This window comes from Chiloscyllium plagiosum, unplaced genomic scaffold (genome assembly GCF_037043375.1).
Source record: "Chiloscyllium plagiosum isolate Xiang-an unplaced genomic scaffold, Cpla_swu_hap1 HiC_scaffold_17, whole genome shotgun sequence".
NCBI lineage: Eukaryota > Metazoa > Chordata > Chondrichthyes > Orectolobiformes > Hemiscylliidae > Chiloscyllium > Chiloscyllium plagiosum.
In genome coordinates this window covers 64,520,909-64,592,997 of record NW_028270155.1, presented here as the reverse complement: position 1 = coordinate 64,592,997, position 72,089 = coordinate 64,520,909, and the positions used below count along the sequence as shown (strand labels likewise).

At 45.9% G+C, this 72,089-nt stretch overlaps 1 protein-coding gene and 1 pseudogene across 1 annotated transcript; both read right to left on the bottom strand.

Annotated features, from left to right (window-relative positions):
* Positions 1 to 19,330: 19,330 nt before the first annotated feature.
* Positions 19,331 to 53,083, bottom strand: LOC148147396 (uncharacterized). Its single transcript, XM_087995615.1, has 5 exons — positions 52,999 to 53,083; positions 47,863 to 48,312; positions 34,923 to 35,067; positions 23,867 to 24,014; positions 19,331 to 19,387 (listed from the first exon to the last, which is right to left on the bottom strand). The coding sequence occupies exons 1-5, from the start codon at positions 53,081 to 53,083 to the stop codon at positions 19,331 to 19,333; spliced, it is 885 nt and encodes a 294-aa protein (XP_087851741.1).
* LOC148147397 (uncharacterized) lies at positions 24,266 to 30,192 on the bottom strand (annotated as a pseudogene).
* Positions 53,084 to 72,089: the final 19,006 nt, after the last annotated feature.

Genomic DNA, 72,089 nt, shown 5'->3' with positions numbered 1-72,089 from the left:
CTCAGTCACATATTAATGACCACTCCAGACTGGCAGAAGTGACAGCAGACATCACATAAAGTTAACTTGCAGATACAATGAGTAATCAAGAAAACAAATGGATCGTTGACCTTTATTGTAAAGGGGGGAAGAGTACAGTATAAAAGTTAGGATCTCTTGTTATCATTGTTAAAGGTTTTTGGTGAGACTAGAGAAGGAGTCTCCTTAACTGAGGAAGGATATAATTTCTCTCAGAGAGGGTTCAACAAATGTTCACTAGATTGATTCCTGGGATTAAAAAGAGTTTGCATAGAATGGACCTATATTCTCTGCAGCTCAGAAGAATGAACTGTGATCTCATGGAAACGTTTACAAATCTGAAACTGTGTGTTACTCCCTGGCTGAGGAATGAAGAAGTGAAGGCTATCCTCTCAGGGTAAGGGGTGACCCAATTGAAACTAAAATAAAAAAAGACGTTTTTTTCACTTTGCATTGATTGTAAATCTTTGGAATTGTCGACAGCAGATGGTTATGGAGTCTCTCCCAAGGAGTTGTTCAGGACAAGGACAAAAAAGAAAATTGAGACATAAGGGCATCAAGGGGCATGGAGAAAGGTAGAGTTGAAAACACTCAACCTTCATTCATCCATCCTCAGTGTCTGTCCTCTCAGCTTTCTTGGCACTGAACTGTGGAATTCCCTTCTGAAACCATTTCACCTCTTGAATTCTCTCTCCTTCTTAAGTTGCACCATAAAATTTACCATTTTAATCCCACATTTCTATGGTATGTATTTCATTCATTGTCTCAGAGTCAGTTTGTTCTCTGATTTCTTTCCAGTAAAGTGCCATGGATTATTTTAGCAATTGAAGGTGCTGGATAAAGGCAGGTTGTTGTTATTTTTGTAATGAGTGAGCAGGAAAGCAGGGAGTTTGCAGAGGACAGTTGGCTGCATGTTGGAGCTTTGTTTCATTTCAGTGGGAGGTGCTTCTAGTGGCTCAGGACACAGCAGACTCACAGGAGGGAAAAAAAAACATTTTCCATTTTATTAAGGTCAGGCTTTCAGTGCCACTCCCTTTGTTTGACTTCACTGAAATGTCTCCGGTCCATCTGAATTTAATGCAAACCCTGTCTGTTATTTCTGAGGATCTCTTTTGAGGTTGTGCTGGCCCTTAATGAGAATGGTGCACAAATTGATGGGTCAGGTGGCGGGCTGGGCAGAATTTTAAAAATGGGTAGAGGTTGACTAGGCTTCATAGTGAGAATGTGAAGCCAGCCTGCTTTCTCAGCCTAATGTAAAGTTATATCCAAGTTTATTTACAGTGTGGGGACCAGCATAATATGTACCTTCAATTCCAGTGTTTGTACAAAGAAGAAACGTTGATGGTTACATCTGCAAGTGATCATATAGTTTCTGTTCTGAAGGGTTTTCCATCCATGCTTATTGCAAGGGCCTGCATTGTAGAATTATTAATCATGAGAATCATTAGAGTCATAGAGCTGTACAGCATGTAAACAAACCCTTCAGTCCAACTCGCCCATGCCAACCAGATATCCCAACCTAATCTAGTCCCATTTGCCAGCACTTGGCCCATAATCCCTCTCAACCCTTCCTATTCATACACCCATCTTACACCCATCAAGATGCCTTTCAAATGTTTTAACTGTACCAGCCTCCACCACTTCACCTGGCAGCTCATTCCATAGATGCACCGCCATCTGTGTGAAAAGGTCGCCCCTTAGGTCCCTTTTAAATCTTTCCCCTCTCACCTTAAAACTAGGCCCTCTAGTTCTCGGTCTTTTCCCCCACCCCAGCGAAAAGACCTTGTTTATTTACCCTATCCATGCCTCTCATGATTTTATAAACCTCTAACAGGTCACCCCTCAGCTTCTTTCATTTATACATTCCAGTATTGATTGAAGTCAGTGTTTTTGAAATAACCCCACAGAGGTCAGTATCTCGTTACCAAGTCACTCTTTATTTACACGTGGAGAATCCTTGACACTGATCCAGCTCCCTCAGAGCCAACTGTCAGAGTGAACAGAACTCCTGACACTCCTGTCTATATCTGTCAACCAGGGCTCGCTAATTGGACCAGATTAACAGCCCCAGTCAGGGAACTTATATTCCATGAGGTCCACTAACGAGGCTGACCTCATTTCAATCAGTATGGTTTTAATAACATTTTCATTTACCTTTTCCACCTCTGGCGTTGCACAAAGTAGAAACTATCTAAAATGGAGAAGATAAATCTTAACATTTGATTTACCAATAATAATAAAAATTTTGGCATTTTACATCTGCCCATTGAACAGAGTGAAGCAGAGAATTAGGAGGAAATGTGTTGCTTGCTGTGAAAATACAGTTGTTTCTGTATTTTCATTAACAGAGTTATAAATTGGTCGAAGCTCCAAGTATTTTTAACAAAACAGCGATTGTCCTAATGAAGGAAAAATGACAGCTTCAAAACTCAACAGTCTTGGGGAGATTCAAGTAAAGACTTATCTCAATTCCCTGAGGACAGGCAGGACGTGGCTATTACTGCCAGGGAATTGAGGTGAGATTGTGTATCTGTTAGTGGGTTTTGAGAAGATTTGTAGCTCTAGTTGAGGTTTTAGATGCAGGTTTGCTCGCTGAGCTTGAAGGTTCATTTCCAGGCGTTTTGTCAACCTACTGGGTAACATCTTCAGTGGGCCTCTGGGCGAAGCACTGTTGATAATTCCTGCTTTCTGTGTATATGTTTGGATTTCTTCAGGCTGGTGATGTCATTTCCTGTGGTGACATCATTTCCGGTGGCGATGTCATATCCCGTTCTTAACACATGAACATCAACAAAACGACATGACCCTCTCTCACTGGTAACCTTACATATAGATAAGGAAGGACACCACTTCGACTGGGACAACACATTCATCATAGGACAAGCCAAACAGAGACAAGCACAAGAATTCCTAGAAGTATGGCATTCCAACCGGAACTCTATCAACAAATACATCGAGTTAGACCCCATCTACCAGCCCCTGAGAAATAAAAACAGGAAATGACATCACCATGGGAAATGATGTCACCACTGGAAATGACATCACCAACCCAACAAAACCCAAACAGACAAATAGAAAGCAGGAATCATCAACAGTGTTTTGTCCGGAGGCCCATGTTGTATGGTGACAAAACATCTGAAAATGAAAATTTCAGCTCAGAGAGCAAACATACATCCATTGTGTATCTCTGCTTGTAGTGATGCTCCATGAACAGGTTTCACTCCCAGAGTCTCTCGGGCTGTAAAGGGGATGGGGTTTGGGTGTTTTGGATGGCCAATGGGGCAGCACCTGTTTACACCGAGTCCCTGTCCTTCTCCTGCTGATCTGAAACTGTGGCCATGGGGGGCTGAGGGTCTATTGATGTAAATGAGGAAAATGTCCCATTGAATTTCTTTCTGCTGTTTATGGTCTCCAGAATGTGGGGTATTGGGGACATTGTGTGATCAATTACATTTCATGAAGTGACCAAACCGGAACGTGGCCATTTTTAATGAACTTTGCCCCCAGGCTCCACAAACCTGAAGAAACAGGGTCACCTGAGCCGAGGGGAACAACCTGTTTTACCAGGAATGTTGTGGGGTCCACCTGTAACAGAGAAATCCCTCTGACCATGGGATTTTGGATGGGGCCAGGGCCATATCCATGGGGTGGACAATCATTCTGTCCTGTCCCAGGCCCTCCTTTCTAATCCCTCCAGAGGAATTTCAGGACACAAGTGATGGGAAATATCTCACAAGGCACAGCGATCCTCATTTGTACAGCATCATAACATTCCACACCCTCATCATGATCACAGCTTCTGATGGACATTAAAGAGACAAGGAGATCAGCTCCAAATCCTCCAAACCTGCCCAGACAGGGCTCCATTCACAGCCTGAGGACTATAGAATTTCGGGGTCATTCAGTTTAACTTGTTCATCAACACTGGATATGGTCCAGACTGTGCTGCACAATCCAGTCAGACCTGGCTGCTCACAGGCTCAGCTCGATGATATTGTGGAGGTTTATCTCACCTTGAATGGTGGCTCCTGAAATGTAATTTTCAGAGTTGTGGTGAAATAATCCGAGCTCCCCACTTGGATAGTAAGTGTGGCTGAGACAGGTTTCCTCTCCTGGCCCTGTAACAACACACAGAATGGATGGTTAAACATCTACTCACTGAGGATTTACAGAACACACAGAAACATTTCAATGATCTTCATTTCTGTGGTGAGGGTGAGCAGAGGAGGCTTCCTCATTGTAACAAATGTTACCTTAGGGACTGCAATCCCAGAAGCTCCCTTTGCTGTCAGAAATGTGTGAATGATCACTCCAGACCCTCCATGAAGCTTTCTACCCGCCCTGCCCTAGACTGTGGGGATGGGTCATTAACACATTAAAGTACATCAGTGATGTTCACCCCAGTGGGAGTTCAGAGAGACAGAGCAAAACCTTACACAGGGACAGAAACAGAAATACAGAGACAGTGATGTTTGGCACGTGGAAGGACATGGGGTGCAAACCCTGTCTGTAATGATGATGCCCAGTCACCCCCTGATTCTGATACAAGGGCTGCATTTGGTCAGAGTCAGGTTGAATCAGTAGCCCTTGGCAGAAAGGAAACTGAGACCAGATTATTGATAGAGTGACAGTGTGCTCAGGTAAGCAAAATCAGGGGTTGAGGTTAGAGGTTGAATGGGCAAAGATGGCACTCCAGGCGTTTGAGGTTCAGACTGTTGAAATCTGATACCAATGGTACCAGTACGTGACACCAATGAGAGAGGGGGAATGGCAGCAAGACTTTCTCAAATGTATTGTCAGGAAGAGCAGTCCTGATACCAGGGTCTGTATTCAGGTCAATAAATATGAAAGACTCATCTTGTGATGTCAGGAGGACCCATGGTCTGGTATTACTGAGTACACCTGGCACTGGCTGCTCCAGGGGAACCCAATCCTAAAATGGATACATCTTTTCTGTCACCTCCGATGAGCCAGTTAGTGTTCATAGTTTACATCTACAAGATGCAATGTAGTATTGCTTGTACTCTGCTCTGTGGGACGTGATTGGCCAGGACCCGCTGGAGGTGTATGATAGTATGCCTCAGGCAGGTACCATGTGCAAATCCACGAGGAAAGATATCATCACCCTCATTGACAAGTGGAAGGGTGAGAGGAAGGAAATTTGAAATTGTCGACTAATTTCACTCTTGAACGTCGATTACAAAATCCTGCCTGAGGTCATCATTTCCAATCGGGTCAGATCTGCCGCGGGATCAGTAATTCACCCTGACCAAACATGTGCTGTACCGAGCAAGAAGATGGCTGAGAGCCTTGCGCTCCCCAAGGTTATGATCACCTAATGAGAGGATACGGCGGGGGTGGGGGGTGGACACCCCTCATCAGCCTGGATCAGGAGGAGGCCTTTGACAGGATATCACACACTTAGATGTCGGATGTGCTCCCGAAATGGGCTTTGGGGAATGTATTTGTAATTGGATCGGAGTGTTCGATACCAACATCATTCACTCAGTCTCAATCAACGTGTGGGAAACAGAAAGCTTCCCAATCTGAGCTGGAGTCAGGCCGGGCTGTCCAGTCTCTCCTGCCTTGTTTGTATGTGTTTGGAACCTTTTGTCGAATCCATTAGGAGGGATGTGAGGTTGAGAGAGGTGACTAATGCAGGCAGCAGGAGCCTCTATGTTAAAGCTGCTGTCAGTGCACAGCCTGATGTGCACCTGTGACCAGTTTGAATGGGCCTCGGCTGCCAAAGTAAATCATGGCAAGAGCGAGGCCATGCTTGTTGGTAACTGGGCCGACCAATCCTTTATCCCTTTCACCGGAAGGACAGAGAATCTGAAGATGCTGGGTATTTGGTACAGTGGGGCTGGGGTGTGTGCCAAAACCTGATAGGAGCGAGGAAAAAACTAGGCAGATGGGAGCAACTTTGCAGGAAAAGTCTGGTAGTCAGGTGTGAGGTACTCTCAGTATTGTTGTACGTGACATCAGCCCTGATCTATTACCCTGAAATGTGTCACTGCAGTCACCCAGGCTATCTTGCAGTTTATTTGGAGGTGAAAGATAGACCGAGTCCAATGGGACATAATGTACAAGGATCTCGACAAATGGGGGGACAACATACATAATGCTACCCTCACCCTGATGGTCACCTTTGTGTGTGGCTGCAACAATGTGTCCACAGACACTCAATTTGCAAACACCAAGTGTCACTACTTCTTGAGGTTCTCCCTGTCCCTGGTGTTACGAAGGACTGGGCCGGCCTCGCTGCTGTGGAATGCTCCAAGTAGTTGCACCGTCCCATATCACCTGTCTCTTGTGGAGAAATTTTTGGAGGAAAACACCTTTGACCCCAAGTCCATCAGGAAGTGGTCTGCACACAGCATCCTCAAGACACTTTGGGAAAATGAGAGGATGGATCATGTCGAGTGGTCCCCTGAGCAGACTGTCAAAGTTATCTGGCAGAATGCCTCAGCACCAGAACTTTCTAACACACATGAGGACATTGCTTTGCGAGTGGTGGGAAGGGCTCTGCTGGTGGGATCCTTCATGTACACCCGGACTCTGTGTACCACCACATGCTGCCCTTGAAGTGGCTGTGGAGGGGGTGAGACTGTCACACACCTCCTTCTGGAATGTGCCTATGCGAAGGAAGACTGGAGAGAGATGCAGGGATTTCTGTCAAGGGTCGGCCCGAGCAGATCCATGACGCGGGTCTCTGTGCTCTATGGTCTGTCCCCCGGAATGCACACTCAGATAAACATCAACTGTGCCTGAATGATCATCAACTCAGTGAACGATGCTCTTTGATCTGCTCAAAACTTGCTGGTCTTCCAGTTGAAAGAGTTGACACTGCTTGAGTTTTACAGACATTAGGAGAAGGTGAGGACTGCAGATGCTGGAGATCAGAGCTGAAAATGTGTTGTTGGAAAAGCGCAGCAGGTCAGGCAGCATACAATGAGCAGGAGAATCGACGTTTCGGGCATGAGCCCTTCTTCAGGAAATGAAGCCCTCAATTCTCCTGCTCCTTGGATGCTGCCTGACTGGCTGCGCTTTTCCAACAACACATTTTCAGCTCTGTTACAGACATTCCAAGGTCAAGGACTATGTGCTGAGGGATGCAGTGAAGCTTGGGTCAGCTATTGCCAAGGTGCAGTGAGGAAAGACCACCATAAAAGGTCCTTCCACCAAAGCATAATGGGGGTCCATCCAGTAATTGGACCCTCCCTGATGCCTGAGTTCAATGCCAAGCGTTGATTTGTAAATATAGAGAATGCCAAAAACAATGTTTGTTTTCTGCTCTGTAAGCAAAGACTGTATTGATCTGAAATCAGTTCATGAACTGTCTATGTACATAATGATTTCCTTCAATGAATAAAGTATATTTTTGATACTAAAAATAATCTCATCCATGCTCTTCCAGTAGCCATGACCCGAGAATCTAGAAGGACAAGGGCAGCAGATGCAAGTGATAACCACAACCTGCGAGTCTCTTCTCCAAGTTTTATGTTATTCTGACTTGGAATTATATGCCATTCCATCATTATTGTTGGGTAAAAATCCTGAACCCCTTCCGAACACCACTCTTAGTGTACCTAAACTCTAAGGATTTGCTCTTCTCCAGTGCAATTTGCGATGGGGAATAAACGCTGGACAAGACAGTGACACAAAAAGGTGTCACCGGATCAACATTTCAAGCTAGATTGTCCTGACTCCGTCATTCCCAAAGGAAATGCCTGAGCATCTCCTCCATGGGGTGGACAATCATTCTGTCCTGTCTCAGGCCCTCATTTCTAAACCCACAAGAGGAATTTCAGGATACAAGTGATGGGAAATATCTCACAAGGCACAGCAATCCTCATTTGTACAACATCATAACATTCCACACCCTCATCATGATCACAGCTTCTGTTGGACATTAAAGAGACAAAGAGATCAGCTCCAAATCCTCCAAATCTACCCAGAGAGTGCTCCATTCAGAGCCTGAGGACTATAGAATTTAGGGGTCATACAGTTTAACTTGTTCATCAACACTGGAGATGATACAGACTGTGCTGCACAATCCAGACAGACCTGGCTGCTCACAGGCTCAGCTCAATGATATAGTAGAGGTTTATCTCACCATGAATAGTAGGTTCTGAAATGTAATTTTCAGAGTTGTGGTGAAATAATCTGAGCTCCCCACTTGGATTGTAAGATGAGCCGAGACAGGGTTCCTCTCCTGGCCCTGTAACAACACACAGAATGGATGGTTAAACATCTACTCACTGAGGATTTACAGAACACACAGAAACATTTCAATGATCTTCGTTTCTGTGGTGAGGGTGCGCAGAGGAGGCTTCCTCATTGTAACAAATGTTACCTTAGGGTCTGTAATCCCAGAAGCTCCCTTTGCTGTCAGAAATGTGTGAATGGTAACTCCAGACCCTCCATGAAGCTTTCTGCCCGCCCTGCCCTAGACTGTGGGGATGGGTCATTAACACATTAAAGTACATCAGTGATGTCCACCCCAGTGGGAGTTCAGAGAGACCGAGCAATCCCTTACACAGGGACAGAAACAGAAATACAGAGACAGTGATGTTTGGGACGTGGAAGGACATGGGGTGCAAACCCTGTCTGTAATGATGATGCCCAGTCACCCCCTGATTCTGATACAAGGGCTGCATTTGGTTGGAGTCAGGTTGACAGACAGGAAACTGAGACCAGATTATTGATAGAGTGACAGTGTCCTCAGGTAAGCAAAATCAGGGGTTGAGGTTAGAGGTTGAATGGGCAAGGATGGCACTCCAGGCGTTTGAGGTTCAGACTGTTGAAATCTGATACCAATGGTACCAGTACGTGACACCAATGAGAGAGGGGGAATGGCAGCACGACTTTCTCAAATGTATTGTCAGGAAGAGCAGTCCTGATACCAGGGTCTGTATTCAGATCAGTAAATATGAAAGACTCATCTTGTGATGTCAGGAGGACCCATGGTCTGGTATTACTGAGTACACCTGGCACTGGCTGCTCCAGGGGAACCCAATCCTAAAATGGATACATCTTTTCTGTCACCTCTGATGAGCCAGTTAGTGTTCATAGTTAACATCTACCGTAATATTGCTTGTACTCTGCTCTGTGGGACGTGATTGGCCAGGACCCGCTGGAGGTGTATGATAGTATGCCTCTGGCAGGTACCATGTGCAAATCCACGAGGAAAGATATCATCACCCTCATTGACAAGTGGAAGGGTGAGAGGAAGGAAATTTGAAATTGTCGACTAATTTCACTCTTGAACGTCGATTACAAAATCCTGCCTGAGGTCATCATTTCCAATCGGGTCAGATCTGCCGCGGGATCGGTAATTCACCCTGACCAAACATGTGCTGTACCGAGCAAGAAGATGGCTGAGAGCCTCGCGCTCCCCAAGGTTATGATCGCCTAATGAGAGGATACGGGAGGTGGACACCCATCATCAGCCTGGATCAGGAGGAGGCCTTTGACAGGATATCACACACTTAGATGTCGGATGTGCTCCCGAAATGGGCTTTGGGGAAGGTATTTGTAATTGGATCGGAGTGTTCGATACCAACATCATTCACTCAGTCTCAATCAACGTGTGGGAAACAGAAAGCTTCCCAATCTGAGCTGGAGTCAGGCCGGGCTGTCCAGTCTCTCCTGCCTTGTTTGTATGTTGTATGGAACCTTTTGTCGAATCCATTAGGAGGGATGTGAGGTTGAGAGAGGTGACTAATGCAGGCAGCAGGAGCCTCTATGTTAAAGCTGCTGTCAGTGCACAGCCTGATGTGCACCTGTGACCAGTTTGAATTGGCCTCGGCTGCCAAAGTAAATCATGTCAAGAGCGAGGCCATGCTTGTTGGTAACTGGGCCGACCAATCCTTCCTCCCCTTTACCAGAAGGACAGAGAACCCGAAGGTGCTGGGTATTTGGTACAGTGGGGCTGGGGTGTGTGCCAAAACCTGATAGGAGCGAGGAAAAAACTAGGCAGATGGGAGCACTTTTGCAGGAAAAATTCTGGTAGTCAGGTGTGAGGTACTCGCAGTATTGTTGTACGTGACACCGGCCCTGACCTATTACCCTGAAATGTGTCACTGCAGTCACCCAGGCTATCTTGCAGTTTCTTTGGAGGTGAAAGATGGACCGAGTCCAATGGGACATTATGTATAAAGATCTCGACAAATGGGGGAAACAACATACACAATGCTACCCTCACCCTGATGGTCACCTTTGTGTGTGGCTGCAACAACCTGTCCACAGACACTCAATTCGCAAACACCAAGTGTCACTACTTCTTGAGGTTCTCCCTGTCCCTGGTGTTACGAAGGACTGGGCCGGCCTCGCTGCTGTGGAATGCTCCAAGTAGTTGCACCGTCCCATATCACCTGTCTCTTGTGGAGAAATTTGTGGAGGAAAACACCTTTGACCCCAAGTCCATCAGGAAGTGGTCTGCACACAGCGTCCTCAAGACACTTTGGGAAAATGAGAGGATGGATTATGTCGAGTGGTTCCCTGAGCAGACTGTCAAAGTTATCTGGCAGAATGCCTCAGCACCAAAACATTCTAACACACATGAGGACATTGCTTTGCCAGTGGTGGGAAGGACTCTGCCGGTGGGATCCTTCATGTACACCTGGACTCTGTGTACCACCACATGCTGTCCTTGAAGCGGCTGTGGAGGGGGTGAGACTGTCACACATCTCCTTCTGGGAAGGAAGTCTGGAGAGGAATGCAGGGGTATCTGTCGAGGGTCGGCCTGAGCAGATCCGTGATGTGGGACTTTGTGCTCTATGGTCTGTCCCCCGATATGCATCATAACATTCCCTCATCATGATCACAGCTTCTGATGGAAATTAAAGAGACAAGGAGGTCAGCTCCAAATCCTCCAAATCTACCCAGAGAGTGCTCCATTCACAGCCTGAGGACTATAGAATTTCTGGGTCATTCAGTTTAACTTGTTCATCAACACTGGAGATGATCCAGACTGTGCTGCACAATCCAGTCAGACCTGGCTGCTCACAGGCTCAGCTCGATGATATTGTGGAGGTTTATCTCACCTGGAAAGGCATGTCCTGAAATGTAACTGTCAGAGGGCTGGTGAGATCATCAATCATTGAATCCCCCACTTGGACTGTAACATCGGGTGAGACAGGGTCCCTCTCCTGGCCCTGTAACAACACACAGAATGGATGGTTAAACATCTACTCACTGAGGATTTACAGAACACACAGAAACATTTCAATGATCTTCATTTCTGTGGTGAGGGTGAGCAGAGGAGGCTTCCTCATTGTAACAAATGTTACCTTAGGGACTGCAATCCCAGAAGCTCCCTTTGCTGTCAGAAATGTGTGAATGGTAACTCCAGACCCTCCATGAAGCTTTCTGCCCGCCCTGCCCTAGACTGTGGGGATGGGTCATTAACACATTAAAGTACATCAGTGATGTTCACCCCAGTGGGAGTTCAGAGAGACAGAGCAACCCCTTACACAGGGACATAAACAGAAATACAGAGACAGTGATGTTTGGGACGTGGAAGGACATGGGGTGCAAACCCTGTCAGTAATGATGATGCCCAGTCACCCCCTGATTCTGATACAAGGGCTGCATTTGGTCAGAGTCAGGTTGAATCAGTAGCTCTTGGCAGACAGGAAACTGAGACCAAATTATTGATAGAGTGACAGTGTCCTCAGGTAAGCAAAATCAGGGGTTGAGGTTAGAGGTTGAATGGGCAAAGATGGCACTCCAGGTGTTTGAGGTTCAGACTGTTGGAATCTGATACCAATGGTACCAGTACGTGACACCAATGAGAGAGGGGGAATGGCAGCACGACTTTCTCAAATGTATTGTCAGGAAGAGCACTCCTGATACCAGGGTCTGTGTTCAGGTCAATAAATATGAAAGACTCATCTTGTGATGTCAGGAGGACCCATGGTCTGGTATTACTGAGTACACCTGGCACTGGCTGCTCCAGGGGAACCCAATCCTAAAATGGATACATCTTTTCTGTCACCTCCGATGAGCCAGTTATTGTTCATAGTTAACATCTACAAGATGCACTGTAGTATTGCTTGTACTCTGCTCTGTGGGACGTGATTGGCCAGGACCTGCTGGAGGTGTATGATAGTATGCCTCTGGCAGGTACCATGTGCGAATCCACGAGGAAAGATATCATCACCCTCATTGACAAGTGGAAGGGTGAGAGGAAGGAAATTTGAAATTGGCGACTAATTTCACTCTTGAACATTGATTACAAAATCCTGTCTGAGGTCATCATTTCCAATTGGGTCAGATCTGCCGTGGGATCGGTAATTCACCCTGACCAAAAATGTCCTGTACCGAGCAAGAAGATGGCTGAGAGCCTTGCGCTCCCCAGGGTTATGTTCGCCTAATGAGAGGATACGGCGGAGGTGGGGGGTGGGGGGTGGACACCCCTCATCAGCCTGGATAAGGAGGAGGCCTTTGACAGGATATCACACACTTAGATGTCGGATGTGCTCCTGAAATGGGCTTTGGGGAATGTATTTGTAATTGGATCGGAGTGTTCAATACCAACATCATTCACTCAGTCTCAATCAACGTGTGGGAAACAGAAAGCTTCCCAATCTGAGCTGGAGTCAGGCCGGGCTGTCCAGTCTCTCCTGCCTTGTTTGTATGTTGTATGGAACCTTTTGTCGAATCCATTAGGAGGGATGTGAGGTGGAGAGAGGTGACTATTGCAGGCAGCAGGAATCTCTATGTTAAAGCTGCTATCAGTGCACAGCCTGATGTGCACCTGTGACCAGTTTGAATGGGCCTCGGCTGCCAAAGTAAATCATGGCAAGAGCGAGGCCATGCTTGTTGGTAACTGGGCAGACCAATCCTTTATCCCTTTCACCGGAAGGACAGAGAACCCGAAGGTGCTGGGTATTTGGTACAGTGGGGCTGGGTGTGTGCCTAAACCTGATAGGAGCGAGGAAAAAACTAGGCAGATGGGAGCAACTTTGCAGGAAAATTCTGGTAGTCAGGTGTGAGGTATTCTCAGTATTGTTGTACGTGACATCGGCCCTGACCTATTACCCTGAAATGTGTCACTGCAGTCACCCAGACTATCTTGCAGTTTATTTGGAGGATAAAGATGGACCAAGTCCAATGGGACATTATGTATAAAGATCTCGACAAATGGGGGAAACAACATACACAATGCTACCCTCACCCTGATGGCCACCTTTGTGTGTGGCTGCAACAACGTGTCCACAGACACTCAATTCGCAAACACCAAGTGTCACTACTGCTTGGGGTTCTCCCTGTCCCTGGTGTTACGAAGGACTGGGCTGGCCTCGCTGCTGTGGAATGCTCCAAGTAGTTGCACCGTCCCATATCACCTGTCTCTTGTGGAGAAAGTTTTGGAGGAAAACACCTTTGACCCCAAGTCCATCAGGAAGTGGTCTGCACACAGCAGACACTTTGGGAAAATGAGAGGATGGATCATGTCGAGTGGTCCCCTGAGCAGACTGTCAAAGTTATCTGGCAGAATGCCTCAGCACCAGAACGTTCTAACATACATGAGGACATTGCTTTGCGAGTGGTGGGAAGGGCTCTGCCGGTGGGATCCTTCATGTACACCCGGACTCTGTGTACCACCACATGCTGACCTTGAAGCGGCTGTGGACGGGGTGAGACTGTCACACACCTCCTTCTGAAATGTGCCTATGCGAAGGAAGACTGGAGAGAGATGCAGGGGTTTCTGTCGAGAGTCGGCCCGAGGGGTCTGTGCTCTATGGTCTGTCCCCTGGAATGCACACTCAGAAAAACAGCAACTGTGCCTGGATGATCATCAACTCAGTGAACGATGCTCTTTGGTCTGCCCAAAACTTGCTGGTCTTCCAGTTGAATGAGTTGACACTGCTTGAGTTTTACAGACATTCCAAGTTCAAGGAATGTGTGCTGAAGGACGCAGTGAAGCTTGGGGCAGCTATTGCCAAGGTGCAGTGGGGAAAGACCACCATAAAAGGTCCTTCCACCAAAACATAATGGGGGTCCATCAGTAATTGGACCCTCCCTGATGCCTGAGTTCAATGCCAAGAGTTGGTCTGTAAATATAGAGAATGCCAAAAACAATGTTTGTTTTCTGCTCTATACGCAAAGACTGTATTGATCTGAATGACTTCACGAACTGTGTATGTACAGAAAGATTTCCTTCACTGAATAAAGTATATTTTTGATACTTAAAAATAATCTCATCCATGCTCTTCCAGTAGCCATGACCCAAGAATCTAGAAGGACAAGGGCAGCAGATGCAAGTGATCACCACAATTTGCGAGTCCCTTCTCCAAGTCTTATGTTATTCTGACTTGGAATTATATGCCATTCCATCATTATTGTTGGATAAAAAAAACTGAACCTCTTTCTCACACCACTCTTAGTGTACCTAAACTCTAAGGATTTGCTCCTCTCCAGTGCAATAAACATTGGCCGAGACAGTGACACAAACAAGGTGTCAAAGGATCAACATTTCAAGCTAGATTGTCCCGACTCTGTCATTCCCAAAGAAAATGCCTGACCATTTCTGGAAGGGGATAAATCCTCAATATGATTCATTACCTGCTTCCCACATCCTTATATATGTGTATGAATGTTTTCTTAGGTGCCATTCAAGAACTAGGTCAGAACTAGGAGAGTGATGCTAGTTCTCATTGAGGTACAGTGATCTCAAGCATTTAAACTATTCTGTTCTAAGTCATAGAGATATACAGCATGGAAACAGACCCTTCGGTCCCACCCATCCATGCTGACCAGGTATCCCAACCCAATCTAGTCCCACCTGCCAGCTCGCAGCCCATAACCCTCCAATTCCTTCCTATTCATATACCCATCCAAATGCCTTTTAAATGTTGCAATTATATCAGCATACACCATTTCCTCTGCCAGCTCATTCCATACACTACCACCATCTGCATGAAAAAGTTGCCCCTTGGGTCTCTTTTATATCTTTCCCTTCTCACCCTAAAGCTATGCCCTCTAGTTCTGGACTCCCCGACCCTTAGGAAAATACTTTGTCTATTTACCCTATTCATGCCCCCCATAATTGTGTAAACCTCTATATGGTCACCCCTCAGCCTTCGATGCTCCAGGGAAAATACCCCAGCCTGTTCAGCCTCTCCCTATAGCTCAAATCCTCCAACCTTGGCAACATCCTTGTAAATCTTTTCTGAACCCTTTCAGGTTTCACAACAGGAAGGAGACCAGAATTGCACGCAATATTCCAACAGTGGCCTAACCAATGTCCGTACAGCCGCAACATGACCTCCCAACTCCTGTACTCAATACTCTGACCAATAAAGGAAAGCATACCAAACACCTTCTTCACTATCCTGTCTATCTGTGACTCTACTTTCAAGGAGCTATGAATCTGCACTCCGAGGCCTCTTTGTTCAGCAACACTGTCTAGGACCTTGCCATTAAGTGTATTAATCCTGCTAAGATTTGCTTTCCCAAAATGCAGCACCTCACATTTATCTGAATTAAACTCCATCTGCCATTTCTCAGCCCAATGGCCCATCTGGACAAGATCCTGTTGTAATCTGAGGTAACCCTCTTTGCTGTCCACTTCACCTCCAATTTTGGTGTCATCTGCAAACTTACTAAATGTAACTCTTATGCTCGCATCCAAATCATTTATGTAAATGACAAAAAGTAGAGGACCCAGCAATGATCCTTGTGGCACTCCACTGGTCACAGGCCACCAGTCTGAAAATCAACCATCCACCACCACCCTCTGTCTTCTAGCTTTGAGTCAGTTCTGTATCCAAATGGCTGGTTTTCCCTTTATTCTGTAAGATTTAACCTTGCTAACCAGTCTCCCATAGGGAACCTTGTCAAACGCCTTACTGAAGTCCGTATAGATCACATCTACCGCTGTGCCCTCAATCCTCTTTGTTACTTCTTCAAAAACCTCAATCAAGTTTGTGAGATATGGTTTCCCACGCACAAAGCCATGTTGACTATCCCTAATCAGTCCTTGCCCTTCCGAATACATGTACATCCTGTCCCTCAGGATTCCCTTCAACAACTTGCCCACCACCGATGTCAGGCTCACTGGTCTATAGTTCCCTGGTTTGTCCTTACCACCTTTCTTAAACAGTGGCACCATGTTAGCCAACCTCCAGTCTTCCGGTACCTCACCTGTGACTATCGATGATACAAATATCTCAGCAAGAGGCCCAGCAATCACTTCTCTAGCTTCCGACAGAGTTCTAGGGTACACCTGATCAGGTCCTGGGGATTTATCCACTTTTAACCGTTTCAAGACAACCAGCACTTCCTCCTCTGTAACATGGACATTTTACAAGGTGTCCCCATCTATTTCACTACTTTCTATATCTTCCATATCCTTTTCCACAGTAAATGCTGATGCAAAATATTCGTTTAGTAACTCTCCCATTTTCTGCAGTTCCACACAAAGGCCGCCTTGCTCATCTTTGAGGGGCCCTATACTCTCCCTAGTTACCCTTTTGTCTTTAATGTATTTGAAAAAACGCTTTGGATTCTCCTTAATCCTCTTTGCCAAAGCTATTTAATGTCCCCTTTTTGCCCTCCTGATTTCCCTGTTAAGTATACTCCTACTTCCTTTATACTCTTCTAAGGATTCACTCGATCTATCCTGTCTATACCTTACATATGCTTCCTTCTTTCTCTTAACCAAACCCTCAATTTCTTTAGTCATCCAACACTCCAGTGGGCAGCTGGAACTGACAACCGGAAGCGGCAGATACAAATCACTATAAATGCCGGAGGAAACATCACAGCAGCGCTTAACAGGAGGCTCCCAAGCACTGAGGATGTCACCTAGACAGGGGACGAAACGCCTGCAACAGAAATTCCCAGCTCAGCAAACAGAACCACAACAGAATGTAATTCCCAAAGTGCCCATCTTGGTGTTGGCAGCAGGAGCAAGTGTTGCTCCCATGCTCAAAAAAAGGCCCAATGGCAATAGGACTTGGGAGTGAGGGAAATGTGGAATGGACAAGTGGGAGTGGGCAAGTGGGAGTGGGCAATGATGTCTCAATCACATTGTCCCCTCACTGAAAGACAAGGGCTGGCACATCTCAAAACAACTCTTCACCGTATGTACAGAGCTGTCTTGTCAACAGTGCTGGAGATCCCCATGACTACAGAGAAAACCTCTATGGCTGGTGTGACTACTGCTGAACTCCAGTTTCTATACTGAATAACCTATATTCTTTGAACCTCAGTGTCTGTGCTAAATACTCTGAATCCCAGTGACTGCACTGAATATCTCTGAGCACACACCTGACTATTGTCCAGGTCTTACTCCATACAGAATTTCTTCCAAAGTTGATAACTTTGATGCATTTATATTCCAATCACCATGTTCTTCTTCACTCACTTTAGCTGTCCATCTCCTTTTGCAATCTCTTTGCATCTTCTTCACAACTACTTTCCCATCTCACTTTGTTATTTTCATTACTATACATTATTGCCCAGAAGGAAGCATTGAGTTCAAGATGACTCATGCTAAATGCATGAGCAGGAACACAGCAACTAAATGGGAGACTTCCCTGAAAATGGGCAGATGTATCTGAAATAATGGGGTCCAAATGACCTTTGTGTAAGGGTAATAGGACCCTGGAGCAAGCTTGCTGAGATGTCACAGACCTGCACATCACTGGGTATAAATACACTGGGAAAAACACTGGAAGGTGTGACTCTCTGGAAGACATGGGCATCAACACTAGAAGAAGACAGATTAAACATTCCCGGATGTATCGAGAAGTCAGATGCTGGTATAAGATTGCCATGTATCTTAGTATTTGTATAAGTCTCATAAATAGTGTTACTTTGAAGAACAGGTCTGAGATAGGCTTTCACATGCCTTCCCCTCAATCGGTCTGTCTCAAACCCAAAACTCATTGTGTGACAGAAAAACCCAGGAGTAAAGAGGAAGCAGTTTGCCACATTGTCAGCAACAGCCTTCAGTTCACTCTGACAACAGAAGAATGGGCTGATTTATTTTACTGCAAGTGATGCAGGAACAAATAGAGAAGAAACATTGGGATTTTGGTGATCTCACAGAACGACACATCTATTTGCAGCCCTGTAATTTAATCCCTGAATTTAAATCCCTGAAATTTTCAAATCTTTGAAGGCCGGTGATGCTACGTATAGAGCAACAAATGAGACAGGTTCTGCTGCAGGGAACACAGATGGGGACATTAATGGGAGGTCTAGAGAAGGAGGTTGATGGGAATGCACACTGAGATGCTTGGTACATTAGCAGGCCATGTCAGACAGCCTATCAAAGGGCATGGAGAAGCTCAGTCCCAATGTGACAGAGGGCACTGCACAGAGCTTGGATCCCATCATTTCCCCTGTGGCAGTGGGAGCCAGCTCCTTGACTGCAGCAGCTGACAGGGCAGTGATCCAGTATCTGTGCTCACTGTCTCAGCCTCTGCTGAAGCACAGACAGAAGCCAAGAAACCCCTCAATGCTGCAGTGTGAGTTCAGACTGAGGTCATGCTTGGTCCCATGCAGGCTCAGACCCGCTGTGAACATGTTTGTGGATCCCAGTGGGCAAAGGGGTTTGCAGGGTCTTGGAGCAGGCCAGCAGCTCGTCCTCCAACAGATCACTAGGGACCTGGGGATGCTGCCTGGGGGACTGGCAGAGGTACCATGGAGCATCAACCTGCTGCCCTCTCTCAGGGTAACAGCATTTGTGCTCTCACTGTGGCCACTCCACCAGTCCCCTTGCTGTTGTCCCTTACCCTGTCAGTCCAGACAGTTGCTGTCTGTTGTGAGATGGTGCCGTCTGAAGCCAGGCCCAGGGTTTCCCCAGGAAATCCTGCAAACGCCACCTGCAGTCTCCCCCATTGGAAGTCAGCTGCCTTCCACTAACCATGCAGTAACCAACGGGGTAAAGCTGCACAGGAACACCAGGACAGGCCCTCGGGCACTGCACAAGGATGGTCAGTTCCCTTTTGTCCATGTCACTGGCTATGTTCCTGAATAAAGATTCTGTGATGCACATGTTTGTTGCTTGGCCCTGGGTGGTCCAAGTTGGGGAATTCAGTATTACATCAGGCAGGGAGGCTGCTGTGTAAAACCAGGATAGCAGCTCATCACCTGGTTCCAGCCACACACAGGGCTCAGGGGGCACCTTCTCAAGAGGCTGTACCATGTGGGGTATACTGGAAACAGCTGGCACCACAGCACCCATCTCCAGGGGGGCACAGGGCTCATGTAGTCTCATCACAAGCAACACTACAAAGCTGGGACTTTCCCCCTTGGTCATTGTTCAGATTATCCAGTTAGAAATTATCTGATTCTATTCGACTTTTGCAATATCGTTGGGATGGCCTCCACATGCACCAAATGGAGACCACTGTTTTAGCGAAAAGGGTAAATAGGGTGGTCAACAGGACTTTAAACTAGAAACTTGAGGGGGTGAGGGAAAGGATGGGTAAAACTCCAAGTAGTATCATGGCCAATGGGAAACAAAGCAGCAGATTAACATTTGCAGGGGTGGATTCAACTGCATAGAAAAATACAAAATGAAAAGGAAAGAAAAGAACTCAGGAGAGGTTATTAAAGTCTCCAGCACACAAACTAGGACAGAGTGTCTGGAAAGGGTTAGTAATCAAACTTCAAGCACACCGGATGAATAAATGATAATGAGAAGAGGGACGATCAATACAGGACTGAAGGTATATCTGAATGTACGCAGTACAAGGAATAAGGTAAATGAGTTTGTGGTGCAGATCAAAATTGGCAGGAGTGAGGTGCTGAGCATCACAGAGACGTGGCTGCAAGGGGATCAGGATTGGGAGCTGAATATCCAAGGATACACATTCTATCGAAAAGACAGGCAGGTCCGGAAGGGTTGGGGTTGCCTCATTCATAAGAAATGAAATTAAATCAGTAGCCAGAAACGAAGTAAAGTTAGATGATGTACAACCTGTGTGGGTCGAGTTGACAAACCACAAAGGTAAAATAAAAGTACATTGTGGGAGTTATGTACAGGCCTCCGAACAGCAGTCAGGATTTGAGGCACAAGATACACCAAGAGATAGAAAAGACATGTAACAAAGGCAAGGTTACGGCAAACATGGGGGATTTCAGTATGCAGGCGGACTGGAAAAATCAGGTTGGTAGTGGATCGCAAGAAAAGGAATTTATAGAATGTCTACCAGATGGCCTTTTGGAGCAGCTTGTGACGGAGCACAGACTATTTTCTAAATGAGGAGAAAATTCAAAATCTGAAGCGCAAAGAGACTTGGGAGTCCTTGTCCAGGATTCTTTTAAGATAAAGCACAGTGGCTCAGTGGCTAGCACTGCTGCCTCACAGTGCTAGGGACCTGGGTTTGATTCCAGCCTCGGGCGACTGTCTGGGTGGAGTTTGCACATTCTCCCCGTGTCTGCGTGGGTTTTCTCCAGGTGCTCCAGTTTCCTCCCACAGTCCAAAGGTGTGCAGATCAGGTGAATTGGCCTTGCTAAATTGCCCTATAGTGTTAGTCAGGGGTAAATGTAGGGGAATGGATCTGGGTGGGTTGCTCTTCAGAGGGTCGGTGTGGACTTGTTGGTCCGAAAGACCTGTTTCCATACTGTAGGTAATCTAATCTAAACTTGCAGGTTGCATTGGCAGTTAGGAAAGCAAGCACAATGTTGGCATTTATTGAGAGGACTGGAACATAAAAACAGGGATGTACTTGAGGCTTTACAAAGCTCTGGTCAGACTACATACAGAGTATCGTGAACAATTTTGGGCCTCATACCTCAGGAAGGATGTACTGGCCCTGGAACAGTTCCAGAGGAGGTTCACGAGAATGATCCAGCAATGAGAGGCCATAGAGGGAACAAAGAACAAAGAAAATTTACAGCCCAGGAACAGCCCCTTCGCCCCTCCAAGCCTGAGCCGATCCAAATGTACTGTCTAAACCTGTTGGTCAATTCCAAAGCATCTGTATCCCTCTGCTCCCCACATACTCATGCATCTGCCCAGACGCATCTTAAATGAATCTACCGTGCCTACCTCTACCACCTCTGCTGGCAACACGTTCTGTGTGAAGTACTTGCTGCGTGTATCCCCTTAAACTTTCCACCTTGAAAGCATGACCTCTCGTTATTGAATCCTTCACCCCGGGAAAAAGCTTGTCTCTATCTACCCTGTCTATACCCTTCACGATTTTGTAAACTTCAATCAGGTCTCCCCTTAATCTCCTTTTTTCTAATGAAAATAAACCTAACCTACTCAACCTCTCTTCATAGCTAGCACCTTCCATACCAGGCAACATCCTCGTAAACCTTCTCTGCACCCTCTCCAAAGCATCCACATCCTTTTGGTAATGTGGCGACCAGAACTGTGCACAATATTCTAAATGCGGCCAAACCAACGTCTTGTACAATTTTAACATGACTTACCAGCTCTTATACTCAACACCCTGTCCAATGAAGGCAAGCATACTATATGCCTTCTTGACCACTCTATCCATCTGTGCAGCAAACTTCAGGGTACAATGGACCTGCACTCCCAGATCTCTCTGCCCATCAACTTTTCCCAAGGCTCTTCCATTCATTGTATAATTCACTCTAGAATTAGTCTTGCCTAAATACATCACCTCACATTTGTCTGAATTGAAAACCATCTGCCACATTTCCACCCAACTCTCCAGTCTATCTATATTCTCCTGTATTCTTTTACAGTCCCTTATGCTTTCTGTTACTCCACCAATCTTTGTGTCATCTGCAAACTTGCTGATCATACCAACAGTGCCCTCTTCCAGATCATTTATGTACATCACAAACAACAGTGGCCCCAGCACTGACCCCTGTAACACCACTGGTCACCTTCTCCATTTCGAGGAACTCCCTTCAATTACTACTCTCTGTCTCCTGTTGCTCAACCAGTTCCTTATCCACCCAGCTCGAACACCCTGCACACCATGTGACTTCACTTTCTCCATTAGTATACCATGGGGAACCTTATCAAATGCCTTATTAAAGTCCATGTATATGACATCAACAGCCCTTCCTTCATCTATCAACTTGATCACTTCCTCAAAGAACTCTATTAAGTTGGTAAGGCACGATCTCCCCCGCACAAAACCATGTTGCCTATCACTGATAGGCTCATTCTTTTCTAAACATAAATAGATCCTATCCCTCAGTACCTTCTCCAGCAACTTCCCCACCACCGACGTCAGGCTCATTGGTCTGTAGTTACCCAGAATACCCCTACTAACCTTCTTGTACAGGGGGACAACATGAACAACCTTGCAGTCCTCTGGCACCTCACCTGTGTTTAAGGATGCCACAAAGATATCTGTCAGGGCCCCAGCTATTTCCTCTCTTGCCTCCCTCAGCAACCTGGGATAGATCCCATCCTGTCCTGGGGATTTGTCCACCTTAATAACCTCTAGCATACTTAACAGATCTTCCCTACTTACATTAACGTGATCCAAACTAATCAAACTTCTATCTCTAATCTCAAGATTCATCATGTTCCTCTCCACCGTGGACACTGATGCAAAGTAATCATTCAGAATCTCACCCATTCTCTCAGGTTCGACACACAGCCTTCCTTCGTTATCTTTTAGTGGACCAATCCTTTCTCTAGTTACCTGTTCCAATTTGGACTATTGACATACAACTCTAGAAAACTCTCCTGGATGCTTCTTACAAATTCTACCCCATCCAGACCTCTGACGCTAAGTGTATCCCAGTCAATGTTGGGAAAATTAAAATCTCCCATCACCACGACCCTGTTGCCTCTCCATAATCTGTTTACCTATTTGTTCTGCTACCTCATGCTCACTGTTGGGAGGCCTGTAATACAGCTCCAACAATATAACTGCATCCTTATTTCTCAGCTCCACCCATAATGTCTCACTACCCAAGACCTCCATAGTGTTCTCCTTTAGCACAGCCGTGATATCGTCCCTGACCAGCAATTTCAACTCCACCCCCCTTTGACTTCCCTCCCTGTCCTGTCTGAAGCGTCTATATCCTGGAATATTTAGTTACCAATCATCATGCCCTTCCTTCAAACAAGTCTCTGTGATTGCAATAACATCATACTCCCAGGCACCAATCCAAGCCCTAAGTTCATCTGCCTTACATACTATACTCCTTGCATTAAAGTAGATGCATTTCAGGCCACCAGTTTTTTGCACTCATCTGCTCTCTGCCTACTCTCCCCTTTGTTAATGGTATCTTCATAATTTTAACAGTCTCCATCTCGCTGCCTACTTGTTTTTATTTCTGGTTCCTATCCCCCTGCTACATTAGTTTAAAACCTCCCCAACAGCAGCAGCAGAACATTTGAAGACTCTGGGTCTACATTCAATGGAGTTTAGAACAATAAAGGAGAGGGTCTAATTAAACATACAGAATACTCAATGGCCTAAACAGAGTGGATGTTATGAAGATGTTTCCATTGGTAGGAGAGACTAAGATAGAGGGCACAGCCTTAGAGTAAAGAGAAGACTCTTTAGATCAGAGATAAGGAGAAACCTCTTCAGCCAGAGAGCAATGAATCTATGGAATTCATTGTCACAGAAGGCTGTGGAGGCTAGGTCATTGAGTATAGTTAAGACTGAGATAGATAGGTTCTTGATTGTCAAGGGGATCAAGGGTTACAGGGAGAAAGCAGAAGAATGGGTTTGAGAAACTTGTCAGCCATGATTGACTGGCAGAGCAAACCTGATGGACTGAATGGCCAGGTTTCTGCTCCTGTATTTTATGGCCTAAAACATTTGCATGATGATTACTCAGGGGATAATTAATGTGAAAATGTTATCAACAGGCAGACAATATAACATTTTTATTCCAGCATTTTTCATTCCTGCATTGTGAAAACACTTACCCAAAAGAAACTGGTATAGACCTTAAATTCAGAAATAACTTTCTGGCCCACCTCTCTCGCAGCAACCTTGACATTTAGAAGTACAATGGCTTTTTTGCCCACTGGTAAATCCATTTTTGCCAGGATCTTTTGTAGATCAGACTTCAGGCTGAAGAATAAACAGACAGTTAACATTGGACTGGATAAGAACCCGAGGAATTCACACATTAGAGTGGATTGTTTTGTCCAATGACGGAACACTGGAAATGAAACTTGAGCAAGATGGTTTAATGAGATTGCAGTAAGTCAGCATCAGCCTTTGAGCTGCTTGTGTAACTGGATTGCTAATGGAGGCTGTGGCAAGTTACAGCTACAATAATTTCATCTTTTGGCTTCTGCATAAACTTTACCAAAATTTACTTATTTATCAACTTCACTCATCACCATGATACAGTGTATATGTATGCTGTGGTATGAAATACGTACATTCATCTGAAATGTAAATATGCAAACTTGTTCTGTATTATTATACCTTGAGATACTCAACCATAATAAATCCTGTTTAGTTTGGAACTAAATTACTTAGAACTTAAATTAAATGCTTCGGCAGGACACTTGAAATTCCTTTGCAGCTTCAAGCCCAACATCACCCAAATTTCCTGTCCTCTGATTTGCAGGTTTCAGTGGGATAGTTTCAGTAGTGAATAGTTTCAGTCGACCACTTTATATATTCACCATGTCATTAAAGTTGAGGGAAGATTTGATAGAAATGTTCACAGTCATGAGGGGTTTGATAGTTTCACAAAATCACAGAATAACTGTTTCTATTGGCAGGAGGCTCAAGAACCAGAGGGTAGTTTTGCTCTGATTGCTCTTCATGGTACCTGCTATCTCTGAGAGTCTGTGGCACAGGGTAAGGTTTGCTTGGGGTAGTTTGTTGCAACCAATCTTCCTTCATCTATACTGTTTTTTGTTCACTTGTGGGAAGTGGACATTGATGCCTGGTCCAGTATTCATTGTCCATCCCTAGTTGTCCTTGGGAAGATGGTCATGAGCTGTCTTCTTGAACTGTTGCAGTCCACTTACTGTAGCTTGACCCACCATGTCCCTAGGCAGGGATTCCAGGATTGTTTCTGGGGCCTAACCTTGTGAATCTTGGGGCAGGATATGCCACTATTGAGTCTTTACAGAAGAGGTACTGTACTGAATTAATTATGGCTTTTGCATGTTAACAATTGCTACAATATTCATCACTGGTCAGCCATAACTAATAGGACTTTCAGAAGCTGTCCCAAATACACCTTCTCCCATCAAACATGAGTGTTGAACTGGGTGTGACATCAGAGTGAGCCTTAATGTAACATGAACATTAACTCCTTCAAAACCTTTATTTTTTAAAAAATAACATTTCAGAACAGGTTATTAGAAGCAGGAGGGACCTGAGTCCAGGACTTTTGGCCCACAAGTAGGGACACTACCACTGTGTCACAAAACCCATTATACCTTATGCAACATTGAGGACAATGATTAAAAGGCGATTTGTGAAAGAAGCAATTGTGATGTGAGAAAACTTCTGTTATCCACCAAGTGTTTAGGATCTGGACTGTACTTCCTGAGACAGAGAGGAAAAACTATTAGCCCTTCAAAAAGATGATTAGATAGGAACCTGAAGGGAACAAATTGCAGAGCTATGCGAATCGGGCAGAGCAGTGAAACAGGCTAAGTTGTGATGAGCCAGCATGGACACAAAAGGTCATGGATTAGTGGTGCTGGAAGAGCACAGCAGTTCAGGCAGCATCCGAGGAGCAGTAAAATCGACGTTTCGGGCAAAAGCCATTCATCAGGAATAAAGGCAGTGAGCCTGAAGGGGGGAGAGATAAGCTAGAGGAGGATGGGGGTGGGGAGAAAGTAGCATAGAGCACAATAGGTGAGTGGGGAGGGGATGAAGGTGATAGCTCAGGGAGGAGGGTGGAGTGGATAGGTGGAAAAGAAGATAGGCAGGTAGGACAAGTCATGGGGAAAGTGCTGAGCTGGAAGTTTGGAACTAGGGTGAGGTGGGGAAGGGGAAATGAGGAAACTGTTGAAGTCCACATTGATGCCCTGGGGTTGAAGTGTTCCGAGGCGAAAGATGAGGCGTTCTTCCTCCAGGTGTCTGGTGGTGAGGAAGTGGCAGTGAAGGAGGCTCAGGACCTCCATGTCCTCGGCAGAGTGGGAGGGGGCGTTGAAATGTTGGGCCACAGGGCAGTGTGGTTGATTGGTGCGGGTGTCCCGGAGATGTTCCCTAAAGCACTCTTCTAGGACGCATCCAGTCTCCCCAATGTAGAGGAGACCACATCGGGAGCAACGGATACAATAAATGATATCGATGAATGTGCAGGTAAAACTTTGATGGATGTGGAAGGCTCTTTTAGGGCCTTGGATGGAGGTGAGGGAGGAGGTGTGGGCGCAGGTTTTGCAATTCCTGCGGTGGCAGGGGAAGGTCTTTGCAGAAGGCGGAAAGGGGTGGGGAGGGAAATATATCCCTGGTGGTGGGGTCTGTTTGGAGGTGGCGGAAATGTCGGCGGATGATTTGGTTTATGCGAAGGTTGGTATGGTGGAAGGTGAGCACCAGGGGCATTCTGTCCTTGTTACGGTTGGAGGGGTGGGGTCTGAGGGCGGAGGTGTGGGATATGGACGAGATGCGTTGGAGGGCATCTTTAACCACGTGGGAAGGGAAATTGTGGTCTCTAAAGAAGGAAGACATCTGGTGTGTTCTGTGGTGGATCTGGTCCTCCTGGGAGCAGATACGGTGGAGGCGGAGGAATTGGGAATACGGGATGGCATTTTTGCATGAGGTAGGGTGGGAAGAGGTTTAATCCAGGTAGCTGTGGGAGTCGGTAGGTTTATAAAAAATGTCAGTGTCAAGTCAGTCGTCATTAATGGAGATGGAGAGTCCAGGAAGGGGAGGGAGGTGTCAGAGATGGTCCAGGTAAATTTAAGGCCAGGGTGGAATGTGTTGGTTAATTTGATGAATTGCTCAACCTCCTCGCGGGAGTGTGAGGTGGCGCCAATGCAGTCATCAATGTAGCGGAGGAAGAGGTGGGGAGTGGTGCCGGTGTAGTTATGGAAGATCGACTGTTCTACGTAGCCAACAAAGAGACAGGCATAGCTGGGACCCATATGTGTGTCCATGGCTACCCCTTTGGTCTGGAGGAAGTGGGATGATTCGAAGGAGAAATTGTTAAGGGTGAGGACCAGTTCGGCCAAACGAATGAGAGTGTCGATGGAAGGGTACTGTTGGAGATGTCGGGAGAGGAAAAAACGGAGGGCTTGGAGGCCCTGGTCATGGCGGATGGAGGTGTAGAGGGACTGGATATCCATGGTGAAGATGAGGCGTTGGGGGCCGGGGAAATGGAAGTCTTGGAGGAGGTGGAGGGCGTGGGTGGTGTCTCGAATGTATGTGGGGAGTTCCAGGACTTGGGGGGATTGGACAGTATCGAGATAGGTAGAAATGAATTCATTGGGGCAGGAGCATGCTGAGACAATGGGTCAGCCAGGGTGGGCAGGCTTGTGGATCTTGGGAAGGAGGTAGAACCGGGCAGTGCAGGGTTCCCGGACTATGAGGTTGGAAGCTGTGGGTGGGAGATCTCCTGAGGTGATGAGGTTCTGTATGGTCTGGGAGATGATGGTTTGGTGATGGGTGGTGGGGTCATGGTTGAGGGGGCGGTAGGAAGAGGTGTCCTCAAGTTGGCGTTTGGCTTCAGCGGTGTAGAGGTCAGTGCGCCAGATTACCACTGCACCCTCTTCATCTGCTGGCTTGATGGTGAGGTCGGGATTGGAGCAGAGGGATTGGAGGGCTGCACATTGTGAGGGTGAGAGGTTGGAGTGGGGGAGGGGTGTAGACAGGTTGAGGCGGTTAATGTCCTGGCAGCAGTTGGGAATGAAATGGTCGAGGGCAGGTGATAGGCCAGCGCGGGGTGTCCAGGTGGATGCAGTGTGTTGGAGGTGGGCGAAGGGGTCCTTGGAAGGTGGACGGGAGTCCTGATTGTGAAAGTAAGCTCAGAGGCGGAGGCAGCGGAAGAAGTGTTCGACGTCATGACGTGTATCAAATTCATTGATGCGTGGATGGAGGGGGATGAAGGTGAGTCCTTTGCTGAGGACTGATCATTCGTCCTCAGTGAGGGGAAGTCTGGAGGGATGGTGAACATTCAGTAGGTCTGGGAGCTAGGATCTGGTGTGGGTGTGGAGCTGGGAGTGGGGGCAGAACTGGTAACTGGAGTGGGTTTGATGGTGGGGGGAATAGGGGTGGAGTCATGAACAGGGATGATGTTCCCCTCAGGGTGCTGGGGGTCGGGAATGGTGACAGTGGGATCTGTGGGGGGCGTGTCAGCAGAATGCAGGTGAGTAGCGTTGGTGGGGGCGGAAGTGGTGGCAAACACGGCAGTAGGGGTGGCAGAAGTCACTGAGTGTGTGACATCAGCGATGATGTGAGGGGCGGAAGTGATGTCACGTGTGATGCATGAGGAATTGTGAGGGGCGGAAGTGGCTGTGGGAGTGGCCATGACAGGGGGCGGAAGTGACATCAATCAGCGTGGGGATGGCAGCTGCACCAGCCGCATGGCTAATGGCGTCCGAGCGGTTCCAGAGGCCGGGGGAATCTTCTGGAATGTTTGAGGAGTGCTGGTTATGGAGGTGTGTAGATAAAAGTTTGTTGTATTTACAGTTTTTGATGTTTGAGATGGAGTTGAAATACTGTTTGTTGAGAGTATGAATTCTCCTGAGGATGTAGTACAGAGTGGGTCCTTTGCAATTCTGAGAGAGTGTGGCCCTCAGCTGAGGCAGGCCTGACTGTAGAGGGGTTAGGTGCCGGCTCATTGCTGCGAGCGTGGAGCTGAGGATCTTGAAGGAGAACCGTTGCTGGTGTTTTTGAATCTGTAGTCTATATTGTTTGTCCTGTTCGGGTCCGAACTCTGCTGGTTTAAAGGTGGTCCGGAGTCCGTGTGGGATGAGTTGGTTATGGAGGCAGGCACTGAGGAAGCAAATGTGACTGTGGTAGCGAGTTTGTTTCAGGACATGGTTGAAGAGCTTCAGGGCAGAGGAAATGACCTGGGAGTTGCAGTGGGAGAGGGACTCCCTGAGATTCTTGTAGAGAGAGGAGGAAAACTTCGTCAAGGCAGGCATCCTTGCAAGAGGATTCGCAGTAGGGTTAAAATCAACGAGGTAAAAACAATGACTGCAGATGCTGGAAACCAGATTCTGGATTCATGGTGCTGGAAGAGCACAGCAGTTCAGGCAGCATCCGAGGAGCAGTAAAATCGACGTTTCGGGCAAAAGCCATTCATCAGGAATAAAGGCAGAGAGCCTGAAGGGTGGAGAGATAAGCTAGAGGAGGGTGGGGGTGGGGAGAAAGTAGCATAGAGTATAATAGGTGAGTGGGGGAGGGGATGAAGGTGATAGGTCAGGGAGGAGGGTGGAGTGGATAGGTGGAAAAGAAGATAGGCAGGTAGGACAAGTCATGGGGACAGTGCTGAGCTGGAAGTTTGGAACTAGGGTGAGGTGGGGGAAGGGGAAATGAAGAAACTGTTGAAGTCCACATTGATGCCCTGGGGTTGAAGTGTTCTGAGGTGGAAGATGAGGCATTCTTCCTCCAGGCGTCTGGTGGTGTGGGAGCGGCGGTGAAGGAGGCCCAGGACTCCATGTCCTCAGCAGAGTGGGAGGGGGACTTGAAATGTTGGGCCACGGGGCAGTGTGGTTGATTGGTGCGGGTGTCCCGGAGATGTTCCCTAAAGCGCTCTGCTAGGAGGCGTCCAGTCTCCCCAATGTAGAGGAGACCGCATCGGGAGCAACGGATACAATAAATGATATTGGTGGATGTGCAGATAAAACTTTGATGGATGTGGAAGGCTCTTTTAGGGCCTTGGATGGAGGTGAGGGAGGAGGTGTGGGCGCAGGTTTTGCAATTCCTGCGGTGGCAGGGGAAGATGCCAGGATGGGAGGGTAGATTGTAGGGGGGACGTGGACCGAAGGTTATGGAGTCACCAAGTCATAATGCATAGATATAGACCCTTCGGTCCAACCCGTCCATGCAAACATTATCCCAAACTAAACTAGTCCTACCTGCCTGCTCCTGGCCCATATCCCTCCAAACCTTTCCAGTTCATGTACTTATCCATGTGTCTTTTAAATGTTTTCTCGGTGCTGTAACCATTCTCCACTTGCATTCCAACTCTCACAATCTTAATTGTCTCAGGTTAGGTAGATACAAAAGAAAGTTGAGAAAAGATCATTGAAACCATCCAAGCTAATTCTATCCTTCAGCCACTGAAAGCGTCACCTACCATTTTGTGTGCATCAGTTACATGATGCATCATAATATCTTGCCATAATTTGATCACCTCACAAATCTGAAAAATCTGAAAGGTTCAAGGGCCGACAGTGAAAGTGAATGGGAACATCATCAACTCCAAACTCCCCAGTAACTCACAGGCCATCCGAAGTGGGAAATGTATTGTTGTCACTTCATCAATTATGGGTCAAAATCCTGGAATTCTCTCTCTAACAGCCATGTGACAGTAGCATCACCATACAAACAGTTCAAACATCTCAACATCACCTTCCGAATTAGTTGTGTTTAGTAAATGCTGGTCATGCCAGAAATGCCAAAATCCCACGAGGAATTACAAGGACGATAGTACTGTATATTTTCCTTTGTTGATGGTTCAAACATAATAAGTTAAGAATTTAGGTGTTAGGTTTGGTTCAGTGGGATCACAGAGTCTTAGAGTTGTCCAGCAATGATTTGGATGAGAATGTACAAGACATTAGTAATTCTGCCGATGACACTAAAATACGTAATATTTCAGTGAAGGAGGTCGTCAGAAATTGCAGCAGGACTTTGATCAACTGGGGAAGTGGGTCGAGAAATGTCAAACGGAGTTTAATATAGATAAACGTGAGGTCTTGCATAAGTTAAATCAAGGTAAAAGTTTCATGGTGAATGGTAGGGCCTTAAGGAGTGAAATAGGACAGAGGGACCTTGGAGTCCTGGTGCATGGTTCTCTGAAAGTGGAGTCACAGGTCAACAGGGCAGTGAAGAAGGCTTTTGACACAGTGGCCTTCATCAGTCAGGGTATTGAGTATAGAAGTTGGGAAGTTATGTTGCAGTTGTACAGGACATTAGTAGGCCACACTTGGAGTATTGCATCATGTTTTGATCATGTTGCTTCAGGAAGGATATTATTAAACTGGAAAGAGTGCAGAAGAAATTTACAAGGATGTTGCAGGACTCAACAATCTGAGCTATTGGGAGAGGTTGGTCAAGCTAGGACTTATTTTTTTAGAGCATAGGAAACTGAGAGGGAATCTTATTGAAATGTATAAGATCATGAGAGACATGGATAGGATGAATGCACTCAGTCTTTTTCCTAGGATTGGGGAATTGAGGACTAGAGGGCATCAGTTTAAGGTCAGAGGGGAAAGAATAAAAGGGAACCTGAAGGGCAACTTTCTTACACAGAGGGGAGTACACAAAGGGAATGAGCTGCCAGCAGGAGTGGTTAAGGCAGGTACATTAACAACATTTAAAAGAAATTTGGACAAATACATGGATTGGAAATGTTTAGAAGGATATGGCAAAAGGAGAACTGTAGATTCTGGAGATTAGAGTCAAGAGTGTGGTGCTGGAAAAGCACAGCAGGTCAGGCAGCATCCGAGGAGCAGGAAAATCAACGTTTCAGACAAAAGCCCTTCATCAGGAATGAGGCCCCAATCCTTCTAAACCCTTTCTGTTTATGTACCTATCCAGATGCCTTTTAAATGTTGTAATTATACCAGCCTCCACCACTTCCTCTAGGAGTTCATTCCTTACATGCTCCACCCTCTGCGTAAAAAGGTTGCTCTTAAGGTCCCTTTTAAATCTTTCCTCTCACCTCAAACATACATCCTCTGGTTCTGGACTCCCTCACCCCAGAGAAAAGACGCTGTCTATTTACCCTATCTATGTCCCGCATGATTTTATAAACTTCTATAAGGTCACCCCTCAGCCTCCAACACTCCAGGGAAAATAGCCCAGCCTATTCAGCCTCTCTCTATAGCTCAAACCCTCCAACCCCGGTAATATACTTGTAAATCGTTTCTGAAATCTTTCAGGTTTAACAATAATTTTCCCATAACAGGGAGACCAGAACTGAATGAGGTATTTCAAAAGTGGCCTCAGCGATGTTCTGTAAGCTGCAACATGACTTCCCAACTCCATGTACAGCGCATCATCCGCCGTCACTTCCGCCACCTCCAAACAGACCCCAGCACCAAGGATATATTTCCCTCCCCTCCCCTATCAGCTTTCCGTAGAGACCACTCCCTCCGCGACTCCCTTGTCAGATCCACACCCCCCACCGACCCAACCTCCACTCCCGGCACCTTCCCTTGCAACCGCAGGAGGTGCAACACTTGCGCCCACACCTCCCCCCTCACTTCTCTCCAAGGCCCCAAAGGAAACTTCCATATCCGCCACAGATTCACCTGCACCTCCACCCACATCATCTACTGCATCCGCTGCAGCCGGTGTGGCCTCCTCTATATTGGGGAGACAGGCCGCCTACTTGCGGAGCGATTCAGAGAGCACCTCTGGGCCACCCGGACGAACCAACCCAACCACCCTGTAGCACAGCATTTCAACTCCCCCTCCCACTCCACCGAGGATATGCAGGTCATTGGACTCATCCACCGCCAAACCACAACAACGCGACGGTCGGAGGAGGAGCGTCTTATCTTCCGACTGGGAACCCTCCAACCACAGGGGATGAACTTGGACTTCACCAGTTTCTTCATCCCCCCCTCCCCCCACCTTGTCTCAGCCGAATCCCTCCAGCCCGGCACCGCCTTCCTGACCTGCAGTCTTCTTCTTGACCTCTCCGCCTCCATCCTACTCCGACCTATCACCCTCACCTTGACCTCTTTCCACCTATCACATTTCCAACGCCCCTCCTCCAAGTCCCTCCTCCCTACCTTTTATCTTCTCCTGCTGAACACTCTCTGCTCATTCCTGAAGAAGGGCCTGTGCCCGAAACGTCGAATCTCCTGTTCCCTGGATGCTGCCTGACCTGCTGTGCTGTTCCAGCAATAAAGTTTCAACTTTGATCTCCAGCATCTGCAGACCTCACTTTCTTCCCAACTCCTATACTCATTACTTTAGCCAAGAAAGGCAGGCTTACCAAATGCCTTCACCACTACCCTATCTACCTGTGACGCCAACTTCAAGGAACAATGAACTTACAACACAAAGTCTTTGTTTGGCAAAACTCCCCAGGACCCTGCCATTAAGTATTTAAGAGCTGCCCTGATTTACCTTACCAAAATGCAACACCCCCTCACATTTATCTAAATTAAACTCCATCTACCAATCCTCAGCCCATTGGCTGATCTAATCAAGGTCCTGTTGTACTCTGAAATAACGTTCTTCACTGTCCACTACATTACCAATTTTGGTGTCATCTGCAAACTTGCTAATCATATTTCCCATATTCGCACCCAAATTACTTTATATAAATGACATAAAGCAGAGGACTTAGCAACAATCCTTCTGGCACACAGGATTCCAGAATGGCTCCACCATTCGATACAATTATAGTTGATTTAATGTGATTGCATTTTACAGTCAGTCCAAGGGGGAGAGGTGCCAGTCCAAGAGTGTCATTTTGAATTTAAACAAGAGCAGTTATCAGGGCATGAAAGCAGAACTAACAAAAGTGAACTGACAATTTAGATTCATGGGTAGGCTAATAGAGGTACATTGGCAAACATTTAATGGGATATTTCAGAAAGCGCAGAATAGATACACTCCAACCAACAATAAAAATTCAAAAGGATGGATCCAGCATCTGTGGTTAATTAAAAATAAGTCAAAGATTGTATCAAAGAAAAGACATAATTGTACAAAGATAGGTGGCAAGTCAGATAATTGGAGAAAATATAAACTACAGCAACAAATTACTAAAAGCTTAATAATGAAAGAAAGATCAGAGTACAAGAGAAAATTAGCCAAAAATATAAAATGAGTTGTTTTCAGATATTGAAAAAATAATTTTAAAAGATGAGATTTGTTCTGATAGAAATGGAGTCTGAGAATTCTTAGTGGAGGTTAAGGAGACTTGAGAGACCTGAACAGATATTTTGTGTCAGTCTTCTCCAGAGAGGAAACAAGTAACGTCCTGGAAAGAGTAGATGAGAAATTGAAAACGAGGAAGGATCTCAAGGTAATGACAGTTTACCAGGGAAGGAGTTCTGAGTACTATTTGAGTTGGAACAGTAAGTCGACAACTCCCCAGATCCGGATGGATTTTATCCTAGGATCTTGAAAGCTAGTGAGATAATTGATGCATTGGTTTTAATTTTCCCAAACTCATTAGATTCAGGGAAGATATATTTAGATTGGAAAATAGCTAATGTAGCTCTTTTATTTGAAAAAGGGAGAGAAGAAGCACAAAACCTACAGGCCAGGTAGCTTAACATCTGTGATAGCTTCTAACATCTTCCTTATCAATAAAGATGTTAGAACAAAGAACTTGGATACATTCAAGGTAATGAGGATTTGAACTGGAATAAATTAGTGGAATGCACTGTTTGGATACGTTTGTGTTGGGAATAGAAATTATAAAGTGCCAGAACACATTTCTAATGCATTTTAAATGAATTCTGCCTTTTTTGGAAGTTTTTACTGAAACTAACATGTCACTTGAACTAGAAAGAACAGGGATATATTGTATCCACTTGTGCAGAAACTCAGAAGTAGATGAACAATGCTCACATTGTTAAGACACAGAGAAACAGAAAGACCAACTGTGAATCTTGTAAATTTTCCACTCCCTCTTCTAGTCCCTGGAGTGTACCTGTGTTGAAGTTAACAAACTTGAAGAAAGTTGCCTCCATCATGAGACACCTCGCTCTCTCTCTCTCTCTCAAAAAAGTAGCTTGTTTCTAAGCTGAAGGACCTCCTATTGGACCATCAGGTTTGATGTCAGCGTCATATCCACCATTCACTAGAATGTGCTCTTTCTGGATTGTTATCTTTAAGCAGCTTTTCTCAACTTTTAACACTTACCTGCCTAAAATGTTTCCATCACATTCCTCCAGGATTCTGTTGGCAAATAATATTGCCAAGCAAGCATCATTTAGTTTCGGATGCCTTTTCCTTAAGAATTCAGTCAATTTGCATTTTTGAAATTTGCAAACAGGCAATGTTGATTCTAATAGAAAAGAGTTTAATATATTAGAAACAATTAGCAGGAATTCTAATTCCAGTACAAACATTGAGATTAAATTTAACAAATCATACAAAGGAGAATACATTGGCAAAGGTTAAGATCAGAGTTATAGAGTCATGGAACAGATGTTATGGTCTAACTAAGAGAAAGTGAGGACTGCAGATGCTGGAGATCAGAGTCAAGTGTGTGGAGCTGGAAAAGCCCAGCAGGTCAGGCAGAATCTGAGGAGAATTGACATTTTGGGCATAAGCTCTTCATCAGGAATGAGGCTTGTGGGCCAGGGGAGCTGAGAGATAAATGGGAGGATGTGGGGCTTGAGGGTAAAGATAGCTGAGAATATAATAAATAGATGCAGGGTGAGAGTAATGGTGATAGGTCAGAGAGGAGACTGGAGCGGATAGGTGGGAAGGAAGATGGACAGATAGGACAGGTCATGAAGGCGGTGCAGAGTTGAAAGGTTGGAACTGGGATGGGGGGGGCGTGGAATTGAAGAAACTGGTGAAATCCACATTGATGCCATGTGGCTGCAGGGTCCTGAGGTGGAAGATAAGGCATTCTTCCTCCAGGTGTTGGGTGGTTAGGGTTTGGTGAGGAAGGCCCAGGACCTGCATATCTTTGGCAGAGTGAGAGGGAGAGTCAAAAGTATTCAGCCACAGGGTGGTGGGGTTGGTTGGTGCAGGTGTCCCATGGATGTTCTCTGAAATGAACTACAAGTTGGTGTCCTGTCTGCCCGATGTAGATGAGTCCACATCGAGAGCAACAGATACAGTAGATGATATGTGTGAAGGTACAGGTAAATTTCTGTCGGATGTAGAAGGATCCCTTGGGGTCTTGGATGGAGGTGAGTGAGGAGATGTGGGTGCAGGTTTTGCATTTCTTGCATAGGCTGGGGAAGGTACTGGGAGTGGGGTGCAGACTGTTGGGGGTGGGGTGGATCTGACAAGGGAGTTGCAGAGGGAATGGTCTCTCTAGAACACACTTAAGGGTAGGGAGGGAACTATATCCCTAGTGTGGAGTCTGTTAGCAAGTGGCAGAAGTGGCAGTGTATCTGGATGTTGGTGGGGTGGAAGGTGAGGTATAGGGGGGCTTCTGTCCTTGTTGTGATTGGAGGAGTAGGGATCAAGGGCGGAGGTGCAGGCAGTGGATGAGATGTGCTGGAGGGCATCATTGACCATGTGGGAGGGGAAATTGCGATCTTTGAAGAAGGAGGCCATCTGGGATGTTCTAGGGTGGAATTGGTCCAACTGGGAGTAGATGCAGTGGAGGCAGAGAAATTGGGAATAAGGGATAATGTGTTTTTTACAGGAGGGGGTTTGGAGAAAGTGTAGTCCAGGTAGCTGTGGGAGTTGGTGGGTTTGTCGAAGATATCAGTGTTGAGTCGGTTGCTGGAGATGGAGGTGGAGAGGTCCAGGAAGGCAAGGGAAGTGTCTGAGGTGGTCCAAGTGAATTTGAGGTTGGGGTGGAAGGTGTTTGTGAAGTTGATGATCTGTTCAACCTCCTCATGGGAGCACGAGGTACAACCGATATAGTCATTGATGTAGCAGAGGAAAAGGTGGGGAATGGTGCCGGTGTAGCTGTCGATGATGGACTGTTCCATGTACCTGATGAAGAGGCAGGCATGGCTGGGGCCCATATGGGTGCCCATGGCTGCCCCTTTGGTTTGAAGGAAATGGGAGGATTGGAAAGAGAAATTGTTGAGGGTGAGGACCTGTTCAGCCAGACAGATAAAAGTGCAACAGTGGAAGGGTACTAGTTGGGATGGCAAGAGAGGAAGAAACGAAGGGCTTGGAGGCCTTCATCGTGGCAGATCAATGTGTACAAGGACTGGATTCCATAGTGAAGATAAGACGTTGGAGGCATGGGTGGTGTCCCGAACGTAACTGGGCGTGCAGTCACCTTGGTTTCCAATCATTCCAATTCACTGGCCAGGATTCCTCGAGAGGACAAAGACAGACTCCCAGGTAGAGGTGGTGAGTGGTACTCCATGTGAAGCACCAGGGCTCCTCTGGCAGGGGGTGAGGGGGTCCATCTGCCATGGACCAACCAGAAGCCTCAAACATTTACTCCAGTTGTGCCTGGCAGAGGACCCCACTGAGCAGACATCCTGACACGTGCACATCCTCCCCAGGTTAGCTTGGACTGTGAACATGAGGAGCACATTGTCAGCGTACGCCAAAAGAAGCAACTCCAGGCCCAGCCCATACAAAGCTAAACCAGAGGTGTAGGAATGGGTCCACGCAGAGCAAATAAAGCTGGATACATAGGGGGCAGCCCTGAGGGATTCCTCTCCCAAAGCCTAGGGGTGCCATCAGGGACCCATTAACCTTCACTAGACACTCCTAGAAGTCAGATCTGGGCGACAAAGTGTGTCACAAACCCAAAAGCTCAGAGAGTCCTGAACAGATACTCGCGATCCACTCTGTCGAACAGCGGTTCCTGATCAAAAGAGGGCTGGCCAGCCCTCTGGGAATATGGACCAAGTGAATATTGCTGTGGATGCTCCAGCATGGGACGGTGTAGGACTGGTCAGGGTAGATCATATAGTCCAGTAAGATGCAAAGGTGAGTTGAAAGTGCGCTGGCTATAATTTTGTAGACTGGACTCCAATTCTTTAACAAACAAAGATCCTTCTTCTCAGGTAGCACAGTGATGATGACATATTCCTCCAGGACCTGTGCAATATCACCCATCCAGGATGTCCCAGCATGCCCTGAAGAATTCCACGGTCAGCCCGTCCAGCCCTGGGACTTGCCCCGGTGAGATGTTGGAGGGCACCAGGCCGGTCCTCCAAGCTCAGAGGGGCATCGAGCCTCTCGGCACCTCTGGCAGATCCTCCCACAGAACTTTGAGAGTTTCCTCGATGGACGGATTGGAGAAGAGATTGGTACAATAATCACTGGGAGCCTGATGCCCTCTGGATCCAAGAAAAGGGATCCGTCATTGGCTAGCAGCACAAGGAGTTGCTAGGAGCCTGGAACCCAAAGGGATGCAGATCCTGAAGCATGGCCCCCTTCTCGTCATACATCTCCCACTGGGCTTGGTCCACTTCGGGCTGCCCAAGACATGACTCCAGGTCAAGCACCTACTTTTCCAACTCCTCGATTTCTGCCTCTTCGTTAACCCCCATGCGTCCTGCTGACAGAAAGCATGCGCAGGTTCTTGCCCACATCCCACCATAGTCTCAAGGAGGGGAGTCCCCTGTGCTTCCTTCTCGAGTCAGTACAGAAGTGATGGGATGAACTCCGGAACCACTCATCCTCCAGCAGCAGGTTGTTAAAGTGCCAGGATACCGACCTCACCCTGGCTCTGAGTGGAATGAGCTCCGCCCACACCAGTGAGCAGCATGGTGGCACAGTGGTTAGCACTGCTGCCTCACAGTTCAATTCCCGCCTCAGGCGACTGACTGTGTGGAGTTTGCACGTTCTTCCCGGGTCTGTGTGGGTTTCCTCCGGGTGCTCCGGTTTCCTCCCACAGTCCAAAGATGTGCAGGTCAGGTGAATTGGCCATGCTAAATTTCCCGTAGTGTTAGGTAAGGGGTAAATGTAGGGGTATGGGTGGGTTGCGCTTCGGCGGGTCAGTGTGGACTTGTTGGGCCGAAGGGCCTGTTTCCACACTGTAATGTAATCTAATCTAATCTAACCAGGTTGTGTTTGGAGAAGTCACCTGCTGCAGGGAGGCCTTCAGAACACAGGAGGCCTGTGCCCTGGAAATGTAGAGTGGTCAAATCTCGAAGCACTGACCCCAGGCTTCACAAAGGTGAAGGCAATGGAATTGGTATGGAGATTTCACCAGCCATTTACCAAGTAAAAGGTCTTAACCAAGTCCCTCAACATCCCTGAGCTTTTCTGGGTACTGCCATGCACCCACTTCTCAAGAGTGCAATTGAAATCTCTCCCAAGGAGGATGAGTTCACCCTCACCCATGGAGCTAAGGAGAGTGGACAAAAATCTTAGAATCCCTACAATGTGGAAACAGGCCCTTCAGCTCAACAAGTAGACACTGACCCTCCGAGGAGTAACCCACCGAAACCCATTCCTCCTACCCTACATTTACCCCTGACTAATGCACCTAACTTACACATGCTTGAACACGATGGGCAGTTCAGCACAGCCAATTCACCTGATCAGCACATCTTTGAACTGTGGAAGGAAACCAGAGCACCTGGAGAAAACCCACGCAGACACGGGGAGAATGTGCAAACTCCACACAGTCACCCGAGGCAGGAATCAAACCTGGGTCCGTGGCACTGTGAGGCAGCAGTGCGAACCATTGAGCCAGCGTGCTGCCTAAGAAGTGTGCCTGCTCATGTCCCATCCAAGACATGTATACATTCACAAAGTGAAGCACTGTGCTTCTGAAACTAACCGTGAGTTGGAGCAGGCAGCCTTGAACACGCTCCCTGATCCTAACCAACTCCAGTTGAAAAAATAAACCACCAGTTAAAACAATTAAATCGTACCTATTGAGGGAGGTGGGGAAGAGACCTTTTTCCCCTCCACTCCCTAAGGACGCTGCAAAAGAAATCCCTGGCACTGCTGCTTCCTGTTCTTGCCCATTCCTGGGGCCACCAACAGCCGCAGGGCAGACATGACTACCAGCGGTAGAGAATTTTTACTGGTCCATAACCAACAGGCCTCTGTCTCAGCGAGTAAGCAGCTAAAGTCCTGAAGTTCCCCGTTGGAGACAGGAGGGCGCCTTGTCCACGAGCACCATGTCTCTCTCCGCCTTGCCTCACTTGGCAACGGCCACGACCAACGCCCTATACTCCTCCAAGTCATCGCATCTGACCCCTGACCTAACCCCCCCCGGCCCCCCCCCCTCAATTGCATGCACAGTCCGGGGTCACCAATTGGAAGCAACCGCGGATCCTTTGCAGGGCCATCTAAGCCTTGGAGTGTTTCAGACTCAAGCAGATCTTTGACTAAATTGTCAGGACCCCTCCTGGCAGCAGTGGTTCAGAAAACTGCTCCACTCTTGGCACCAGGCAGCCCTCGGTGTCTGGGAAAAGATCTTCAGTAAGGGCAGACGTGCCCTACATGAAGGCCTGGTAGGTAGTGAGGAGGCTTACTCCTTCATCACTACCATCCAGGTGCCCTGAGGGTAACTATCCCCAGGGCCATCCCCAGACAGTGCAGACAGCACCTTGAGGCCTTCCAGTTCATGCAGCATGGGCAAGACCTCAGTGGCAATGCCCACCTCAGCCTCCGAGGTGCCTGTCCTAGTCAACGTGGACTGCGGGGATGGTGGTGTCCCTCTCTCCTAGTGAGGACAGAGAGAACTTTCCAGGGGATGTAACTCCCTCATCCCCAGGGGTGGTCTTGTTAGTAATGGACTGGCACCCCCGTCACTCCGACCCCAAGGAATGGTGCCCTATCCGGGAGATGAGGGTACAAGCAATGCCTCCATCTCTCCACTATTCTGCTGCTCTCCCAACCTTTCTTCTTTTCTTCTGTAGGTTTCGGGTCACACGAGGGGTGAGGGGAAACTGGGGGGCACCACCTGTTCACATGTGCACTTATTATCAACAGGCAGCAGTCACTGGCAGCAAAACACAATAGTATAGGCCACAGCTAGGAAGCCATAATCTGGAGAGGGCCCAGGCTTCAATCTATCACAGGCTCCAGCTCCAAACCACAGTCAGTCACAGACAATGGCTTAGGCCCCAAACCATTATTGTCCAGGCCTGAGTCCCCCAACTAAAGTAAGACTCCAGCTCCAGGAGAAAGCCTCCCAGCAGCACGCTGGATAGAAAAGTTCAGAAACATCCATGCTCCAGTAACCGGCCCTGCTGGGCAACAGCTAGGAAGAAATGCAGGGCACTACACTTGGCACAATAGCAGACACAGCCAACCCCAAGCCCTTTCCAGCAGGCAGGCTGCAGCACCCAATAACCCAGGTCTCCAGGCCCCAATCAACTACAGCTGCTCTTAGTTGCGACAGGTGCTGTCAACCCGGCCTCCAAGTTCAGACAGCAGAGTGCAGCCTCCCAGTACACTGCCCCTTTCAGGAAAAAAACACCACCAACCTCTGCCTCCCACCCTAACACTAATTTTGATTGATTGAATCATTTATGTCATGCGTATTCCACATAAAATGTAAACTGAAAAGTTTCCACCAATGCTCTCAATGCCTTTAGGGAGTGGTGGACACCCCAGTGGGTGGAGTTCTTTATTAGCCACGCAATTATATTTTGATTTAATTGCGACCCTCCCCCTTCACTTCATTTCATGTAAGCCTTGCCCCTGACAGGCTCTGCTTGTTTCTAGTTCTCGGGCCACTGGTATGTCTTTCCTGGGGTTGAAATATTGAAGATGCTGAAACGTTTATACCATTGCCATGAATTGACATCATTCTCGTTAACTTAAATTAGAATAAAAAATACAGAAAGCTAATTTAAAGGCAGTCCAACGTTTGCTTCTCTGCTGCCAGAGTCTCGCTCTGTAGTACACCAGCCCACACGACACTGCCAACCCAGAGTCCCACTCTGAACTACACCAGCCCACACTACACTGCCAACCCAGAGTCCCACTCTGAACTACACCAGCCCACACTACACTGCCAACCCAGAGTCCCACTCTGAACTACACCAGCCCACACGACACTGCCAATCCAGAGTCCCACCCTGAACTACACCAGCCCACACGACACTGCCAACCCAGAGTCCCGCTCTGAACTACACCAGCCCACACTACACTGCCAACCCAGAGTCCCACTCTGAACTACACCAGCCCACACTACACTGCCAACCCAGAGTCCCACTCTGAACTACACCAGCCCACACTACACTGCCAACCCAGAGTCCTGCTCTGAACTACACCAGCCCACACGACACTGCCAACCCAGAGTCCCGCTCTGAACTACACCAGCCCACACTACACTGCCAACCCAGAGTCCCACTCTGAACTACACCAGCCCACACTACACTGCCAACCCAGAGTCCCACTCTGAACTACACCAGCCCACACTACACTGCCAACCCAGAGTCCCGCTCTGAACTACACCAGCCCACACTACACTGCCAACCCAGAGTCCTGCACCAGACTACACCAGCCCACACTACACTGCCAACCCAGAGACCCACACCAGACTACACCAGCCCACACTACATTGCCAACCCAGAGTCCCACTCTGAACTACACCAGCCCACACTGCACTGCCACCCCAGAGTCCCACACCAGACTACACCAGCCCACACAGCACTGCCACCCCAAAGGTTACACTCCGGACTACACCAGCCCACACTGCACTGCCACCCCAGAGTCCCACACCAGACTAAACCAGCCCACACTACACTGACAAACCAGAGTCCCACTCCGGACTACACCAACCCACAATACACTGCCACCCCAGAGTCCCATTCCGGACTACAGCAGCCCACACTACACTGCCACCCAGAGTCCCACGCCGGACTACAGCAGCCCACACTACATTGCCAAACCAGAGTCCAACGCTGGACTACACCAGCCCACACTACACAGCCAACCCAGAGTCCCACTCCAGACTACACCAGTCTACACTACACTGCCACCCCAGAGTTCTGCACCAGACTACACCAGCCCACACTACACAGACAACCTAGAGTCCCACTCCAGACTACACCAGCCCACACTACACTGCCAACCCAGCGTCCCACTCCAGACTACACCAGCCCATACTACACTGCCACCCCAGAGTCCCACTCCAGACTACACCAGCCCACACTACGCTGCCAACTCAAAGCGCCACTCCAGACTACACCAGCCCACACTACACTGCCAACCCAGAGACCCACTCCTGACTACACCAGCACACACTACATAGCCAACCCAGAGTCCCGCTCCAGACTATACCAGCCCACACTACACAGCCAACCCAGAGTCCCACTCCAGACTACACCTGCCCACACTTCATTGCCAATCCAGAGTCCCACTCCAGTCTATACCAGCCCACACTACACTGCCACCCCAGAGTCCCACTCAAGATGACACCAGCCCACACTACACAGCCAACCCAGAGTCCCGCTCCAGACTACACCTGCCCACACTTCATTGCCAATCCAGAGTCCCACTCCAGTCTATACCAGCCCACACTACACTGCCACCCCAGAGTCCCACTCAAGATGACACCAGCCCACACTACACAGCCAACCCAGAGTCCCGCTCCAGACTACACCAGCCCACACTACACAGCCAACCCAGAGTCCCACTCCAGACTACACCTGCCCACACTTCATTGCCAATCCAGAGTCCCACTCCAGACTACACCAGCCCACACTACACTGCCATCCCAGAGTCCCACTCAAGGTGACACCAGCCCACACTTCATTGCCAATCCTGAGTCCCACTCCAGTCTACACCAGCCTGCACTACACTGCCACCCCAGAGTCCCACTCAAGATGACACCAGCCCACACTACACTGCCACCCCAGAGTGCTACTCCGGACTACACCAGCCCACACTACACTGCCAACCCTGAGTCCAGCTCCAGACTACACCAGCCCATACTACACTGCCCCCCCAGAGTCCCACTCCAGACTACACCAGCCCACACTACGCTGCCAACCCAGAGTCCCACTCCTGACTACACCTATCCATGCAACACTGCTAACCCAGTGTCCTGCTCCAGGCTGCACCAGCCCACACTTCACTGCCAACCCAGAGTCCCACGCCAGACTACACCGGCCCACCCTTCCCTGCCACCCCAGAGTCCTACTCCAGAGTACACCAGCCCACACTTCACTGCCACCCCATTGTCCTGCTCCCGGCTGCACCAGCCCACACTACACTGCCAACCCAAGATCCCCCTCCAGACTATACCAGCCCACACTACACAGCCAACCCAGAGTCCCACTCCAGACTACACCTGCCCACACTTCATTGCCAATCCAGAGTCCCGCTCCAGACTACACCAGCCCACACTGCACTGCCAACCCAGAGTCCCGCTCCAGATTACACCAGCCCACACTACACTGCCAACCAGAGTCCCACTCCAGACTACACCAGCCCACACTACACTGCCAACCCAGAGACCCACTCCGGACTACACCAGCCCATACTGCACTGCCAACCAGAGTCCCACTCCGGACTACACCAGCCCACACTACACTGCCAACCCAGAGACCCACTCCGGACTACACCAGCCCATACTGCACTGCCAACCAGAGTCCCACTCCGGACTACACCAGCCCACACTGCACTGCCAACCAGAGTCCCACTTCAGACTACACCAGCCCACACTGCACTGCCAACCCAGAGTCCCACTCCAGACTACACCAGCCCACCCGACAATGCCAACCCAGAGTCCCACTCCAGACTACACCAGCCCACACTACACTGCCAACTCAGTGTCCTGCTCCCGGCTGCGCCAGCCCATACTACACTGCCACCCCAGAGTACTGTTTTGGGCTACATTTTTGAAGGCACAGCGTTGGTATTTTCTGTATGTACTTCGTTAAGGTGTTTGACAAGGTTCCTCATGGTTGACTGATTAGCAAGGTTAGATCGCAGATTATGGGGACAGCTAGTCATTTGGATACAGAATCGGCTAGAAGTTAGACAACAGAGTGTGGTGGTGGAGGGATGCTTTTTGTACTGGAGGCCTGTGACCAGCAGTGTCCCACAGGGATCGGTGCTGGGTCCATTGCTTTTTGTTATTTATATAAATTATTTAGTTGTGATTATAGAAGGTATCGTTTGTAAATCTGCAAATGACACCAAAATTGATAGCGTAGTGGGCAGCAAAGAAGGTTCCCTGAGTACGACGGTACTTAATCAATGGTCTAAAGTGGCAAGGAGTGGCAGATCGTATTTAATTTCGATAACTGTGAGGTGTTACGTTTTGCTAGAGCAAATCAGAGCAGGACTTATACACCTAATGATAACGTCCTGGGGAGTGTTGCTGAACAAAGGAACCTTGGAGTGCAGGTTCATAGCTCCTTGAAAGTGAAGTCCCAGGTAGACAGGGTGGTGAAGAAGACATTTGGTATGTTTTCCTTTGTTGGTCAGAGTTAAAAATCACACAACACCAGATTATAGTCCAACAGGCTTATTTGGAAATACAAGCTTTCGGAGCACTGTTCCTTCCTCTGACAAGGGTGCAGCACTCCGAAAGCTAGTATTTCCAAATAACCCTGTTGGACTATAACCTGGTGTTGTGTGATTTTTAACTTTGTCCACCCTAGTCCAACGTTGGCTCCTCCCCATCTTTATTGGTCAGTGCACTGAGTATAGGAGTTGGGATGTCATCTTGCAGCTGTACAGAACATTGCTTAGGCCACTTTTGGAATGCTGTGTTCAATTCTGGTCTCCTTGCTATACAAAGCATGTTTGTTAAACTTGAAAGCGTGCAGAAGAGATTAATAAGGATCTTGCCAGGGTTGGAGGGTTTGAGCTGGAGGGAGAGGTCGAATAGACTGGTGTTATTTCCTCTGCAGCATTGGAGGCTGAGGGGTGACCTCATAGAGGTTTATGAAATCATGAGGGGTATGGATAGGGTGAATGGTCAAGGTGTTTTCCCTAGAGTCGGGGAGCCCAAAACTAGATGGCATACATTTAAGGTGAGAGGGGAAAGATTTAAAAGGAACCTTCGGGACAACTTTGTCACACAGAGGGTGGTGCATGTATGGAATGATCTGCCAGAGAAAGTGGTGGAGGCTGGTACAGTCATATTTAAAAGGGATCTGGATGAGACTAGATTAATTTAGGATATCTGGTTGGCATATATTTAAGGGTCTGTTTCCATGCTGAATGTCTCTTTCATCTTATGACTGTATAACTTACTGGTGTTAGACTCACAGGTCTGTCGTTCCCAGGCTTCTTCCTCTAGCCTTTCTCAAATAAAGGCATGGAATTAGCCACCCTCCAATTCTCTGGCACCTCACCTGTGGTTATTGATGAGACAAATATTTCTGTCCTGCAATTTCTTCCCTAACTTTCCACAACAACCTGCAACACACTTGATCAGGTCCCAGAGATTTATCAACCTTTATGTTTTCGAAGATCTCCAACACTTCCTCTTCTGTAATGTGAACTATTTTCAAAATATCAATGTTTATTTCCCTGAGTTCTCTAGCCTCAATTTCTTTCTCCACAGTAAAAACTGACGCAAAATATTCATTTCATGTCTTTCCCATCTCCTGCGGTTCTACACATAGGCAGCTTTGCTGATCTTTAAGGGGGTCCTATTCTCCTCTTACTTAGTTTTTTGTCCTTAATGTATTTGTGGAATTCATTTGGATTCTCCTTAACCCTATTTGCCAAAGCTTTCTCATGTCTCATTTCTGCCCTCCATATATGCTTTTCGGGATGTTCATGAGCAGTCCCTAGACATGACTGAGCAGACTCCTGTCTGCTGTCTTTGCAGCTCCCTGAGTGTTGATCCATAATTCTCCTGACTGCTGCTGATGACCTGACTGGACTGACTGCTGTCCATTCCCCTCCCTGCAGTCAGACACATCCCCTGACTGTCACTGGCCCAAGTGGACAACTGACCGTGGTCACGCCCCTGGACTATTGAGGGAGTTAGAAAGCCACAAAGGGATTAGTTCCATGTTTTACTTCTCTGCCAAGGCAGACTGGGGACTCAAGGGTTAAACATTCCACTACCAGAGAGACTCACTGTAGTAATAATTGCATGTCTGTCCTCTTATAGAATAGACATAACAGCTCAGTAGGGAGGAGGCTGACTGAATGTTAGAAAAGGAATCCATTGGAGACACACATGTAGATTCCTCTGCAGCCTTAGGCAGAGGTATTTGTCTTCCCCAGACAAGACTGACAGCCTTGGCCACAACCCTGTTAAACTGCCTCCCACTCCCATTATCATAGTTCCCCTCTGTATTAGCATAGGTATGTGAATCCCTCATTGAAAACAGGCAAAACCCTTCTGTTTTACTGTCTTCCCATCAATACATGATCATAAAGAATGAATATTCAGTCCCTGTAATCCATTCACTTGTTATCACAGAACGTTGACATTCACTCGGCTTTGTAATTTTATAATTGCCTATTTTAAACTATGTAATGACAATCAACCATGTGATTGATAGACCTTTTGTTTAATTCCTATAAAAATACTCTCTTTGTTTGTAAAGCAGAGATTCATGGAGAAGTGTAACCACAAGTAGACACACAGCTACTTTTGGGGACATTGAGAATCTCTCACCAGCTGTCCCATAATAAAGCATCTACCATTGTCCTGAAACTGGTATCGCCCGGATTTGTAGAACCAAATATACATCAACACTATGACCATGACTAATTGTACCAAGATCCACTGATAGACCATGGCTCTCCTTTACTCGGACTGAGGATGAGTTATACCCAGTTTCTGACATGACCACTTGATTGAACGATTATGCAGTTGGCACATGCTGTAGGTAGTAGATTGAAGTCCCGGTGTGTGCTGTACAGCAAGACAAGTCCCAATGCACCCCCACCTACCAACCGTCTGACTGCAGAGCTTGGATACAGTGTCTGAATATCCAGAATGGGGAAGATGTGATGGAGAGCATCATTCTCTCATTTACATTCTTTGACAGACTGACATTCATGTCAAGGTCAGGAATATTCTGCCTGATCGGACCACACCCCAGAATAACAAGGAAGTATTCATTAGGGGAGGGTGAGATGCACAGAGCTGAGGACAGGGAGTAGCACATCCCCCAACTCCTCTTATAGTTGTAGGAGAGACAGAGAAAGCCTGGGCCCGTATTTCTATTTTATTCTTTATCTGTGATAAACCATGGTGTATTTTAAAACTACATGTGATTCACAATGTGTCAGTTATTATTCTACTCACCACATGCTCCTTCAGATCCAGTAAATTCCAAATAAGAAGCATTTTCCATGTGAACTGGACTGATGTCTGACTGATTTATGTAAATAATGTCTCTCAGCAACAGTGAACTCTTGTGTGAACTGCTATTGGTGAGAGTGAAATGTTGACAACATTTCCCTCCAGTGGACATGGCAGTTAGATACGACTTTCCAATATCACCACGGGTTATGTAGAGTTGGCCAACGGATCCTTTCCAGGTGATGCAGATTTCTGATGAAGCTGCAGGTGTAGGTGCTGCAGGATCTTGTGTCCAGGAAGATGAACCATTCCCAATGAGATGAGCTTCTATTTCTAAGCCTGTTTTCTTTACAGACACTTTCAATGAACATGGGTCTGGGCCAATGTAGTGATGAGATTTATTAATGTGACTGTTCAGGTATCCACAAACTGTAAACTCAGCACCAACTATTGCTGCAAATACAATCACAAGGTAAACGTTAATCAGCCTCTTGGAAACAGAGTGAGAATTTGAGGGAGTAGGAATAAGTGGATCTTTTTTAGTCTGGCTAGGACACCACAAGGGCTGGTGCTGGGGCCTCAACTCTTTCCAATTTATATAAAGACTTGGATGAAGGGACCAAAGTATGTTTCCTAACTTTGCTGATGGCACAAAGACAGGAAGGAAAATGAGTTTTGAAGAGAATACAAAGAACTCGAAAAGGGATATAAACAGGTTAAGTGAGTGGGCAAAAATATGGCAAAGGGAATACAACATGGGAAAGGATGAAGCTCTCTGATTTGGCAGAAAGAATAACAAAGAAGCATATCATCGAAACGATGAGATGTTGCAAAGCTCTGAGATGCAGAGAGATCTGTGTGATGCAGGATGTGAATTGCAGGAGATTAATAAGCAAGTACAGTAAGCAATCAGGAAAGCAAAGAAAATATTGTGGTTTATTACGAGGGAATTTGAATGCAAGAGTAGGGAGGTTAAGCTTCAGTTCCACAGGGTATTGGTGAGACTGCATCTGGGGTACAGTATTGGTCACTGCACTTATGGAAAGATGGTAATGCATTGGAAGCAGTTCAAGCAAGTTGACGAGACCGATACCTGGAATGAGCGGATTGCTTTATGAGGAAAGGCTATACTGACCAGACGTCCCTAACACAGCAGTATCTCCCAATAACCCCACTTAACTTTGAATGAATCCCCATGACTAAGCCAATAACCATACACACACACACACTCTAAAGCTGTAAATCAACACATTATTTACACTTGTATCATGTTAATCACTTTCAAGTAACTCTTAATTCATTCCTATGAATGAATATAAACAGGTGGTGGTGAAATTCCATATGCTGGGTTTCTCTGCTGAAGATGCAGTAGATAAGAAACAAGCAGCTGCTATGACTGACACACTGCATTATGGGTTTGACAACAGGAGGGCAGGATAGTGATCTTGGACTAAGCCCCATTCTCTGCAACTCACAGGGCACAATCAGTGAAGATTGGGGACAATATTTCATCCTCACTAACACTCAACACTGGAGCCCCCAAGGGTGCATACTCAGTCCCCTACTGTACTCACTGTATACCCATTACTGCATCGCCAAATACCAAGCTAATGTCATTTACAAGTTTGCTGATGACACAACCATAGTCTGTTGAATCTCAGATGATGACGAAACAGACTATAGACAGGAGGTGGATCACCTGGAAAAATGGTGCACTGAGAACAACCTAGCTCTCAATGCTGGAAAAGCCATGGAACTCATTACTGACTTTCAGCGGGGTGTTACTCATGCCTCCCCCTACACATTACCAGCACAGAGGTGGAACAAGCGGAGAGTATCAAGCTCCTGGGAGTGGTCATCCACAACAAGCTTTCTTGGACTCTTGATGTGGACACATTGGTTACAAAGGCCCAACAACGTCTCTGCTTCCTCAGGCAGCTGAGGAAATTTGGCATGACAGTGAATACCCTTGCCAACTTTTAAAGGTGCGTCATCGAGAGCATTCTGTCTGGATGTATCACTACCTGGTGTGGGAACTGTACCATTCAAGATCGGAGATGGTTACAGAGAGTGGTGAACTCAGCCCGGACAATCTTCCATCTTTTGAATCCATGTACCAGGCCCACTGTCAAAGAAAGGCTGCCAGCATTCTTAAAGATCCATCCCACCCTGGCAATGTTTTTCTACAACCTCTACCATTGGGGAGAGGGTACAGAAGCCTGAACACACGCACCAGCCAGTTTCAAAACAGTTTCTACCTTATTGTTGTTAGAATACTGAATGGGCTCACAAACTCTTAACATTCACCTGCACCTGTGTTTTTGTTTTTGCTGCTGTTTACCTATTATTTATTATCTATGCTACTTAACTCTGTGATCTGCCTGTATTGCTCGCAAGACAAAGCTTTCACTGTGCCTCAGTACACGTGACAATAACTTCAATTCAATTCAATTCAAACATTTACTCTGTTTCTGCAACCTCCACACAGATAGTTGCTCCAGGCTGGAATTCAACCCATATCTCTGGTGCTGTGAGGTAGCATTGCTAACCATTGAACCACCATGCCACCCACTGGTGATGGATAGGTTAACTGAATGTGCAACATATTGGCAGATTTGATATCTTATGGGTGAGTGAAGGTTAGTCACTTATAGTAAAAATAGAAAAGCAAAATGCTTTTGAAGGGCATGAAACCTGTCAATGTTGATGCTTGGAGAGTCTCAGATAAAGTTGTATAAGGTGCTACATCATGGGGTATACCCTCCTGCTTAATTTAAACCAGCACCACAGAAAAGGCTTATCGCGTGCAGTAATCTGTGAAAATTCGAGAGGTCAAGGACTATTTAAAGTAAAAATTAACAGCTTTATTTCTTAAAGTATGACAGAGAATAATTAACTAATAACTATTTACAACTCCTTCCTCTAACCTATCTTTTACTTTCTCTTCTATAATACTAGTCCATTCAAATTTCAAAACCAGCCAATAGTCAAGTCTTCTCTTTATTTCTTCCTCTGTAGAGTTGCTCTCTGGATTGGTGTTGATGTTTTTCTCTGTACAAACTCCTTCTCTAGACAGGTCTCTCTCAGGGAGTTCTGACTAGCAGCCTACACCTATTGGTCTTTTGGCAGTTCTCCCTCAATTGTTCAATCTTTCCTGGTCTTATACCCTCAAAGCATCAGATTGTGTCATTGATTTTTAATATTGTCAATATACTAAATTCAAGCTTGATTGAAGGTTGCTACTTTTCTGGGGTATAATATAAACTGATTGGCATAATTCAAATTTGTTTTTATCTCCAGGCAACCAGCTACCTTAATTGCTGGACCAAAAGGTTACATTGTATCTTATTCAGAACACTTGGTGCTGTTTGGTAGTTCTGCTAGCTTTTAATTTTCTTAAAGGTACAGTACACCCAAACCTTCATAACAAAGGAGCACAGAAAATGAGCAGCAAGCAATTAGGAAGGCAAGTGGCATTTTTTTTTGCAAGGAGTTTGGAGGACAAAAATAAGGAAGTCTTGCTCCAATAGCATAGGATTCTGGAAATACCACAGTACTGCACTGAATTTTGGTTGCCAAATCTGAGGAAGGATGTACTTGACTTAGTGGTGGTACAGTAAAAGGCCACTGGGTTGGTCTCTGGAATGAAAAGTTGAGTAGAGGCAAGGTAAGCTGGTCCTAACTCATCTGAAGTTTTGAGGAATGAGGGGTGATCTGGTTGAACCATACACGACTCTCAAAGGGCTTGTTAAGGTAGACTTGGAGAGGTCGTTTCACATGGATAAGAATCCAGCACACAGAGGTATAGCCACAGAAAAAGGGTCAATCATTTTGGATCATTTCTTCACTTCTTCACTTACCAGCTTTTGGAATCTGGGGTGGGGGGGTGGGGGGTGGTGAGAATGCTCCATCACTGAATGTGTTCAAGACAGATACTGATTGATTCTTGATCGCTTTGTGAATTAAGGGGCGTGGGAAGCAGGAAATGGAGTTGAGGTTGAAGACCAGCCATGGCCATAATTGAATGGCACTGTAGTGTCAAGGGGCTGAATGGCCAACTCCTACTCCTTTTTAATTGGTTCGTAACATTCCAAAGCAGTTCAACAATGTAGAGATAATAGATTGGTCTAGAGATAAAATTTGCATTCTGAATTTAACCTGTACCTTTGATGAAATGAGCTTGCCTGAGATTTTGCACTGAAAGGAGATCGCGTGTTCACAGAGTTTACAATATTCCGTCGGAGACTGAGGGGTGACCTTTTGGAGGCTTATAAAATCATGAGGGGGATGGATAGGATAAATAGACAAAGACTTTTCTCTGGGGTGGGGGAGTCCAGAACTAGAGGGCATAGGTTTAAGGTGAGAGGGGAAAGATATAAAAGAGACCGAAGGGGCAACTTTTTCACTCAGAGGGTGGTGCGTGTATGGAATGACCTGCCAGAGAAAGTGGTGGAGGCTGGTACAGTTACAACATTTAAAAGGCATCAGGATGGGTATATGAATAGAAAGGGTTTGGAGGGATATGGGCGGGGTGCTAGCAGGTGGGACTAGTTTGGGTTGGGATATTTGGTCAGCATGGACAAGTTGGACCGAAGGGTCTGTTTCCATGCTGCACATCTCTATGATTCTATGACTCCTGCCATGTCTGTTCCCTTCCTCAGCCTGAGCCTGTTAGCAAGGAAGAAGCTCAGGAACAGAATCCCATGTTATATACTGCTCACGAGGGAGGACTTTAATCACATTGAATGTCTATGTTGCTGTGGAATTTATTTACATTCTTACATTTACTGCAGGAAAATACAGGATTCACAATGATAAATTAACTCATAAGAAGTTTGCAATCGTTTAGTCAGTTGTTGCATTTGTCTTATATTTATTTCTTTAATTATCTTAGTTATGTTACCTTTTATAAAGTGGTGCAGCACAGTGTTAATTTTCTGTCTTTCAATGGTTGATTATGTACAGAAATTGCATTACACAATGTTACTATTAACTATGGCCAATGTTCATATTGGGATGCATCATTCATTAGGATGTGAATCCACATTTCCCATTGGATCACTAGCCTGAAACAATCATCAAAAATAACATGGGATTTTAAAAGAAGTGAAACAAAGGAAGTGTTGAGAAATGAATTACCTTTCCCAATGTGAAAGCTGAAGAAACATAACAGAAGGCAGTGACAGTTGATCAGTCTGTGAAAGGAGCTGGTTTTCAGAGGCATCTTCCACTGGGTTCCTCCTCTGGAAAATCAACATTGTGAATATGAGAGCACAGGGTGAGGTTCACACAAATGATGGTTACATCCAAAACATGCAAAATTACATGGAGTTAAATGATGACCTGTCATTGTCCCAACACCCAGTGACACCAATTGACAGGATGTAGCTCCCATTTGAAATCACGGTGATCGGTGAATTTTGGGGGAAATTATTGAGATTTTGATGGAGAGAAAACCTCAGATGGAGTTGTCAGGCTGCTGGGACTCAGCTGTGAGTGACCAAGTGAAACAGGGACTGATAGTGGGTGAGGGCAGCTTGTCCTTGTTAGTTCATGGTCTGAGGAGATCAGAGACCAGAAATAAAAATACAGGTAGTCTGAGCTCAAAAGTAAACAGAATGTTTGGAATTAATCAGTTTGAATTGATTGTCATGTTCCATCAATTCTTCAGATATAGATTTGTAATTCCCTCAGGTTTTCAAATAATCACAGAGCTGGCTTGGGTATTAATGTCGATAAAGTGTGGCACTGGTGAAAGCAAAACAGGTCACTCAGCAACCGAGAAGCAGGAGAATCAACATTTTGGGAATAAGCTTTTCATCAGCAATTCTGTCCGTCATTCTTTGTTTTAAATACTCACCTGCTCCTCCCCAGTAGGTTCTGGATGAGCAATAAAGGAGTCACAATATTGTAACCTTGATGGCATAATGTCATGGTAAGCGCCATTTTACATACATTTTAATCCAAGCAATCAAAGGTTTTCTTTAATTATACTGTGATTCCTCCTAAAGTTTAAACCACTTATAATTCAACATATTTTGATCACAGAATAAAAATATACCTATCGAAGATTTAGGAAAAATGAGACCCCACGCCCCCCCCAACTCATGCAAACAAGTAGATGGAAAATGCAAGTTCAAAGTCACACACAATGGGCCTCATGGTTTGAGGTGGTGATTTGGATACATTGGTTTGAAGAAGTGTTTAAGGTGAGTGCCTGGTTAAGGGTGATAGTTAGGCTGAGGATACTGGTGTTAGCTTTAGTAGTTGGGAGTTGAGCCTGCTTTAAAATCCAAGTAATGGAGGTGATGGAAGTTTCCCGCACTGAATGGGCACTTGGTAGCTAGGAACTCTGGCTCACCCAGGAAAGGCCTCCACAGGCACATAACTAGCTAGTAGCTGCAGTCAAGGACCTCAGATGGAGGAGTCCACTCCCAGCAAGCCTGTTGCCCAATCAGAGACTGGAGACTGAATTGATTGACAGCACCAGCAGGGAGCACCCACATCCCAGGCCTCGTGATGTTGTTGGATACCCAGGCTATACTGTAACAATAAAGGGATCAGTATGTTACACTTCACTGATCTCGATTTGAGATACTGGATCAATGGAAAAATGTGTTGAACATAAAAATATAATGGTAAACCTGTATAAAACGTTATGAACATGCAGTTGGAGTGCTGGGTGTTGTTTTAGCCTCCAGGCTGTAAGAAGAATGTTGCAACAATGAAGAGGGTACAGATAAATTAGATGCACTGCAGTAACTCATCAAGGCTCCTCTGACAGCACCTTCCAACTCTGAGAAATACCACCCCGCGTGCTACATGGGAACACCACCTGCAAGATACCTCTAAGCCACACATCATCCTGACTTGGAATGTATTGTTTTTCCTTCATTGAGTACTTGGTCAAAGTCCTGATTTTCTTCCTAAAAGCACTTTGGATGTTCCTTACATCACAAGCAATACAATGCTTCAAGATGGTGACTCAGCACCATCTTCCCAAGGACAAGTAGGAGTGGGACAATAAACCTTGATCTAGACAGCAATGTTCACGTCCAGTGAACAGAGAAAAATAATTCACAAGGACGCTGCTTTGAGCCGGCAAATATAAATATGCAGACTTCAAAATCTTGCGTCAGAAAAACTGAGCCAATCACTTTGAAGTGTTCACGCCCATCAAACCAGGAAGTTAAAAACTTATTCTTTTTGATTTCAGTTTAAATCTTCAAACACGGAAATAAGTGACAATGATTGAGTTAAGAGATAAGTTAAAATAATAAAAATTAAAAAGAAAATAACTTTTCTTTTTAGAAAATGTGAATATTTTAATGCTATGGAGAGATTTGACTTTCCCAAAAATAAAATTGATGAATTAGGGTGAGTGCAGGTTTCACCAAATTATAAAATTAGTGGACCATTAAAAACCCCCTTGAACTTCATTTCAGGGATTTCTTTTCTAAAAGTCTTTTCTGTATGATTAACTATTAAAGTGAATACTTTTATTAAAGTATAATTTTAATGTAGAACTTTCTATACCACATCCTATGGAACTGAAAGCAACTTCTTAATATCCATATTATTTCTTGCAGGTGTAGACTTCCAAAGTTGCTGTCAGCTTCAGTGGAGAAATGATGGCAAACAGTGATAATTTCATTGGTATCATTACCACAGCAAAAAACCAGGTCATAGAGACTGGACAGGAATTTCTTAAGTAAAAACTCATCTTCAGATGTGGGACTAAGATCCCAGTATTCGTGCAGAGTGGATTGCCATGTGAGTGACCCACTGCAACATTATTAGAGACCAGAAGGAGCATTGTTGCATTCAATCAACCCTCCCTCTCCAATCTTAAGCAGAGGAGGTTAGAGGTTTCTGAAACCATGAGAGGTACACCCAAAGTTATGCACTAATTCCCTCCCTCGCCAATGTGATCCCCTCCTGCAGGTTTCACTAATCCTGGCAATGACAGTGTTGGAAGGAAACGTGAGACAATATAGTAGACCAAGAAACTCAGCAACAATCGTATAACTGTCCACGAAAGAGTGCATACATAAGGGTTCACATTTCAGCTAAGGGGAATTCAATAAGTGTCTGTAATACTTCATTAATCATTGTACTTATAAAAATTCACACAAAGCCTCACACACAAGATCCTGAAAATGGTTATGAAAGCTCAAGTGTATCACACCAAACATTTATATTCAGTACTTTTCAAAAATTGCATAATATAGGATGAACCTTTAAACTTCTGAGTTGGGGGGAAGGGAAAGTGAAAGCGACAGGGAGTATGGAGTTAAATGGAAAGATAAGCAGCAGGATAGCATGGTGCAGATGGATTTAAACTTGAGGCAGACTGGGAATGCAGCAAAAATGAAGGATAACTTAGGACATCTTATGACTTCCAATATCTCTAATGATAAGAAAGTTAGCATTAAGGCACTTTACCTGAATGCTCATAGCATTCGTAACAAAGCAGATGAACTAATGGCACAGATCATCGTGAATGATTATAATGTGGTAGGCATCACAGAGACGTGTTTGCAGGGGGTTCAGGACTGCCAGTTAAACATCCAAGGATTTTCAACTTATCGAAAAGACAGGGAGGCAGGCAGAGGGGGCGGGGTTGCCTTGTTAGTTAAGAACAAAATTAAATCTATGGCACTGAATGACATAGCATCGGATGATGTGGAGTCTGTGTGGGTGGAATTGAGGAACCACAAAGGCAAAAAAACCATAATGGGAGTTATGTACAGACCTCCTAACAGTGGTCAGGACCAGGGGCGCAACATGTACCGGGAAATAGAGAAAGCATGTCAGAAAGGCAAGGTCATGGTGATCATGGGAGACTTCAATATGCAGGTGGACTGGGTAAATAATGTTGCCAGTGGATCCAAAGAAAGGGAAGTCATGGAATGCTTACAGGATGGCTTTTTGGAACAGCTTGTCATGGAGCCCACAAGGGAGCAGGCTATTCTGGACCTAGTGCTATGTAATGAACCAGACTTTATAAAAAATCTTAAAGTAAGGGAACACTTAGGAAACAGCGATCATAATATGGTAGAGTTCAGTCTTCAGTTTGAAAAAGAGAAGGCAAAATCGGATGTAATGGTGTTACAGTTAAATAAAGGTAATTATGAGGGCATGAGACAGGAACTGACGAAAATAGACTGGAAGCAGAGCCTAGCAGGGAAGACATTAGAGCAAAAATGGCAGGAGTTTGTGGGTATAATTGAGGATACTGTACAGAGGTTCATCCCCAAGAAAAGAAAGATTATCCGGGGAGGGATTAGACAGCCATGGCTGACAAAGGAAGTCAGGAAATGTATTAAAGTAAAAGAGAGATCCTATAAAGTGGCCAAGAGCAGTGGGAAATCAGAAGATTGGGAAGGCTACAAAAACAAACAGAGGATAACAAAGAGAGAAATAAGGAAAGAGAGGATCAAATATGAAGGTAGGCTAGCCAGTAATATTAGAAATGATAGTAAAAGTTTCTTTCAATACATAAGAAACAAACGACAGGCAAAAGTAGACATTGGGCCACTTCAAACTGATGCTGGAAGCCTAGTGATGGGAGATAAGGAAGTAGCTGGAGAACTTAATAAGTACTTTGCGTCAGTCTTCACAGTGGAAGACATGAGTAATATCCCAACAATTAAAGGGAGTCAGGGGGCTGAGTTGAGTATGGTTGCCATTACAAAAGAGAAAGTGCTAGAAAAGCTAAAAGGTCTTAAAATTGATAAATCTCCTGGCCCCGATGGGCTACATCCTAGAGTTCTGAGGGAAGTGGCTGAGGAAATAGTGGAGGTGTTGGTTGAGATCTTTCAAAAGTCACTGGAGTCAGGGAAAGTCCTGGATGATTGGAAGACCGCTGTTGTAACCCCCTTGTTCAAGAAAGGATCAAGACAAAAGATGGAGAATTATAGGCCAATTAGCCTAACCTCGGTTGTTGGTAAAATTCTAGAATCCATTATTAAGAATGAGGTTTCTAAATTCTTGGAAGAGCAGGGTCAGATTAGAACAAGTCAACATGGATTTAGTAAGGGGAGGTCGTGTCTGACAAACCTGTTGGAGTTCTTTGAAGAGGTGACAAGTAGGGTAGACCAGGGAAACCCAGTGGATGTGGTCTATCTAGACTTCCAAAAGGCCTTTGATAAGGTGCCACACGGGAGGCTGCTGAGCAAGGTGAGGGCCCATGGTGTTCGAGGTGAGCTACTGGTATGGATTGAGGATTGGCTGTCTGACAGAAGGCAGAGAGTTGGGATAAAAGGTTCTTTTTTGGAATGGCAGCCGGTGACAAGCGGTGTCCCGCAGGGTTCGGTGCTGGGGCCACAGCTGTTCACGTTATATATTAATGATCTGGATGAACGGACTGGGGGCATTCTAGCGAAGTTTGCCGATGATACAAAGTCAGGTGGTCAGGCAGGTAGTACTGAGGAAGTGGGGAGGCTGCAGAAGGAACTAGACAGTTTGGGAGAGGAAATGGAATTCAATGTGAGCAAATGCGAGGTCTTGCACTTTGGAAAAAAGAATACAAGCATGGACTACTTTCTAAATGGTGAGAAAATTCGTAAAGCCAAAGTACAAAGGGATCTGGGAGTGCTAGTCGAGGATTCTCTAAAGGTAAACATGCAGGTTGAGTCCGTGATTAAGAAAGTGAATGCAATGTTGTCATTTATCTCAAGAGGGTTGGAATATAAAAGCACCATTGTGCTACTGAGACTTTATAAAGCTCTGGTTAGGCCCCATTTGGAGTACTGTGTCCAGTTTTGGTCCCCACACCTCAGGAAGGACATACTGGCACTGGAGCGTGTCCAGCGGAGATTCACACGGATGATCCCTAGAATGGTAGGTCTAACATACAAGGATCCTGGGATTGTATTCATTGGAGTTTAGAAGATTAAGGGGAGAACTAATAGAAACTTACAAGATAATACATGGCTTGGAAAGGGTGGACGCTAGGAAATTGTTTCCGTTAGGCGAGGAGACTAGGACCCGTGGACACAGCCTTAGAATTAGTGGGGGTAAATTCAGAACAGAAATGCGGAGACATTTCTTCAGCCAGAGAGTGTTGGGCCTGTGGAATTCATTGCCACGGAGTGCAGTGGAGGCCGGGACGCTAAATGTCTTCAAGGCAGAGATTGATAAATTCTTGATGTCACAAGGAATTAAGGGCTACGGGGAGAATGCGGGTAAGTGGAGTTGAAATGCCCATCAGCCATGATTGAATGGCGGAGTGGACTCGATGGGCCGAATGGCCTTACTTCCACTCCTATGTCTTATGGTCTTAACCCATTGCATTCCTGACTCCTAATTCAGTGTTTGTTTAGTGTTTGGATTGCACTCAGGAAGGTTAGGTTAATGGAAATAAATTTAAAAAGTGCATTTACAATTCATATCCTACTTTGTCATCCTGTACTTAAACAGTGAAAATACACGAATTAAAAACACTGATAAAGCGATATCAGCTCCTAATGTGTGAGTTCCTTATCCTGCACACTATGCATGAACACACAATACAGGAATTCTATTTGTGTTAGAAATTTGCCTAAGCTATCAATTTTGCATTAACAACCAACCTGCTTGATTTCCTCGAAACCAGCTTTGTTATACAAATTTAATTTAAATGGATGTATGAACCGTCACTCATGACCAGCCAGAATTCTTTATCTGGACTTGGATCTGCCGGAAATGATTCCCAATAATGGGTCAAAAGAATGTGAGTAACCACTGAGCCAAATAAGAATTGAATAGACTAGGCTATTTTTCTGATATTATTAAGCATTTATTCATGTGACTCATACAGTAAGGCTAGTTAGACTAGATTGTAATATTGGCTCAAAGTATCAATTCAATGGGTAAAAACTCTGTAGAAAGGAGGAAAACACTTGGCACAAACATTATTAAGAGGTTCATTCAATATAACGTATGAAACTTGGAAACATGTACAATAAGGTTCTGCATGGTGAACTAATTAGTAAAGTTAGATCACATGGGATTCAGGGTTAGCTTGCCATTTTGTTACAAAATTGGCTTCATGGTAGGAGCTAGAGGGTGGTGGTGGAGAGTTGTTTTGCAGATTGATGGCCTACGACCACAGGGATCTATACTGGTTCCACTTGTGTTTGTCATTCTAATAAGTGATTTAGATTAGAATGTAGAAGGCATGGCTAGTATATTTGCAGATGACACCAAAATTAGTGCAAGAGTGGACAGTGAAGAAGGTACTCTGAGGTTATAAAGAAATCTTGATCAATTCAGCCAATGGGCTGAGGAGCTACATATGGAGTTTAGTTTGAACAAATGCAAAGTATTGCATTTTAGTAAAACACACAAAGGTAGGACTAATGCAATTAATGGTTCTAGATTAGAGTGGTGCTGGAAAACCATAGCCGTTCAGGCAGCATCCGAGCGGCAAGAAAATCGACGTTTCGAGCAAAAGCCCTTCATCAGGAATAGAGGCAGAGTGCCTGCAGGGTGGAGAGATAAATGAGAGGAGGGTGGGGGTGGGGAGAAAGTAGCATAAAGTACAATAGGTGAATGGGGGTGGGGATGGAGGTGATAGATCAGAGAGGAGGGTGGGGGAAGGTAGCAAGGAGTACAATGGGTGAATGGGGGTGGGGATGAAGGTGATAGGTCAGAGAGGAGGGTGGAGTGGATAGGTGGAAAGGAAGATAGGCAGGTATGGCAGGTCATGGGGACAGTGCTGAGATGGAGGTTTGGAACTGAGGTGGGGTGGGGGAAGGGGAAATGAGGAAACTGTTGAAGTCCACATTAATGCCCTGGGGTTGAAGTGTTCTGAGGCAGAAGATGAGGCGTTCTTCCTCCAGGCGTCGGATGGTGAGGGAGTGGCGGTGGAGGATGCCCAGGTCCTCCATGTCCTCGGCTGAGTGGGAGGGGGAGTTGAAATGTTGGGCCACAGGGCAGTGTGGTTGATTGGTGCAGGTGTCCCAGAGATGTTCCCTACAGCGCTCTGCTAGGAGGCGCCCAGTCTCCCCAATGAAGAGGAGACCGCATCAGGAGCAACGGATACAATAAATGATATTGGTGGATGTGCAGGTAAAACTTTGATGGATGTGGAAGGCTCCTTTGGGGCTTTTGATGGAGGTGAGGGACAAGGTATGGGCACAGGTTTTGCAATTCCTGCAGTGGCAGGGGAAGGTGCTAGGAAGGAAGAGTGGGTTGTAGGAGGGGCGTGGACCTGACCAGGTAGTCACGGAAGGAAAGGTCTTTGCGGAAGGCGGAAAGGGGTGGGGAGGGAAATATATCCCTGGTGGTGGGGTCTTTTTGGAGGTGGCGGACATGTCGGTGGATGATTTGGTTTATGTGAAGGTTGGTAGGGTGGAAGGTGAGCACCAGGGGCGTTCTGTCCTTGTTATGGTTGGAGGGGTGGGGTCTGAGGGCGGAGGTGCGGGATGTGGACGAGATGCGTTGGAGGGCATCTTTAACCACGTGGGAAGGGAAATTGCGGTCTCTAAAGAAAGAGGCCATCTGGTGTGTTCTGGGAAGAGGTGTAATCCAGGTAGTTGTGGGAGTCGGTGGGTTTGTAAAAAATGTCAGTGTCAAGTCGGTCTTCACTAATGGAGATGGAGAGGTCCAGGAAGGGGTGGGAGGTGTCAGAGATGATCCAGGTAAATTCAAGGTCTGGGCGGAATGCGTTGGTGAAGTTGATGAATTGCTCAAACTCCTCGCGGGAGCACGAGGTGGCGCCAATGCAGTCATCAATGTAACGGAGGAAGAGGTGGGGAGTGGTGCTGGTGTAACTACGGAAGATGGACTGTTCTACGTAGCCAACACAGAGACAGGCATAGCTGGGGCCCATACGGGTGGCATCAGTGTGGACTTCACCAGTATCCTCATTTCCCCTTCCCCCATCTCACCTCAGCTCCCAGCCTCCAGCTCAGCACTGTCCCCATGACTTGTCCTACCTGCCTGTCTTCCTTTCCACCTATCCACTCCACCCTCCTCCCTGACCTATCACCTCTATCCCCACCCCCATTCACCTATTGTACTCTATGCTACTTTCTCCCCACCCCCACCCCCCTCTCATTTATCTCTCCACCCTGCAGGCACTCTGCCTCTATTCCTGATGAAGGGCTTTTGCCCGAAACGTCGATTTTCCTACTCCTCGGATGCTGCCTGAACTGCTGTGCTTTTCCAGCACCACTCTAATCTAGAATCTGGTTTCCAGCATCTGCAGTCCTTGTTTTTACCTTATTGCAATTAATGGTAGAGCCTTGGGTCGTGTTTTAGAACAGAGTGACCTAAGGGTTCAGGTACATAATTCTTTGAAACTGCATCACAGGTAGACAGGATGGTTAAAAAGATGTTTAGCACACTTGCCTTCTTTGCACAGACATTTGAGTTTAGGAGTTGGGATGTCATGTTTTGGTGAAGCCATCTGGATTACTATATGCAGTTCTGGTCACCCTGTTATCGGAAGGATATTATTAAACTGAGGAGGGGTTAAATAGGATTTGTGAGGATGTTGCTGGGAATGGAAGGTTTGCAATAGAAAAATAAGCAGGAAAGGCTGGAACTCTTCACTGGACTGTAAAAGGTTGAGAGGCAACCTTATTGAGGTTTATAAAATCACAAGGGGCAGAGTTAAAGTGAATGTTAATGGTCTTTTTCCTGAAGTGTGGGATTCAAAGCTCGAGGGCATATTTTTAAGATGAGAGGAGAAAGATTTAAAAATGACATGAGGGGCAACTTTTCATACAGAGAGTGATTCATGCGTGGAATGAACTGCCAGTCAAAGTAGTAAATGCAAATTTTGTTACAATGTATAAAAGATATTTTGATAAGTTAATGAACAGGAAGAGTTTGGAGGGATATCGGCCAAGCGCAGGCAGGTAGAACAGGTTTAGTTCGAGATTCTGAGGGGCATGGATAGGGTAAATAGGCAAAGTCTTTTCCCTGGGGTGGGGGAGTCCAGAACTAGGACTGAGAGGGGAAAGATATAGAAGAGACCTAAGGGGCAACTTTTTCACACAGAGGGGGTATGTGTATGGAATGAGCTGCCAGAGGAAGTGGTGGAGGGCTGGTACAATTGCAACATGTAAGAGGCATTTGGATGGGTATATGAATAGGAAGGGTTTGGAGGGATATGGACCGGGTGCTGGCAGTTGGGACTAGATTGGGTTGGGATATCTGGTTGGCATGGACGAGTTGGACCGAAGGGTCTGTTTCCATGCTGTACATCTCTATGAGAACATAGTTGGCGTGGATTGTTTGGACTGAAGACTCTGTTTCTGTGCTGTATGAGTCTATGACTCTAAAGCAAGAGTAGGCCATTCAGCCCCTCAAGCCTGCTCTGCCATTCACGATTACCACAGCTGAACAGTTTGTGTTTTGAATTCTACATTTCTGTTTATTCCCTTGATTTCCAATGGCCTGACAAGAATCTATCCACCTCAGTTTTAAAAATATTCTCTGGCCCTGCCTACCTCATCTTCTGAGGCAGGGAGATCCAAAGCTGCAGAACCCTCAGAGAGAGAGAGATTGAAGTCTCTGGGCACTCCCTGTTACCAACTAAACAGATCTGAAGAGAAGTCTGAGATCTAACGGAACAAAGAAATAAGTGACAGAGCTAGATATTTTGAATCCAACCTGTTTAGGCACACCCCTGGAGCAGGTGGGACTTGAATCCAGGCATCCTGGCTCAGAAGGAGGGACACTACCTCTGCAAGTGCCCCTCAGCTAATAGGTATATTAGTTAATGGTTAGATCATAGAACAATACACCGCAGAACAGGCCCTTCGACCCTCAATGTTGCGCCGACCTGTGAGCTATTCTCAGCTCGTCTTCCTACACTAACCCATCATCATCCATGTGCTTATTCAAAGATTATTTAAACTTCCCTAATGTGGCTGAGTTAACTACATTGGCAGGTAGGGCATTCCACGCCCTTACCACTCTCTGAGTAAAGAACCTGCCTCTGACATCTGTCTTAAATCTATCATACAAGCTGACGTCATCATCCTAGGAAAAACACTTTCACTGTGTACCCCATTTAATCCTCTGATCATCTTGTATGTCTCTATCAAATCCTCTCTTAGCCTTCTTCTCTTCAATGTGAACAGACCCAAGTCTCTCAGTCTTTCCTCATAAGACCTTCCCTCTTGACCAGGAAGCATCCTGGTAAATCTCCTCTGCACCTTTTCCAATGCTTCCACATCTTTCCTGTAATGGGGTGACCGGAACTGTATACAATATTCCAAGTGAAGCCACACTCGCGTTTTGTACAGTTGCAGCATGACATTGCGGCTCCAGAACTCAGTCCCCCTCCCAATAAAACCTAACACACCGTACGCCTTCTTAACAGCACTATCAACCTGGGTGGCAACTTTCAGGGATCTATGTACATGGACTCCAAGATCCCTCTGTACATCCACACGACCAAGAAGCTTTCCATTGACCCAGTACTCTGCCTTCCGGTTATTCTTCCCAAAGTGCATCACCTCCATTTGCCACCTTTCAGCCCAATTCTGCAGTTTATTCAAGTCCCCCTGCAAGCTGTAACATTCTTCCAAACTGTCCACTACTCCACCGACTTTAGTGTCATCTGCAAATTTACTAACCCATCCACCTATGCCTGAGTCTAAGTCATTTATAAAAATGACAAACAGCAGTGGTCCCAAAACAGATCCTTGTGGCACACCACTAGCAACTGGACTCCAGGCTGAATATTTTCCATCAACCACTACTCGCTGCTTCCTTTCAGAAAGCCAGTTTCTAAAACAAACTGCTGAATCACCCTCAATTCCATGCCTCTGCATTTTCTCCAACAGCCTACCATGTGGAACCTTATCAAAGGCTTTACTGAAGTCCATGTACACCACATCAACTGCTCTACCCTGATCTATGTGCTTGGTCACCTTCTCAAAAATCTCAACGAGGTTTCTGCGATATGACCTGCTGTTGATGAAACCATGTTGACTATCTGAAATCAAATTGTTGCTTGCTAGATGATTATAAATCCTATCTTTTATAATCCTTTCCAAAACCTTTCCTACAACAGAAGTAAGGCTCACTGGTCTATAATGACCTGGGTCATCTCTACTATCCTTCTTGAACAAGGGCACAACATTTGTATTCCTTCAGTCCTCTGGTACTAAACTTGTAGACAATGACAACTCAAAGATCAAAGATCAAAGCTCCGCTATCTCCTCCCTAGCTTCCCAGAGAATCCTTGGATAAATCCCATCTGGCCCAGGGGACTTGTCTACTTTCACTCCTTCTATAATTGATAACACCTCTTCACAACTAACTGATCCTTTCTAGTCTAATATGTTGTAACTCATTCTTCTCCTCTACAATATTCTCCTTTGTCTGAGTGAAAACTGATGAGAAATGTTCATTTAGCACCTCTCCGATCTCCACAGAGTCCACACTCAACTTCCCACTTCTGTCTTTGACTGGCCCTATTCCTACCCTAGTCAATCCTTTTATTCCTCACATACCTATAGAAAGCTTTCAGGTTCTCCTTTATTCTATCTGCTAAAGACTGCTCATGTGTTCTCTTTGGTCTTCTTCAATCTCTCTGTAAATCCTTCCTAGCTGATCTGGAACTCTCCATCACCTCATCTGAACCATCTTGTCTCATCAACATATAAGCCTCCTTCTGCTTAACAAGATATGCAATTTCTGTAATAAACCATGGTTCCCTTACCTTATCACTTCTTCCCTGCCTGATAGGGATATACCTATCAATGACATGCAATATCTGTTCCTTAAACAAGCTCCACATTTCGATTGTCTGCATCCCCTGCATTTTGCTACCCCATTCTATACATCCTAATTCTTGCCTAATCACATTATAATTGCCCTTGCCCCATCAATAACTCTTGACCTGTGGCATGTACCTATTCCTTTCCATCGCTAAACTAAATATAACTGAATTATGGTCACTCTCTCCACAGTGCTCACCTACAACTAAATCAAACACCTGGCTTGGTTCATTACCAAGCACCAGATCCAGTGTGGCCTCCCCCTTGTTGGCCCTTCAACACACTGTGTCAGGAAACCCTCTTGTACACATTGGACAAAAACTGATCCATCCGATGTACTAGAATTATAGCATTTCCAGTCAATGTTGGGGAAGTTAAAGTCCCCCATAATGACCACCCTGTTCCTTTCACTCCTACCCAGAATCATTTTGCCAATCCTCTCCTCCACCTCCCTGGAACTCTGCAGAGGCTTATAAAATACTACAAGCAGTGTGACCTCTCCTCTCCTGTTTCTAACCTTAGACCATAATACCTCAGTAGACGAGTCCTCATCAAAAGTTCTCTCAGCCACCGTTGTACTATCCTTGACTAACAAGGCCACACCTCCCCCTCTTTTACCGCCTTGCCTGTTCTTAATGATGCCTTGGAACCTGCGACATCCATTCCTCACCCTGTTCCATCTATATCTCCAAAATGGCCACAACATTGAAGTCCCAGGTACCTATCCATGCTGCAAGCTCACTTACCTTATTCTGGATACTCCTGGTGTTGAAGTAGACACACTTCAAACCAGCTTATTGTCTGCCAGCACATTCCTGTGACCCTGAAATCCTGTCCCTGCCCTCCCTATTCTCATCCTCCTATGCACTGCAACTACACATCAGGTTCCCATCCCCCTGCTGAGCTAGTTTAAACCCACCCAAATAGCACCAGCAAATTTCCCACCAAGGATATTAGTAACCCTGTGGTTCAAATGAAGACCGTTCCTGTTTGTAGAGGTCCCACCTTACCCAGAATGAGCCCCAATTATCCAAGAACCTGAAGCCCTCCCTCCTCCACCATCCTTGTAGCCACGCGTTCAGCTGATATCTCTCCCTATTCCTTGCCTCACTATCACGTGGCACGGGTAACAAACCAGAGATAACAATTCTGTTTGTTCTAGCTCTCAGCTTCCACCCTAGCTCCCTGGAATCCTGCCTTACATCCCTCTCCCTCTTTCTACCTATGTCGTTGGTACCTACGTGGATCACAACTTGGGGCTGGTCACCCTCTCCCTTCAGGACCCCAAAGATACGATCCGCGACATCACGGACCCTGGCACCAGGGAGCCAACACACCAATCGCAAGTCTCGTTCGTTCGTTCTGACCCTCTAACTATTGAGTCCCCAATGACTAACACTCTCCTTTCCCTCCTTCCCTTCTGTGGAACAGGGACAGGCTCTGTGCCAAAGACCTGGGCCCCACTGCATACCCCTGGTAAGTCAGCCCCCCCCAACAGTATCCAAACTGATATACATGTTTTTCAGGGCAATAACCACAGGGAATCCCTCTACTGACTGTTTTTTCCCCCTTTGAACAGTCACCCAGCTTTCTTTGTGCCTAGGAGGAACTGCTTCCCTGTAACTCTTCCCTATCACAGCCTCTGCCTCCCGAATGATCTGAAGTTCATCCAGCTCCTGCTCCAGTTCCCTAACATGGTCTCGGAGGAGCGAGAGTTGGGTGCACTTCCTGCAGACGTACTTGGATGGGACACTAATGGTGTCCCTCACATCAAACATCATGCAGGAGGAACATTGCTCTCCCTGTACTGCCATCTCTGCTAGTCCCCTTATCACAAAGTAAAAAAGACGAGAAGCTTACCTGATGTGTCCCTGGTGTTTAAGGTGAGAGGAGGTGGTTGGGTGGGAATCCCTACAAAGGTAGGGTCTTGGGTTTAGAAAACACTCACTTACATAGCTGGACAGAAAAAAAAAGTCCCTCCTTTCCCAGAAACCTCTGCTCTCTGATGTCAAATATAAAATCTCAAATTGGTGACTCACTGCTCCCGGCAGGCCCCTGGTCCAAGGTCCCACACTTCAAGCTGCTGCTGGAAAACAGAAATGGAGGACTCTCGTGCTCGAGGTAAGTTTTTAAAGGCTCAAATCAGTGACTCACTGCTCCCGACAGGCCCCTGGTCCAAGTTAACTGGGTGTGAATTGGTTGTATAACTATGAGAATTTGTAATCAGAGGGGTGTGAGGTTTATGGAGTGTAGCGAACCAGAATAAAACTCTCACTAAAAATGGGATCTCAAACTCTACTTTTAAATACAGTTATCTTCATGTATACAGTATATGAGCAGTTGCCATCATGGCTGCAGGATACCAGTGCTCAAAGGCAAGTGCAGGTACTCTTGGCCAGAATCTTGCAATGAAAGCCACCAACAGAAAATAGACATGCCACAACAACTATAACACATTCAGTAAAGCAAAGCTGAACTACACACCCTGGTATATCTCCTCACTGCCTGTCTTGCTGATGGTTTGCCTGGCTTGAGGCTCCTCTGCACTGTTACCACAATGGTTGCTGTCTTTCTCATAGATGTCTTTCTGAGTAGCTCTGGGCTGCCAGGTCTTGGTTTTGGACTGTACCACCTCAACGTTGGCAACAACAGTCTGGCTTGGCTGACTGAGAGGCCACAGCAGGTGCATTGTTGGAGTTGCTGGGGATGGGAGCAGACACACAGTCAATCTGGCAAACACTAAAAGGTTAGTGTACCACAGAGCGACTGGCACTTTCACAGGGTGACACCTCAGTGATTGTGTTATCTGAATGAGGACAGACTGGTGTTAGAAGCTGAACTCCTCTTTGAGCACTGGGTATCTGCAGTCATGTGTGCAGCAAATATCCAGACACAACAATTTGATAATAGCCAAACATGCTGAATTTGGTGATACTGAGGTGTAAATATTAGCCAGAAAACTAAAGGAAACTCTTTTTTTTTTGTAAAATGACAGGGAGTCTAACTATTGTTTCACTTATTCTTACAATGTGGGCATCACTGACCTGGCCAGTATTTATTATCCACCTGTAGTTGCCCTTGAGAAGATGGTGATAAGCTGCCTTCTTGAACTGCTGCAGACCATATGCTGTTAGAGAGGGAGTTCCAGAATTTTGAAAGTGAAGAAATGGTCAAGCACTTCAAAAAAGGGAAGGGTGAATGGCTTGGAGGAGGTGTTTCAGATGGTGATGTTTTTATGTATCTGCTGATGTTGTTCTTCTAGATGGTAGTACTTGTGGGTATGGAAGGTGCTGTCAAAGGATCTTTGGTGATTTTGTGCAGTGCATTTTAAAGACGGTATCTGTTTACTTTTACTGTGTTTTTCATTATGTACTAAAATGGGAAAAGAACTGTGCTGAAGGATTATTGTACATTTTTGAAACAAGTAACTTAACACTCATTGTAAGCAGTAGTTGCACACCTTGTTTCAAGTAGCAGTAGGAGAAGGCGCAGACCAGTTAGCGTTATGGGATATGTAGAGATTAAGATGGACATTGAGTTAATAACAAGTAACTCATTGTTCCGTGGACTAGTGTCTGGTTATTGATAGTAAAGACCTTCTTTCTGCCAACAACAATGTGATTGGTTTTTAGATAGTTGAACAGTGTGGGACTCTGAACATAATACAGAGAAGTCACCAGATCGCCACCTAACCAAAATCTCTCTCTGTTCTCTGCAGCAAAACCCGATTACTTTAAACCTGAAGAAAACCAATTGATTTTAACTTCAGCAGTTGCTATCCACTGTGACTTTAAATTAATGTGGAGGTGCTGGTGTTGGACTGGGGTGGACAAGTTAAAAATCACACCACACCAGGTTATAGTCCAAGGGTTTATTTGGAAGTTTTCAGCGCACTGCTCCTTCATCAGGTAGCGAGTGGAGGAGAGTCATAGGACACAGAATTTGTAGTAAAAGATCATACAACTGATGTAATGTACTGAATAAACCTAGATTGCTGTTAAGCCTTTAGTCATTTAGAATGGATTGGAGGTTTCATTAATATGTAAATCCAGAACTTCTTTCAAGTCACATCCCCAAGATGACATAAGGTTTTAAAAAAGGTGACATCTCAGCTCTGACAATGCATTAAAGGTATGATGTTAGAATCTGTATGTATTCCAACCTTGAGTCAGACTGGTGGTATTTCCAAAGTAGGAATTTATAAAATGTCACCTGGACTAGCTGCCTACAGATTGTGTGCTTTTTAAACAAAATAAAATCTATCTACAAATACAAGTCTGCAAGTGCAAATTCACCCCATGTGTGCATATGTGTGCATGTAAGGTAGAGAGAGAGTGAGAAGTATGTGTCTGTATATGTGTGTATATGTGTCTGCATGTGTGCACGTGTGCACGAGTGTGACTGTGAAAGAGTGTGTCCGTGAGTGTGAATGTGAAGGAGCAGCACTCCGAAAGCTAATACTTCCAAATGAACCTGTTGGACTATAACCTGGTGTTGTGTGATTTTTCAAGTTAATTAGAAAGTTTCTATAAGTATGAGCAATCCACCCTGTGCCTTCTGTAAAGGAGTGGAGGTATCCGGAAAAGGAAACTGAGAAGCAGTATTCTGATCAGCGCAAGAATCATCTCAGCCATCTTGAGAACAGGAAACACTGTACTATCTTCCTTGTCTTTCCCTCTGCCTATAACACCCAGGTTTTTTCTGAGCTTGTCTGTGTCAGTGTGTGTATGTGTATATGGGAGAGTTTATAAAGGGATTAGGGTTTTAACCCATGGAGCTATATGCTGCTGGCTCATAATTGTTTCCCTGTAGCTAGAGACTGTTCATTTGTAATAAATAATATTCCCCTTGTTAACTACAGAAACCTAGACCATGACTTAAGCCAACCTGGGTCTAAAAAACAGATACATTGGGGAATTCTGTGTACTTTAAAAAAATCTTTTAACTTTATGATAACACCTGGAATGGTGGGGCTCAATTTGCAGTGAACTACCTCGGTGAGGTATAACAGCATCTTGTTGATGATACACACTGCTGCTACTGGGCGTTGGTGGTGGAGGGAGTGGATGTTTGTGGATGTAGAGCCCATCAAACATGTTTTGTCTTAGATGGTGTCAAACTTCTTCAGTATTGTTAGAGCTGCACTGATCCAGGTGAATAGGGAGTATTCCATCACACTCCTTACTTGTTCCCCAGAGAAGACAGTGCAGCACTCTGTCAGTAAGATACTAGAGTATTAGTCAGCATTATATGCTGACATCTTTGTTTAATTTCAGCATCTGCCGATTTGTCTTGAGTTGTGTTTCTGACTTTACGTCCTGGAGTTTTCTTCCAAGGTGAAAAAGGGCAGAAACTGACCTTTACACATATCTTCCTGCTGCAAGCGTTTTGCTCCCTCCTAGTGCTGTCATTATGTTGCCATTGAGGTAGGCAGCAAGTCCATAAAATTAAGGTAAGTCAGTATGAATTGAGCAGCTTCATATTGCTTTTTTCAGGCCAGTTCTGATTTTTATGTCCTTGGACAGATTGGAGTTTGTCTGATAAAGGGTGGGGGCATAATTTAAATTAATATTCAGCGGAGAACCTTTCACTAACAGTCTGTCAGTCATTAATTTTTAAGCATTTAACGTCTCATGCAAAGGACACAGCTCCAATACTGCACCAAAACACTAGGCATGGCATTATGTACTCAATGCCAAGAGTGAGACTTGAACTCACAACCTTTTTGGACCCAGGAGTGAAAGAATTACTCACTGAGCTATGGCTGGTGCCAGTCAGCTATCCAATCCATTTTCCAATCTGTCGCATGTTGCCTGTTGGATTGGCTCCACATTTCAATCATCAAACATGGCCTGAGATCAGGAGCTGGGAGGATAAGTTATCTCTTCATAACCATAACAGCATAAAGTTAAAAATCACACAAATAAAATAACACCAGGTTATAGTCCAACAGGTTTAATTGGAAGCACTAGCTTTCGGAGCTTTGCTCCTTCATCAGGTAATAGTGGAGGATACAGTCCTAAGGCACAGAATTTATAGCAAAGATTTACAGTGTGATGTAACTGAAATTATACATTCGTGAATTCATGTAAAACTCCATTATCTCGTGTTTTAGATTAGAATCAATCTAAACATCATGGCATAGACAGAGAACACAGGGGCTAACACCTTCAACATATTGTCTAGCTATCATCCATTGTTACAGCTAACCTGAGAATGCAATGTTTAAAAAAAAGGTTTTGTGATTTACACATGAAGGAAGTGAAACTATCATGGTATTCGAACAGATGAAAGACTCAACAGACAATCAAGGTATTTTTCAATGTATAATTTCAGTTACATCACACTGTAAATTTTTGCTATAAATTCTGTGCCTTAGGATTGTGTCCTCCACTATTACCTGATGAAGGAGCGAAGCTCCGAAAGCTAGTGGGTTACAATTAAACCTGTTGGACTGTAACTTGGTGTTGTGCGATTTTTAACTCTGAACACCCCAGTCCA

What these genes read in the sequence shown, in the direction of transcription:
- LOC148147396 (XM_087995615.1), bottom strand. Translation starts at nt 53,083, where the DNA reads ATGCCTCTGAAAACCAGCTCCTTTCACAGACTGATCAACTGTCACTGC. An exon ending in CAGCTTTCACATTGGGAAAG is followed by an intron (nt 48,313 to 52,998) that starts GTAATTCATTTC and finishes TTGTATTTGCAG; the next exon opens with CAATAGTTGGTGCTGAGTTT. An exon ending in TCTATACCAGTTTCTTTTGG is followed by an intron (nt 19,388 to 23,866) that starts GTAAGTGTTTTC and finishes TCGCTAAAACAG; the next exon opens with TGGTCTCCATTTGGTGCATG.